The sequence below is a fragment of the Quercus lobata genome, chromosome 6 (genome assembly GCF_001633185.2).
Source record: "Quercus lobata isolate SW786 chromosome 6, ValleyOak3.0 Primary Assembly, whole genome shotgun sequence".
In the NCBI taxonomy this organism is placed as follows: Eukaryota; Viridiplantae; Streptophyta; class Magnoliopsida; order Fagales; family Fagaceae; genus Quercus; species Quercus lobata.
In genome coordinates, this window is record NC_044909.1 from 29,713,243 (window position 1) to 29,785,331 (window position 72,089).

General features: G+C 36.0%; 3 protein-coding genes across 3 annotated transcripts; all 3 read right to left on the bottom strand.

Moving 5' to 3' along the window:
- Positions 1-12,078: 12,078 nt before the first annotated feature.
- On the bottom strand, positions 12,079-13,197 carry LOC115950091. The gene has a single exon (XM_031067342.1). It carries the CDS (start codon positions 13,195-13,197, stop codon positions 12,079-12,081), a length of 1,119 nt encoding a protein of 372 aa, XP_030923202.1.
- Positions 13,198-31,176: 17,979 nt separating this feature from the next.
- Positions 31,177-32,019, bottom strand: LOC115950092. The gene has a single exon (XM_031067343.1). It carries the CDS (start codon positions 32,017-32,019, stop codon positions 31,177-31,179), a length of 843 nt encoding a protein of 280 aa, XP_030923203.1.
- Positions 32,020-51,909: 19,890 nt separating this feature from the next.
- LOC115994991 (U-box domain-containing protein 27-like) lies at positions 51,910-53,483 on the bottom strand. The gene has a single exon (XM_031119375.1). The coding sequence runs from the start codon at positions 53,380-53,382 to the stop codon at positions 52,120-52,122; it is 1,263 nt and encodes a 420-aa protein (XP_030975235.1). The 5' UTR covers positions 53,383-53,483; the 3' UTR covers positions 51,910-52,119.
- Between the last annotated feature and the right edge of the window lie 18,606 nt (positions 53,484-72,089).

Sequence of the window (72,089 nt, forward strand, 5' to 3'; positions counted from 1 at the left end):
GAGTGCACTAGAGATTCAGCAGAGAATGGAGAACAAGTGGACTTGGACTTGCTCACCCTTAGGGTTTTGAAGGACTTGATTCTATTCCTCCCTAAAAAAACCCTCTCTGCCACTGACTTCAGAAGAGAAGAAACTCCAATATCGTTTCAAACCCACTTGGGTTTCCTTCCAAAGAAAAAGACCGAATCTTGGTTCTTCTAAGCCTCATACCCATTACCAATTGCCAAATTTGAACAACAAAAGGAAGAGGTTTTCTCAACCTACTGGCATTGCAGATTTGGAATTGAAAGCTTCACTACTACTAGAGGGTTTTGCTTGTGCTGCCCCCAAGATCATCGCACACCATCCCACCCATGAAACCCAATTTGGGAATCTTTGCTACTTCATCCATTGCCATTTCCAACCACTTTGAATCTATGCTCTTATCTACAGAAAAGTCTCCCAAACCCACACCACCCAGACTAATTGATGGCCTCAACTGTCAAGATTTGAAGCTTGTTACCCAGAAGCGAAGAAAAGCCACCAAAGAAGCCTAAATTGAACCCAACCCTTCCACTCTCAAACCCATCACCAAAACTGCCTCAAAATTTCTAAAATATCATTGACACAGTGGGTGGAACGTAACTGGTTTTGGTCATAACGCTCGGTTGTCCATGCCTTTAAGCCAAATCAATGACAGTTTCTTGAGAGAGGCAGAAAGAGAATATCTCGATCAACAACAAGTAATGGAAGTCTCATTCATGGAGCCCTCCGGTAAGGTAAATCAAATTGTTTTGAGGCAATGGGACATGCCCAAGGAGTTAAGGAAGAAAAGCTCAAGCTATGTGATGATAAAATCTTGGAATGAGGTGGTGGAAAAAAATGATCTTGGTAGAAAGCTTAACCAAGTGATCCAAATTTGATCTTTTAGAGTTGGTAATGAAGAACAACTCTGCCTGGCTTTTGTTATGGTCAAAACAGGGGAGAACAATGAAGAAGCAAGTAGCAGTAGGCAAGGAAGAGATATGGATTGACAATAATTTTGGCCTTTTCAATTGACCAATTTTCTTGTAATTAGATATTTTGTTTAGATTTTATTAGAGAGCATCTCAATATGTTATGACTCATGACCTATTGTTTATTAGTATTTTTTTTTTAAAATTTTTAGATAGGGATCCATTTTCAATTAATGTAAGAGTTTGTTCATTGAAATTTTGATTAATGAAGTTCCTGGAAATTTTGATTAATAAGATTGAGCCACATTTTGATACACAATGTGTATACATAAGTGGGTTTGCGATTGGACCAATTTCTTGATTGGGAATGCTAAAAGGAAATTACAAAAAATTGAATTGGGGTTGTAAATTTTATAAGAGAAAATTTATAGGCCCATACGAGACTTGATAAATTAAATGGTATGGATTCAATCGATCAGATCCCTGTAAAAAAGTCGAGCAGATTATAAACTTTTAAAAAAGTGAAATGCCAAATATACCCTCTTATCTGATTTCAAACCCACAAAAACAACTTCCCACTTAGCAGACCCACTTCTCTCTCTCTCTCTCTGATCCAAATTCCAAACCCCTCTCTTTCTCACACACTCACTCAAACTTCCATTTCTTGTGGAATCGGGGGATGAGTTGATAGCGGACGAGTCGGGCTTAATGGAGCCAAGTTCCGGAGCCCCAAGACTATTCATCAAAGAGATGGTGATGTGAAACTTTAAGTCCTACGCTGGCGAATGTGTTGGTCCCTTCCACAAGGTTAGCGTTCCCACTCCCCCCCCCCCCCTTTTGGATGCCAATAAAATAAAAAATTCAGAGAAAAGGTTTTGTAAAGATTCAAAATTTCATTAGAATTTGAAATTTTTTTGGTTTTGTTTGGGATAATTAGAGCTTTTTAACAGTTGTTGAGGTCTAAAAAAAATCACAGTACCCAAGCCCAAAGAAATAAGTGCAAGGGGGCCACGAAAGAGAAGAAATGGCAGGCCCAAGAGGCTTGAAGCCCAAAAGAAGCGTTAAGAAGGAAAAAGGGAAGCCCAGAAGCTTATAAGAAAAGAAGAAAGAAAAGGAAGAGAAGCCCATGTCAGGGGATTGAAGAAGAAAGCTGAGCCGGGATCCTCAGCGACTGCCAAAAGGCTCGGATCCTCCTAGGCGTATAAGCACAGTCAACAAACGATTAAGACAGTTCGAAAGAAAAGGACAAAAAAGAAACACAAGAAAACAGAGGAGAAGCCACAAGCGCCAAACGACCTAACAAGAAAAGAGGAAAGAATCAATGACCTCTCATGGCGCAAGTGGGAAGCGTCTCGGGGAACCAGAATGAAGAAGTATAAAAAAGGGAATAGCAGCGGACGACTTTCAAACGGCAGAATGAGATTCCGCCTGTCTGAGAAAAAAGATAAAGGAGAAGAACTGCCAAAAGTGGGATCAAGAAAGGCGTGACCTCAGTATGTTCCGAAATAGGTAGTCAGCCATAAACTTTCAAAGAAACCAAAACTAAAAGGAAGGAAAGGATGAAGAACAGGGAAACAGAACCTGCTGAGTGAAGGGCACAATACATGCCCTGTTGACCAGAGGACAAAACGAGGGAACCAATGGTTCCCCTGGAACTCCAGAATATCATTATAAAAAGGGGGGAAGGTTGTGAAGAAGGGCGGAGAATTCAGGAGTAAAAGAACTATTGATAAAATTTTGTAAAGAAGAGAAAACTCAGGGAAAATTAGTAACACTATTTCCCGGTATCCTAGAAAAGCCACTATAGCACATACTCAGATTAAAAAAGAATCAAACTTTGCAAGTCTTGAAGGTTAAAATAACCATTCAAGACTGTAATTTTTGAGCTTGCTTGAACCTTGTATCACGTCTTAGTGAGCGTACTGTAATCATAATAAAGAAAAAAAATTCAATGAAATACTTTCCATTGATTTAAGGATCCTTAAAACGTTGCTTTGTGCTTTTATGATTTTGTTCTTTGCATTTACTTTACTGTTTTGATTTGTCGTTCAATACAAATATCTTTGTTTGTCAGTTTATATGTATTGTAGGAAGTATGCCCTGTGCACTACTTGATTCTTAAACAGCCTGTTACTTGCAGTGAATCAAAGCTCGGTCCACCAAACTACAACTATTCAGACCGGGATCCTTAGGCCTGAGTGTTACGGAAAAAGGCACTCTCACAACAGTTATTGGACCAAACGGCAGTGGGAAATGCAATGTGATTGATGCAATGCTCCTTGTATTCAGGAAGCAAGCTAAATAGGCAAGATAAGAGTTTTTTTTTTTTTTTTTGGTTAGTGGACGTTAGGAAATTGTTTGGGTCCAAAGAAAAAAAATGTGTAGTTGAGAGTTAATAAATTCATGAGTTTTTGATGCTTTTGTTAATGATAATTATGTAACATTTTGACTATAAATTGTGACATTGATAGGATACTTGTATAGCTATGATAGGCAATGCATTGGGTTTATTTGTTTTGTGTTTGGGGGTTTCTATTGTTGTGGTTTAAATGCACAGAGTTGAGTAAATAAAGCTCCTGCTTTTGTAAATGAAAATTATGTAAGATTTTGGATTTTAATTGTGACATGGATACTTATAGAGCTATGATCAAAATTGCATTGGGTTTATTTGTTTTGTTTTGTGTTTTTTGGTTCATGTTGTTGTGGTTCAAATGCAAAGAAATTAGAAAACAAAGTTCCTGTATTTTTTTTCCTGCTTTTGTCACTGAAAATTATGTAAAATTTTGGCTTTTAGTTGTGACATGGTTACCTATAGAGCTATGATCAATACTATATTGGGTTTATTTGTTTTGTTTTGTGTTTTGGGGTTCATGTTGTTGTTCCAGCATTTTTTCTGCTTTTGTTAATGAAAACTATGTAACATTTTGGCTCAAAATTGTGACATGGATAGTTATAGAATTGTTAAGAACATATTTTATATAATTGGCTAATCCTTTGACAAAATGCACTTTACTTGTAATTGGGTAGATCTAGGATGAGTTTAGTACTTCAAGAAACAAGTGTTCAAGTTAAGTATTGAAACCATGCAAATCTGACCAAGAACGAAGCTGTTCATTAAAGTTCGATAGATACCTCGACAAAAATAGTATCTATCAAGATTTAATAACGAAGCTCGACAGAAGCGGAATTTGTCGAGATCTACGAAATCAAAATTTCTAGGTCTGATTTTCGGCTCATTCTGACATGTATGTATAGGGTTTCTTTTCTCAAAACCCTAGACATATATAAGGCTTATTTTAAAGGCAGTTATACAAGGAGAACACATGCAAAAAGTGACCTAGTGCCTTATTATCTTTGAAAGAAGTTACGGCGTCTTTTGTGCCTTAAGGTTTTGTAACCAAGTACTTCTTGATCTTCATTGTTAATGACGTGAAGAACTTTGCAGCCAACAACCTTCTTCAAGTTGCTTGAGTTAGTCACGTATTGGAATCTGTGTATCATTGGTTAGTCACGTATTGGGATTCGTGCAAAAGGGTGGCGTTCATATATTGAAGAGTTCAGAGGTTCTGAAGCGGTAGAATGTTTCTGCTATAAGTTCATCTACGGGGATTGTAGAGTCTAAGGACAAAAGTTTTGTACTAGATCTGAAACTTCTCTTTACTATAGTGAATTGCTTTTCAGGAAGGTTTCCCCCCAGGTTTTTTACTGTGAAACTTGTTTGTTTCATTGGTTTTCTTGGGTCATCATATCTTGTCTTATTTACTATTCCATTGTGCATGATATTGACATGATATCAATATTTTCTTGTTTTAACAAGGTTTATTCATAATAAATCCAATTAACAACTTAGGTTTAAAACTTGTTAATTCTATCAACTAGGGTCTAAATTTTCCAACAAGTGGTATTCGAGCGGGTACACTTTGATTGGATTAATTTCCTGAGTGTGATCCTTAACCCCAGTTGTCATGGATCATTGACAATCTCTTTTGATTCCTCCTTTATTTGATGACACTAATTATGCGTACTGGAAAATTCGTATGAAAGCTTTTTTGTAGGATCTAGGTGAAAAAGTATGACAAGCTATTGAAGTTGGCTGGATTAAGCCAAAGGAAGTGCTAGTAGATTGGGATGAAGCACCAATCAAAGCGACAAATTTCAATAGTATGGCTTTGAATTCATTGTTTTGTGGGGTGACCAATGAGGAATTCAAGAAAATATTATTCACGGAAGTTGCCAAGGAAGCATGGACCATTCTTAAGACCACTTATGAAGGTACCAAGGCAGTAAAGACTCTGAAGCTTCAAAGACTCACTAGTAATTTTGAAGAATCTATAGCAAAATCCAAAATTGTGAGGAAAATCCTTAGGTCCTTACCTGAAAGATTCCATGCCAAGATCACTGCCATTGAAGAAGTAAAGGACATCGATCAAATTCCTTTGACTGAGCTTGTAGGGAACTTTTAAACCTATGAGATGGGATTAGGTTTAATGGGAAAAAGGTGGAAAGAGTAGAAACTTAGCTTTTTAGGGGATAGAGGAAGAGTTGATGACTCTGAAGATGAAGATGAAAGTGAAGATGAAGATGAAGATGATGACGAGGATGAGGATCTAATCTTTATAGCTAATGAGATTATCAAGCTTTTTCAATATAGGAAAAAGGATAAGGAAAAACCTTCTAGGAAATCTAAATCCTCTAGGAAGGGTAAGAGTGAGAAACCCCTTATCCAGTGCGTTGAGTGTAAAAGTTTTGGTCATATGAGGATAGAGTGGCCAAACTATCTTATGAAGGAAAAGACCAAGAATTCAAAAGGTAAAGGGTTGGTTTCTACCTTGAGTGATATTGAGAATGACTCTTCTGATGAGTATGTAGATGAATGTGGTCACTTTATGGCTTTTGCTGCCACAACTGATAAGGTGATTATGGAGAGTGCTAGTGATAGTGAGGATTCTTCTGATGATAAAGTACCCAAGAAGTTGACCCTTTAGGAAGCCTATGATAAGCTATGCACTGAATTTATAAAATCTGAAAAGACTTCTCATCTTTGTAGAAAAGAGCTTAATGAGGTAAAAATTGCAAAAGCTGAACTGTTAGTCAAACTAGATGAGATTACAAGGTTAGTTGAGACTTTTGTTGTGGAGAACACCTCATTCGAAGAGAAGGTCGAGAATCTCGAGGTTGAGCTTAGTCAAGTTAGAACTCAAATAGAGAGGATGTGTAGTGCAAAGCTTGATGAGGTATTGAGTGCTCAAAAGCCTAGTTCTGATAAGACTGGCTTAGGATATGTTGTTTCCTCCGACCCCTCCTCTTCCACCACTTCTGGATCAAAGATTGTCTTTATGCTCCAATTTGAGAAAGGTGATAAAGGTATGAAATCTAAAACTGATTTGGCTAATTCTAAATCCCTTGTTAGACCTCACTTTAAGAAGTCTAATTGTTCAAAAACTACTCATGTTTGTCACCATTGTGGTATTTCTAGACACATTCGTCCTAATTGCTTCAAGTTATATCCTCATAAGCAAGTGTCCAAACAGTTACAAGTTCCCTCTCAGGGTTCAACACCTTTGTTTGGAGAGTTATTAAAAGTTTTGAGCTTTCTAACTCAATTTTAGGAGAATTCTAATTCTTCTATGTCCTTTAGTAGACATACTAGGACACGTGCCTTCTCATTTTCGCGGCCAAAGACTCGTACTATGTGGGTGAGAAAGAAGCCTAAGACTTAATTGTCTTTTCTATCTGTCCTCTACTTTAATTCTTTCTATCTAAAGTAGGACTTTCTTGCTTGATTTCTTATTTGTTTTTGGAATTATGCTTTCACGCATCTGCATCTATCTTTATACTTTCATGTTGTTTTTCTGTTTTTTTTTTGGTTGTTTAGTTTTTATTTTGTTTGTTTTTCAAAAAAAAATTTAGAAAAATACAAAAATAGTGTGTGTTTGTGTATATTGGTACTTGTGTACCTTGGATGGCCATTGAAACAAAGTTTCTAAACTTTGTATCTCTTGTAACTTAGATGAGCAACTCTATGCACAATTAAGCATGTGAGCTTTGTGGCTTGTGTTTGTGATGAGTAAGATTAAGTTATCACTTATGTCTCATACTCATATCACTCTTTTTTACGGGAAGGACTAGAAAATCCTAAGAGAAAGGCATAAATAACCATCTCACCACTAAAGCCCGCCAATCATGTATAACATCTATGTGCATAGCAAAATTGTGATGTTTTGGCTTACATAATTGGGTATTTCTTTTCTCTCTTATATGCCCATGCATGATATGTTCTAAAAGAAAATATGCAAATAATATAAAAGCAAAAAGAATCAAAATGCTTTTAAAATGATTGTAAGTGTGTTTCCAGGAGATGTGGGAGTTATATAATGTACCTCAAAGGTGATAGTCCCCATCAAGCAATTATGATTGTGTGTGAGTGTTTTTGATTTTTTTCATATCTCAAATCATCATAATATGAGAAACTTATGTACACTTGTTATGTTTTCACACACAACATGCATACTCTTTGCTACTCTTGATACATGTGCAGGTACAATGCGATTTGGCCATCACAAGAAATACATGTATTAATATATGCTCACTAAATTGTCTCAACTTGTTTTGAATTATAAATTTGGTTAGTCTTGTTTAGTGTGTGTGTGTGTGTGTGTATGTGTGTTTTGGATCTATATGCTTTGCATCTTGTTTGAGATGAGTTTTGAGAGCTTAATACGTTGGTTTGATATTTGAGTGAGTAGCTTGATTTATGCATTCATCTCTATGTGTTTTTCCCCTCTTGAGAAACCTCTTTTCTTTAAGCTTGACAACTCCTCGACACATCCTCGACAGATATCCTTTCTATCGAGCCTTCTTCTTGTGATCTCGACAGATCCTCGACAACTTCTTGATCCATCGTGGAAATTTTCTGAGCTTTCTATCTACCTGATAGATTCTCGACAGATCCTAGATCCATCAAGATTTTTGGGTTTTCTCTCGATAGTAGCTCGACAACTTCTCGATATGTCAAGACCCTCTTGCATGCATTGTTTTTCACATGTTTTGCATCTTTCTTTTGTCTTGTCATCCATAGCATCTTGTTTCATTACATTCATGCATTTTTATGGATTCCTTGTGCCCCCTTTATCATCTTTGATCATCTTTATATTTCTCGGGTGAAGTTTTATAGCTTCTTGTACCCTTTGTCAATCATGACAACTAGTTCTTCTTTCTCTTGAAGAAGCTGTTGTGTTTTGTACACCATAGGGTTTTGTGACCAAGCAACTTCATGATCTTCATCATGTGATGAACTGAAGAACTTTGCAGCTAACATCCTTCTTAAGTTGGTGATCAAGTCGCATATTGGGATCCAAGCAATTGGTTAGTCACGTATTGGGAGCTGTGCGTTAAAAAGGAGAGATTGTCACTACAGAACAAGTCCAATTAGGTATTGGGGTAAGGGTTCAACTGTAGGTTGGTATAAGGTACTAGGATTCCTTTACTTGTAACCGTTTGTTGTGATAATAATGGATTCTCGAGAGTGGTGACCTTAAAAGCACCCGGTGAATTTTTTGCCATGTAGGTTTTCCCTATTCATAAATAAATCACCATGTCAATTTATTTTTCGCTGCATACTTTAGTTAATTAGTGATTTGTTTGTGCTACCATGCTTTACATATTAATTTGATTAATTAATAAACTTGGCTAATTAATCAATTAATTCATCATAAGGGGTCAATACATTCTTGGCCTATCATTTCTTTTCTCACAACCCTAAACATATATAGGGATTATTTTGAGGGTCGTCAAAGGTTACACAAGTTGCATGAGTGTGAAGCAAAGTTTTATACATGCAAATTGTGACCGGAGACTAAATTTGTCCTAATTCATCTTTCTCTTGAAGAAGCTGCTATATTTGTACACCGTAGGGCTTTGTGACTAAGGAGCTTCTTGATCTTCACGTGTGATGAACTGTAGAACTTTGCAGCCAACATCCTTCTTAAGTTGGTGATTAAGTCGCGTATTGGGATTCGTGCATCTATTGGTTAGTCACATACTGGGAGTCGTGCATTGAAAAAGAGAGATTGTCACTATAGAGCAAGTCTAATTGGGTATTGGGGTAAGCGTTCAACTATAGGTTGATATAAGGTACTGAGATTTCTTTACTTGTAACAGTTTGTTGTGATAATAGTGAATTCTCGGGAGTGATGACCTTAAAATCACCCGATGGGGGTTTTTGCCGTGTAGATTTTCCCAATTCGAAAACAAATCACCCGTGTCAATTTATTTTCTGCTGCATTTAGTTTAATTGGTGATTTGTTTGTACTACCACGCATATTATATGTTAATCTGATTCATTAATCAACTTGGCTAATTAATTGGTTAATCTATCACAAGGGGTCAATACATTCTTGGCCTGTCACCAGGCATAGGGAATCTTTGTCTGATGCTCTCGGTCTTCCTAGTTTCATCACTAGTAGTATGGTTGAAGGACATATGGTGAATCTTTGTGCAATTATTTTGAGGCTGATTAACAAACGCATCTATGAAGTGATCGACAATATTTAGAAGAATTTTGGCTTGGCCCTATGCTTCGTGGGAGAATTTATGCTTTGCTCTGGAAGGCACGGTTTTATGGATGCTTGAGCCATAAGTGTTGTGAGTCAAATTAAAGATGGTAATAATCCCATTTCTTTGATCTTGGAAGAAACTCTTCTAGGACTAGATGCTGTATTTCATGGTAGAGAGTCTAAAAAATTTCTTAGGAATCCCTTGACTTTGTAGATATGGTTGATGGAGCGACTTGATATGATTGCTAGGCCTACAATAGGTAATTATAGGCCTAGCAGTTTTCTTAGCAGGACTGTAATTAAAACTTAGTGCCAAACTGAGAGTTACTGGGTAAAATTCTTGAACAAGAAATCCAGTACCTCAATCCAATGGAACTGTTATTGGTGGAAGTGCCCACCCTCTCTACTGCGGTCTCCAAGATTAGATCACATTTTAATTTATTGGGTTACGGAGGGCAACCTTCTGTAAGGCAGATAAACTCTTGAGGTAGTTCCAGTATGAGTAAGGAATGCCCGGTGGAAAAAGAAGAAGACCTTTCACTCCTGTGGACACAAATCCTACTTCTATAAGGAACATGCTCTTGGGCTTGGAGATGGCTGACCAAGTGGATCAGTCTTTTGCCAAAGTCCACTTTCACTTGATGACTATAGAATACTCTAATTGGTTGGTGAACAAGATTGTTGACAAGGAAGTTGAGATGGTTGCTATGAGAAAGTAGTTTCTCAGAGATAACCGGGATAGACACGATGAAGACAACTATGAATTCAAAAGAAAGGACAAGAATGATGAAGTACCTAACACAGAAGAAATCAATGATCAACAAAAGGAGAAAAGACTAAAGACAAAGTGACCTTCTTATTCTTTGGCTTTGAACATGTTTATTTAAAAGTTGATGTAAAAACTCTTATGTTTTGGAATTATTTAGGATTCGCAGGTTTGGGATTCTGTTAAAAGTGTAGGCTTTTGGGGTTTGGTTTTTTTTTTTTTTTTTTTTTTTTTTTTTTTTATGGTTTGGGTTCTTGAGTTTTGGTTTGGTTACAGGTTTGATTTAGGGTTTTGTGTAATGACATGGTTTAATGGAATGGTTGAATTTTTGAAAAATTTTGGTTAATGGGAAAATGGTAGTTCTGGGAAATTGTGACCAGACTAATGCATGGTTGTCTACGTACCCCATTTTTAGAAGGAGTAGGTCATCACGTAGTTCATTGATTTTCTATTTGCTTTAATTTTTGCCTTGGCCGCCCTTTTGGGTTGTCAACCTAGCAGGCTCTCTCACCCTTTTTTTTTTTTTTACTCTCCTTTTACGTAGATCGCCCTTTTGGGTTTTCAACCTACCCTTTTTGTTTTTCCTTTTTTGTAGCTCTAATTTTTGCTTAGACTGCCCTTTCGGGTTTTCAGCCTAGCGAGCTTTTTTTCTCTTCTTTTTCTTCTTCTTCTTTTTATTTTATTTTTTTAAGCCTAGGAAGGGAAATAGCATAATTTACAACCACTTCAGACGTGGTGCTTTCAGACTACCACCTCAAACATGGTATTTCTTTAGTTGATCCATGTTGGTTGGCTCAGTGAAAGAGTTTGCATCTAAGTCCATCAACCTTACTGCTCCCCCAGAGTATATACGATTGATTATGTATGGGCTTGTCCAATTTTGCTTGAACTTCCCATTTGCATCTTGAACCGGGGCTCGGATTTCTTTCAACACTAAATCCCCCTACTTCAAATCTCTAGTTCTTACTTTCTTGTCAAAAGCTTTCCTAAGCCTTCTTTGGTAACCTTGAATATGATACAAGGCCTTGAGTCTCTTCTCATCCAACATGCATAGCTGGTCAAATCTGCTTAGCAACCAATCTATTTCAAGGATTTCACTTTTCAATACTGTCCTTAGTGAATGGACAGCCATTTCAATGGGAAGGACTGCTTTTATTCCATATACCAATGAATAAGGAGTGGCTCTTGTGGAAGATCAAATTGATGTTCTGTACCCCCAGAGTGCATAGGGCAACTATAGGTGCCAGTCTTTGTAGTTCTTTGTGCTCTTGTTCAAGATTCGCCCTATATTTTTATTTGCAGCCTCAACTGCTCCATTGGTCTGAGGACAATAAGGTGAAGACTTATGGTGCTAAATATTAAACTGTCATAGTAGCTTCTTTGTTTCTCCCTTGAAATGTTGCCCATTGTCAGGGATAATTTCATGTGGTACCCCATATCTGCAAATGATATTGGTCTGAATGAATTGAGCAACTTTCTTGGAATTCAGAACCTTATATGAGGCGGCTTCTACCCATTTGGTGAAGTAATCAATGACTACAAGTATGAATTCATGACCATTAGATGTTGTTGGGTGAATTTTCCCAATAATGTCTATTCCCCATGTAGAGAATGGCCAGGGTGATGTCATGGTGTGTAGTGGCATGGGTGGCATGTGCTTCAGATCTCTATAGACTTGGCATTGATAGCATTTTTGAATATGAGCCACACAGTCAGCTTCCATAGTAGTCTAGTAGTAACCTTGTCTCATTATCTTTCTTAACAGCATGTGTGCACTCATATGTGGCCCATAACTTGACTCATGAAACTCTTCAATTATTTGCTATGCTTCCTTGGTGGTTACACAAAGGAGATGAATTCCATTATATGATCTTCTGTAAATCCTTTCACCACAAATATTATAATTAGTAGACAACTTCCAGATGGTTAATTGGTCATTCTTGTCTGCAAACTTAGGGTATGTCCCATCCTTAAGGTATTGTAGGATGTCTGAATACCATTCACCTTCCCCATTCTTTCCTTCATCCTCTTCTATTGTCGTGTAGTAGGTTGGTTCTTCTTTTTGTTCCACCACTTTTGGTCTGGTTTCATCTTTCTTAGGCCCATCCATCATGGATGCCATGGTTGCTAAAGCATTTGCAATTTGATTCTGCATCCATGGCACATATCGATATCGAATCCTGTTGAATTTTGATGCCCATTTTTGAAGACATTCATGATAAAGCATTAGCCTTTCCTCTTTGATCTTCCATTTATTTTGAATCTGGGAGGATATCAAAGCTGAGTCTCCGTATACCTCCAACTCTTTCACTCCAAGGCCTAGTGCTACTTGTAATCCCATGATGCAAGCTTCATATTCAGTGGTATTGTTGGTGGCAGGAAAGTTGAGTTTGCCAGAAAATGGAATGTGTGTCCCTTTTGGAGAAATTAAGAGAATTCCAATTCCATTTCCATTTTGATTTGTGGCTTTGTCAAAGTACATCTTCCATGATTCTACCTCAATCCCCATGATGTCTTCATCTGGAAAGTCTCCTTGGATCTTTTCAGCTTCTTCTAGTGAATAAGGGGCTAAGTGATCAGCAATTGCTCTCCCCTTTACAAATTTCTGTGTCACGTTTTCATTATCAAATTCTGATAAAAGCAAAACCCATTTAGCAGTCTTCCCATCTTGCACAAGCTTTTCCATTAAGTACTTCAAATGGTCAATTCTTGCAATCAACAAAATCTTGTAGGCAAGCATATAATGTTTGAGTTTGTGGGTTGCCCAAACAAGTGCTACGCATGTCTTTTCTAATGGTGAATACTTTTCTTCATAAGGCAACATCTTCTTGCTGATGTAGTATATTGTATTCTCCTTTCCAGTTTCCTCTAGGTATTGAGCAAGTAGAGCCCCCAACAATGGCTTTTCGGGTACCGGTGGGACAAGTATTGGTGGTTTCATAAGATAATTCTTGATCTTTTCGAAAGCTTCTTGGAATTATTCAATCCACACTGTAGGAACTTCCTTCTTAAGTAGTCGGAAGATTGATTCACATGTCATGATGAGTTGAGCTATGAACCTACTGATGTACTGTATCCTCCCTAGAAATCCTCAGATTTCCTTCTTAGTTCTTGGAGGTTTTATCTCTACAATTGCCTTGATTTTGTTAGGATCAACTTCTATTCCCCTTTGGCTTACCATAAACCCCAATAGCTTTCCAGATGTTACCCCGAAAGTGCACTTCTTTGGATTCAACCGTAACTAATAGAACCAGATTCTTTCAAAGAACTTCCTCAATGCTGGCATATGCCCTTCACGATCTTTAGACTTCACTATCATGTCATTGACATAAACCTCTACTTCTTTATGGATCAAGTCATGCAACAAAGTGGAGGTTGCACATTGGTAAGTAGCATCGGCATTTTTAAGGCCAAATGGCATGACCTTGCAGCAATATGTCCCCCATGGTGTAATAAAGGAGGTTTTCTCCATATCTTCTGAAGCCATCTTAATTTGATTGTACCTTGAAAATCCATCCATAAATGATAGCAAAGCATGACCTATTGTATTGTCAACTAGGACGTCAATGTAAGGCAAAGGAAAGTCATCTTTTGGGATGGACTTATTCAGATCTCGAAAATCTACACCTATTTTGACCTGCCCATCCTTCTTTGGTACCGGAACCACATTAGCTAACCATTCTAGATAGTTGACCACCCTTAGGAATCCTGCATTGTACTATTTCTTAACATCTTCCTTGATCTTGAGAGTCTACTCTGGCTTCATTCTTCTCAACTTCTGCTTGACCAGCTTCATGATTGGATTTGTTGGAATGTAGTGCTGTACTATATCTGTATCAATCCTTGGCATGTCTTCGTATGACCAGGCAAAGACCTCTTTGAATTCTATCAGGGGTGCCACTAATGCATCTTTCTTTGAAATGATTAGGGTATTGCCCATTTGTATCATTTTATGTTCATCATCAGTTCCCAGGTTAACAAATTAGGTTTCTTCTTTTATGGGTTCTAGGTGTCCATGTTTTAATTCCTTATTATTAATAGTTTCTTTACCAATTTCAAAAATAAAAACATTCAAAGCCAACAAATAAACAGAATTAGAAATCATATTATAAGGAAAAGAGTTCTCAACAAACTCAACAGGCTTAACTAAATCAGACTCAACTGGAAAACTTTCACAAACAGACTTAACAGGAATAGAAATACTAGCAAAAATAGACTCAATAGGGACAGAAACAATGTTCTTGGCAGGGGTGACTGGATTGACGGTCTTGATCTTCTTGGCAAGAGTGACTGACTTGACTATCTTGATCTTCTTCACAGAGTCCTCCATGGGGTGGGCGGCTCCCTCCCATGCCCAATTCTTCAGTTCAGTCATGGCTTCAATGATGGCAGGTGGCTCCCAGTAAGTTCCTTCTTCCCTTAGCATCAATATTGTGGGATCTTCATCCATGTAATCGGTGGCTTCATCATCAACGTCCATATCTATGGGCTTGTCGGTCTCCAAACGTGGGGTTTGAAGTGTCCCCCCCCCCCCTTGTGATGTGGGCAATTTTTGTTGGGTCATTTAGATTGGTGTCTCAGGGTTTGAAGTGTCTCCCCTCATTTATGGATGTTGGGCCATTTGATTAGGGTTCGAAATGTCTCCCCCCATTTGTAGGTATTGGGTTGCTTGATTGGGATTCAAAGTGTCTCTCCCCGTTTGTAGGTGCTTGGTAGTTTGATTGGGGTTTGAAGTGTCTCCCACCATTTGTCCCATTTGTAGGTGCTTGGTAGTTTGATTGGGGTTTGAAGTGTCTCCCCCCATTTGTAGGTGCTTAGTAGTTTGATTGGGGTTTGAAGTGTCTCCCCCCATTTATAGATGTTGGGTGATTTAATTGGGGTTTGAACTGTCTTGTAGGTCGAATATGGGATTGTGATGTTGCAGCAGCGAAGTATATTCTATGCTTACGGGTTTCAGTACCGTAATGGGAGTGACAGGCTTAGAACTGAAGCTACTGGCTTGAGTGTCGGGCTTAGGTTCTCTTTGCAGCCTTCCTTCAAATCTTGACCAAATTCTCCCCTAAAGATAGGCTTGGTCGGGTTAATCAAAACTAAGTTCCCATCCACATCAATCAATCAACCAAACAAACACACACAGTATGCAATGCAAGTTTAACCGGGACTGACCTAAGGGTAGGTTCTAAGTCATTATGTTGTAGGGTGGGTTTGTTGTTTCATTGTTTCCCATAGCTAAGACGTTACACCTCCCAACTTGTAATGTAATGAAATTTGCGTTGGTCCGAACGGCATTGTCTATCCTTTACAGTCAACAAGAAATGATCCAATGACTTTAGGCTATGGGTTGGTGAGTTTGCCACTGGGTATTCGAATTTAATGAAGACTGGTGATCCATGGTTACTACTACCACAAGTTGTTGAAAGGGGTGCATACATATTGTTTTGATGGCACACACTATCACAGTTAGGGAAAGCTTTTAACAAGCAATACAAACAACAACATATCATACAACATCTTAACAAACATAAATAAACAAACAAACGACAATATCATGCAAGACCATGCAAATCAAGGGTACATATTTGGTCACTTAAATCTAAAATGAAGCTTAGCCCTCGACATCTTTAGGGGAGTCGCCGCTGTGAGAGACTGAGAAATTAGGTGCTCTCAAAAAAGAGCTTTGGGTACTTTTGTATGGTAGCTCTCTTTTTGGGTAAGTGGTGCAGAGTCACCACTTATTTTTTATAAAAAAAATACATGACTGAATTGTACCATTTCATTGATTGAATAAACAAAAATACATGTTTGAAAAATTTAAAATTACAAGGCTTTGGGTCCTAGTTACAAACTACCAAATAATTACATGGCTTTTTGTCCTAGTTACAATCTACCCAAAATAAAGAAAAGATTAGGCTAGATCTACCTATCCAAAAGACCTAAATTCAGAGGCTAGGTTATAGAATGGGAATGTGTTAAGCACCCATTCCGCCCAGACAAAATTTGGTCTTCTAGACTCTTGTGACCAATGTACCTATTTTATGCATGCTATGATGATATGTTGCACAAGTGAATAAAACTAAATCACACAAATTTATTTATGAATACATCCTCTTCTTTGTTTTAAAAAAATCAGATCTATTGTTGTGAGTAAAAAAAAAATGATTTTGGTTTAGAAAAAAAATCAGATATGTTTTTGTTGTGTAAAAAAAGATTTTTTTTTTTTTTAAGAAAAAATTCAGATCTTTTTTTTAATGAGAAAATTTAGTTTGGTAGAAACTCAAAAGAATTAGATTTGTTTTTGAAAACTAAAAAAATTGGTTTTTGATTTGTAAAAGATCAGATCTGTTTTGTAAAAAAAAATAAAATCAGATTTGTATATTAAAAAAAATCAGATATATTTTTATATGTTCAAAAAATATGAAAGAGAGTTTTTGAGCAAAGAATTTCATTCATGAAATAAATTTATGCTACATGAATTAAATAAAACAAACACAACCCTTCATGATCTTTTTCTTTATTTCAAAATCTGCTGTGTTAAAAAAAAATCAGATCTGTATCTAAGGAAGATATAAATTAGTTTTTGATTTAAGAAAAAAAATCAGATCTGTATCAAAGGAAGATGCACATTCGTTTTTATTTTAAGAAAAATTTAGAAATGCATCTAAGGAAGATGCAGATCCATTTTAGATTTAAGAAAAAAAAAATCAAATCCGTAGGAAGATACAAATCAATTTTTGATTTAAGAAAAATTCAAATCTGCACCTAAGGAAGATGCAAATCCTTTTTTATTTGAAGAAAAATTCAAATCTGCATCTAATGAAGATGCAGACCCTTTTTATTTGAAAAAAAAATTCAGATCTGCATCTAATGAAGATGCAGATATATTTTTTTTTTTGAAGAAAAATTCAAATCTGCATCTAATAAAGATGCAGATTCGTTTTTATTTTGAGAAAAAGAATATAACATGCAGATTTTTGAAACTCAGAAAGAGATCACAACAAAATAAAACAATAATTCATGATATAAATATTTGAAACAACTAAACTAAAAAAATAAAATAAAATAATCATGCATCATCACAACAGGAGAATCATAAGAAAAAGGGTCAAGAGAAGCATAAGAAAAAGGGTTAAGAAACAACCTCTTGCATGGAACACTCTTCTTCTTGAGAGGATATTTTAGGATTCAAAAAAATTTATGCAATTATCTTTGAAACCTAAAAAACCTAGCTTAAGAGAATATCAGAGAAGGAGATCAGAAATATGAGAGTGTGAAAAAGTGTCTCTCCTAGAGCGTAAAAAGAATGTGTCAAAAAGGGGTCCCTGAATGTTGGGAGGCATCCCCTATTTATAAAGATGTTAGTTGCTTAGAAAATAAGTTAGGTTTGCTTAAAAATTATGTCCAATCAGCTTAAAAAATAAGCAAAAAACGTATGGGAAAAATCCTAAAAAAAGGAGATTTGGATAAGAGTGAGCTGATTTTTCAGATCAGAACCGGTTTCAGTATTTTGATCATAACTCTTTACTCAAAATTTGGATTAAGCTGAAATTTTGAAAGCTAAAGGAAAATTCAATTATCTACAACCTTTCCAAAAATAGCCTGGTCCGAATTTTGAGTTCTACTCTGCCAAAAGTGCCTTTGAACATGAATCAGAAATCTGTTACTTGATTAGCATGTTTTTGAAGTGTTTTCCAACTCTAAGTCTGTATTTGGATGAATTTCGGAGTTATTTTCATGATAAACCTCATTCCAAAGTGATAATTATGATTTTTAAAATAATTATTTTGAATATAATTATCCCAAAAGCCTAATTATCAATAGTCTTTAAATATTATCAGCTTATTTGTTTTAATCCCATGCAACAAATCTCACTTTAAGAAAAATTCTCCACCAATCACATAAATTCATTTAATTAATTTTAATCATTAACCAATCAAAATTAATTTCAATTAATCACACGTGATTGGCTTCACCCCATATAATGCATGCTGACCATGCAAACTTGATCATGCGATATCTTTCGATCCGACGGTCCGATTTGGAAACCAGGCATATCGTCTCGACCGTTAGAATCTCAAGATTATTTTTATGATATGAAATGAATTAATTAATGCATGTAATGCAATCATGATTTTTGGGGTACATGGATGGTTATTTCAGTCATCTTCCTTGATTAAATCATGGGTACAAAATCGAGTTTCTACAACAATTTAATAACTGTTAACTATTCACCCACCAAGCACAAAAGAAAAAATTGTTTGCCAAAAAAGTAAGCTTAGCTTCTCAATAGATGGAAATTCAAGAAGGAATTCAATCCCCAATGCGAGTAACCTCAAAGAAGGCTTTTGCCATAGAAGTTACGCACTTTGGAAAAATGACCTAAATGGTTTAAACTTCAACCCTCAATCTCTCAAAGAGTGGGTCTATTGAGAGGGAGAGAAATGGGTAGTCTATTGATGCATGCCTCTATTCCTATCACTCATGCTTTTCTAATTTTTGTATTTTCATTTTCCCTTCTTTCTTTCTCTTTCTCGTTCTACCCTCCATTTTCTTTTTTCTTTTTTCTCCTCGCCTCCCTCCTTTACGTACTGTTCACAACCATCGCTTTTTATACCATCTGCCATGGTAGGATTTACCATGTTTACCCCTTAACTACTTTTGGCTCCTTATGGGTGTCCTTCCGAGACTACCCATTGGCCTGCCAGTTGCTCAACCATTATCATTACTCTGAGTGTGTTGGTTGCACCACTCCCCATTCCCAGACAAAATTGCTTGTTTTGTTTCTTACCCTTCTCTATTTTTCACTAATCTCATCTGAATAAGGATCAAGCCTCTCCATTACCTACCTCTATGGCATGCATCAAGTGGTCCCAACCCATATTTACTTATTTTGGGTGAGATGTCATCCTAGTAGGACATCTCTCCCTAAAGAAATTTGAGCGGAAACCCCAAAATAAACTACCTCTTTCTCCCCATCACCAAACCACACCCTCTGAATACCTTAACTTGTGGCCCACCTTCCATGTATAGGTTGGGTACAAGTAGGTGGTGCCTTGTCCCTTTGTGCATGGTCCACTCCGTCTAAATTTGTTTCTTTCTAGCCTTCACACCATTTTTGCTACCTTCGAGTTTGTTTGATTCTGTTGTACATCGTGGTTGGTTTTTATCTCTTATGGCGTGAAGGATGCGTGGGCTTTTGGGCGCATGTTCCCTGTCTTCCATCCCTTCCTTGGATTGGGCATTGCTTAGGTGAAGGCCTCATCTTCCTACCAAGCTCATGTTCTTTTCTTTTCTGTATCTGTGGGCCCCTTGGCCATGGATCCTGCCATACCACTTCACCGTGCTTGATATGACTTTACCTCTCTTTTTATTTCTTGTTACCCCGTGGGCTCACAGGCTGATGCTCCTGTCGTGCTAGCCCACTTCTTTATCAATCTTTTGCTCAGGGCTTCCTTGGCCCACTTTCCACATCTTTACCTATTTTGGGCTTTATTGGCCAGCATTCCTGCTATGCCAACCCATTTCATTATCTCATTCCTCGAGCTTCCTCATCCTATTTATTTCTTCTTTACCTCTTTTATTCTTGTGGGCTTTTTGATAGATCCTTTGGGCTTCCTCGGCCCAATTACAACATCCTTACCTCTTCTTACTTTTCGGGCTTATTAGCCTTTAAGCCAACCTAATGAATTTACTAATTCATATCCTGGGCTTCCCCAGCCCATTTACTTCTTCTTTACCTTTTGTCATTCCCATGAGCTTACTACTTCATTCATTGGGCTTCCTTGGCCCATTTACTCCCTCTTTACCTCTTTTTATTCTTGTGGATTTGCTAGCCATCAATCTTGCCATTTCAACCTACTAGGCTTGCTTCCTTATTCCCTTACTATTTTCCCTTTCCCACCTTTTCTATATTATTAGGCTTCTTCTACTATTGGGCCCTTTGTGAAAAGTGGGCATCAACAGTGGGCTAACAATTATTGAGTTGTATTGCCTTTGAATTTTGAAGTGTTGTTTTGTACAAAAATTGGTTTACAATACCTATTCTACGGAGAGAACCAAGACCAGCTCCTTGAACCATATTAAATCATACCAGCCTAAGCCCAGAACGAAGTAAAATCTATCACCAAGCAAACACATGTCAAGGTCAACAAAAAAGACCCCTGCACTTATTAATCAAAAAATGATATAAATATATATATATATATATTAATAAAAAAAAAATAAAAAAAGAACTCTCCTATATTATAAATCATTTTTTTTATCAAAAAATTTTATTCTTTTCTTTAGATGAATCTCTAATCTATTTCCTAATTGTAAAGAACTCAAATATTTAGTCTAGCACGCATGCACGTGCACGTGCGCACGCACACACACACAAAAAAAAAAAATATATATATATATATATATATATATATATTAGTTAAACTTAAACTAACTTATAATTGGCAGTATAAAAGAGTTGGAAGTGACAAAAAAAGGATGAAATTATGGTTCCTCACAATTCTTTCGTTCCGAAGTGTCATCAATTATACATTATGGACAAAGTTTGACTACAAATAAGTTTGTTGTCAAGTTACAATCAAGTTTGTAGCCTTAAATTACAATCAAGTTTGTTGTCAAACTTTGAACATACATTATTATTATTATTATTATTATTATTATTATTATATAAAACCGAAGCCTTTGAAACTCTCACAATTTTCCACGTCATTTAATTTTTTTTTTCTATTTTTTAAATTTGATATAAAAATAAATCTCATTTTTTCCCCTACCAAATACACGTTGCAAAACCCAATACCTCTTTAAAACCAAAAAAAAAAAAAAAAAAAAAAATCTCTCTTCTCTTCTCACACACTAACATCTCCTTCCCCTAAACCTAAAACTCACCCTTTCCTTCCTCCAAAATCAAAACCCAAAACTCAGATTCTCCCATCGTAGCCGCCGCCACCGCCACCGCCACGGATCACCGCCATTGCATCTTTTGGTTTTTCTCTCTATATTATGAAACTCATTCTCTATCTATTATTATTTTCAATTGAAAATCAAACTCCATACCCAAAGCCTAGGTACACTTTCTTTCCTAGATATTTACTCGTTCCAAGTACAACATTAATTGGTTTCATAGTATTGTTCGTTACATATTTACATGTCCAAAGCTGAATACAAGAAAATCTTGTGTGTTTGTATTTAAAATACAATACAATTTCAAAAATTCAAAACCTAACCCAAGCTAATTATTGCATTGTTGCAATAGAGACTAGCTTTGGAACTGATAAACCTTCTATTGGAATTTCAAAAGGTGGAGGTATGTTAAATTTTGTTTACCATATGTTAAATTGTTTTTTTACCTCATAATATCTCTTATAGTTAGTAATTTATTTGAATTATCGAACCCTATATGCTCAAGCACGCATCTGTATGACAAAATGCCTAAAAGAGGTATTGTATCATGTTTAAAATTTCACCTCAGTATCAAAGGATGTAGCTAACCAGTGCCTATAATCTCTCTTTGATTTGTTTCATTTGTTTCTCTTTTATTTTCTTAGGGCTCAAACTCAAACCCTATCCTCTCTCTTTAATCTCAGCTAAATCCATCACCACTCTCAATATGCTTCTGTCGTTGATGCTGCATAAGGCAATGTTTTGTATTCAATTCTTTATTATAAAATATTTTCTCAAATTTAGTTAGTGTTTTGAGACTTAGACCAATTCTTTTCTTAGTGCTATTTGATTACAATTTAGATGTCATGGAGTCATACTTAATTTTTGTTGATAAAATTGTTGATCGGTTGATTACAATTACGCTTGATGCCCTATTCATTCTCTAACATAACAAAAGCTATAAACTATACTTATCAAAGTTGCGTCAGTGAATTTATGGTTACAGGGCTTCTTAGTTGGAGTTCTTTGAATTGTGGTTAGCCCATGATAGGAAACTTGATGGGATCTGGAATATGAATGATTAATTTTTGGGTTTTGTGGTTTAGTTGTTGCTTTAGTTAAATTTATATCCCACAAAATTTTCCTACCAAAATTAAATGCAAATTGGATTTCGGGTTTTGGGTTTTTATGTGGTCTTTTAATATTGTGAGCGATTCCAGGCATATACAACCTACACAAAAGATCAACCTCAGGCAACCTGTTGAGATAAAAACAAAAACCTATGTTGTTGGGGGCATAACCACATAAATAAATTGTTGTATTTGTTATGTTTGTTTTCATATTTAGTGTCAAAGTTCTGTTTTTTTTTTTTTTTTTTTTTTTTTTTTTTTTTTTTTTGAGAAATAAGCTGAATAATATTATTAAAAAAGATTTCTAAATCAACCAGAAATATAGAAAAAAGTTGTGATGAAACATCCTCTATCCACACTAAAAAGTTTGGAATATTAATAGCATGTCTAACCAAAATATGAGCAATAGAGTTATGTTTTGCTATATTGGTAGTTCTAGCAATAATAAGTTGTGCAATGTGATATTGGTGTAAAGTTGTGATTTACAACTATGTTTTATGTTGGCTTTATTCTATGACAAAATGTGTTGTAATTGCTTTAATTTTGTTCCTTGTATTTTGTGGAATTTATTGTATTAGGTTTAGTATTAAGTTGGTGAAGACTCAAGCTTAAAAGAAGATCAGTGCATTTCGCGACTAGCTTGTGAGAAGTTCACAAGAAGGGTTCTCGCGAAAAGGGCATGTGAGAAGCACATGACTGGAAGCTGAAGAGTCATGCCAAGCTGTCAATTTCGCAAGTATTTCACAAGTAAGGCCTTCCCGCGAGATACCCGCGAGACTCTCTGCCTGGAGGATTTTTAAGTGTGATTTTCATACCCTTCACCTATACTATATATACCTCATTACCCACAAAATTAGAGGTGGTCATTCAGAGAGAAAAACCCTAGATAGGTTTTCCACAACATACACACCCATCTTTTAGAGAGAGAGCTACCCATCCCTAGTGAGAAATCATTGTAGCCTCTTCTCCTTCCCTCTCCCATTATCATACCTTGAGAGGAGAATTGTACCCAAACAGAACCCACACATTTTCAGAGTGTAGAGAGTGTTTTCGAGCTTGGGAAATTTTGAGAATTTGGCAAAAGAAGCCGATGAGGCTTGGTGGATGCAATTGGGCATATTGCGGTATCTGGAAAGTTAGACAAGATACGGTTCTAAGAAACCTTGTTGGAGTAGGAACTTGGAGGGCTTAGGTACATTGGGTAGATTATGCTTGGAGGGTCTCTTGCTATTCATATATCTCAACTGATTGTCTAGTGGATCGATTTACCGCTTGGAGGGCGGCGGAGAGGTTTTTCACTGAGTTTTTCGGTTCCCTCTTCAATAACACATCGTCGTGTTATCTTGTGTTTGCATCTCTCTTCCCTTACTCTTGTGCTTTACTTTTATTGTTTGTTGTTCATGTTTATGCACTAGAGTAGTATCGGTTAATTGCACTTCATTTACTCTTGTTTCCACACTTAGATAAGTTAGAGTAAAAGCAATCTAGTCATAATTTTTAATTGGGGATCTAAACAAGCTCTTGTGTTTTCACACAAATTTGAGCTTTCAATTGGTATCAGAGCGGGTACACTTGTTGTGGTTTCATTACGTAAGTGTGATCCTTGACCCCTTGTGTTTATTTGCCGTGGATAGTGCTTTGTATGCTTCTATGCATGTTTTGGACGTTGATGAATGTAACATGCCATGTGCTTGTGAAAATGCCTCTATGAGTGATAATCCTTATGATTGTGATGCTATGTTACATGAATCTTTGGGTGTCATTGATATTTCTAACATCAAACTCTTGAAGAAAGAAGCTAAGAAGTTTCATAAGAATTTGGGCAAATTTCATTGTGAAAAGGATGATTTGATTGCTAAACTCAATGAATCCAATAAATTGGTTGAAAAGTATAAGAAGCTTGCTGAAAATTCTATTGAAAAGTTGAAAGAGTTTGAATGTTTGAATATGGACTTGGATGCTAAACTTATTTTGTCTAACAAACTAGTTGATGATCTTAAATGTGCAAATGAATCTTTTAAGATGCATGCCAAGTGTTTGATTGCTGAATCTATTATTAAAAAAGATGAAAATATTTGTTGCAATCATGTTGTGGTACCCGATTTTGTGCCTATTGTGAGTTCTAGTTCTAAAGAAAAATCGGTGTACATTCCTCCACACAAAAGAAATCAAAAGGTGGAGAGAAAGGCTCTTAAGCCAAAGCCTCCATTAAGGTCTCAACCTAAGGTTTTGGATGGATCTAAGTTTGTTCCAACTTGCCACCATTGTGGTGTGATCAGTCATATAAGACCTCAATGCTCCTAGTTGAAGAGAGAACAAAATCATGTTGCTAAATCACTTCCCAAAAAGCCTAGTGGACCTAAACACATTGTTTGTTACCATTGTCGTGCCTTTGGTCATCTAAGACCTCATTGCTCTAAAGTTCGAGCTCTTAAAAGAATAAAAAGAAAAGAGAAACTTGAGCTTTTTGGAAGTTGTGCTGTGCAAGCTAAACCGGATTTGATGGAAAATGGTAAGTTGTTAAAGAAAGTTTTTGATATTCTTACCTCCTTGTTTATGTGCATCGTCGGTTCTCATTCTTCCAACCCTCATCTCACTTTTCATGAGACACTCATTCCAAACAATCATTCCATTTGGATGAGGAAGGGTTCCTATGATTGAGCTTTCGCTCTTTTGGTCCTTGATCTAATTCTTTCGATCTTTATAGGACCCTTCATGCATTAGATGCTTCATTGTCATGCATTTGTGCATCATACATCTCTTTATATGCATTTTTTTTGTTGTTTTTGCATTTGATTTTATTTTACATGTTCTGTTTTTGAATGTATTGAAAAATTCAAAAACCCATAAAAATTAAAAAATCTCCAAAAAGTTTGATCACTTGTGTTGTGTATATCATATGTGAGTTTGGCCTAGTACCTTCGTACTAATGGCGTAATGCATTTACAAACTTAGCTTGTTATGTATGCACATCTATTTTTGTGGGAAAAATCTTGAAATCTATGTGTGACTATTGTAAATCGATCTTTAAGCTTGTCATGAATGATTGATCAATAGTTTTGCTGGTTTTGATACATGCATAGACTTGTGCCTATATATCTTCTCACATTTTTTTATGTTTTTGCTTAAAGAGCTCAACAAATATAAATCTCAAAATGAAAAGAGATAATGAGTTGCAAAAGCTGTCACACATACTAGTATTTGACTAAGAAAAAGGGAAAACGACTTTTTATTGAAATGTATGGTGCTCAAAAAGCCAAAGGCTTATTCTCAATATTGAAATATCAAAAATTTCAAGCACTGATCTCAAAATGAGATGTGTTGTTCAAAAATGATCAACTGTTATGATTTGTAAAGAAGCCAAATAAAAAGCTTCAAAGATGTGTAATCATTTTATTGTAAGAGGTTATATATGTTCATTTCTATAATTGAGATAGACCACTTGACTTAGTACCAGTTGTGTATGACTTGATTGAATTGATTATTGAAACTTCATTTTGGACTAAGGACTATTCCACATTTGATACTCACACACAACACACAAGACTTATGTTCAACAAATGCTTATTTCATTTGTATGATTGTACATGATCAAATGTGATGTGTATGCTCAATTGCTTGTCGATCAAACCCAAAAAGATTTTTGAGTATTTTATATGTTCTTGAAATTGTTTTTATACTTTCGTGCTTTAAGTTTTTGTTCAAAATGCATTTTTGTGTTGTTCTTCAAAAACTTGTTCAGAGGCATTTTCGCGAAAAGCTTGCAACTAAGCTCTTCCCGCGAAAAAAGGTTAAGGCAAAAACTGGAAAATACAAAATTTCAGATAGGGACTTTCGCGACTAAAGGCTTCCCGCGAAAGGTTTTGTGCATCAGATGTGTTTTTTGCGAGTAATTTCGCGAGTATCTAACCCGCGAAAAATTCTTGTTTTCAGTTTTATAGAGCTGATGTGACAGATTTTTAAACACATCCTTATTTCCCTCTCTTCACCTTCATCGAGCCTCTCTCAACCCCAAATTATTTTTTCACTTAAAACTCCATCAATTTCAAGTTCAAATCTCTGCAAAATCACTTCAAAGGTATGTTTCTTAATAATCTTGTCAATCTTTTCTTAGATTATGCAGAATTTGTTCTAGGTTACTTAAATTAGGGATTTTTGAAAAAGGGGTTGGGAATCATGATTTTGGGCAAAAAATTTTCAAAATTTTGATTAGGCTCTATCCCATTTGTCTTGATTATGTCTGTGTTGGCCCCATCTGGCAATTTCAACTTGTATTTAGGCAAGATTTTCATACGTTCATGCATTGTTTAACATACATGTGTAGTGTGTGCACTTTAAGTGTTTGATAAAATGCCCAAATGGCATTTTCTCGTTGTTTTGGACTCCTATGAGTACCAATTTTTGGGGATCACCATAATTATTCATGTTTATCATGTTTTAATCATTGGTTGTGTGTTTTATACACTTTTCCCCTTGAGTGCTTGCACATGCATTGGTCATGCATCTCACATGCACACTAGATGCCCACTAGATGCACCTTTGCTGCACACACTTGATCACTTGACATGTTTTTACATTCACTCATGCTAGTTAAGTCTTTTTAGACCTTTTAGCATATATAACATGTTCTTGTGTTTAAGTCATGCATAGGTTTATACCTTATTCCATAGTCCTTAGCATGTCTTGTTTACTTTATGCTTTGTAGCATTTTTTAGATGTTTTTTTTCTTTTGTTTGAACTTCATTTTCTCATTCATCTTGCACCGCTTATGCATCATCTTTTACCCTTGTTCATATCTTCTTTTCTTTCCCTCATTCCTCTCGATTCATTTGTCTATTCGTGACAAAAAGGGGGAGGGTATACCGGAGAGTATACCGGTGTGTATCGTCATTTCTATATGACTTATGTGCACATTCTTAGGGGTAAAATTCTTCCTCATGCACATTCGTAGGGGGAGAAAGCCATAAGGGAGATGCATATACCAAGGGGGAGAAGGCATCCTTTTTGAGAAAACTTTGTTTTGTTTGTTTTACTTTATGCTTGTTTTCTCATTGCTTTATGGTGCTTTGAGTTACATTCAGTATCTATGCTTTGTTGCTCTCATCGTATCGTATTTATATGTTGGACATGCATACATCCTTATGCTATTGTGCTTTATTGGTTACATGTTCGGATGATCATTTGCTTTGCTATATGATTATTGTACTCATTTTCATATGACTGTTTTGGTGTATGATCAAGTTGCTCACATGTTTCACATCATGTTTACTTGATCGCATTTTACTTGTTACATTATGCTTGTCCTGTAATCACTTGATTTACCTTGAGGGTCTAATGTGTTTTGTGCAAGTATTTCAAGTTACAGGTATACATGTTCCAAGTTCATCACAGCTTCTAGATTTAGGTGCTAGTGAGTTTTCCATTATTCCCAAACTCACGTTTAAGTCTAGAGTCTGTTATAGGGTGTTTTGTCACGGAATAGCCAAAGAGGGAGATTATAAAGTTGTGATTTACAACTATGTTTTATGTTGGCTTTATTCCATGACAAAATGTGTTGTAATTGCTTTAATTTTGTTCCTTGTATTTTGCGGGATTTATTGTATTAGGTTTAGTATTAAGTTGGTGAAGACTCAAGCTTAAATAAAGATCAGTGCATTTCGCGACTAGCTCGTGAGAAGTTCACGAGAAGGGTTCTTGCGAAAAGGGCATGTGAGAAGCATATGATTGGAAGCTAAAGAGTTATGCCAGGCTATCAATTTTGTGAGTATTTTGCGAGTAAAGCCTTCTCGCGAGACCCTCTGCCTAGAGGATTTTTAAGTGTGACTTTCTTACCCTTCACCCATACAATATATACCCTCATTAGCCACAAAAGTAGAGGAGACCATTCAGAGAGAAAAACCCTAGATAGATTTTCTACAACACACACAACCATTTTTTAGAGAGAGAGCTACCCATCCTTAGTGAGAAATCATTGTAGCCTCTTCTCCTTCCCTTTCCTATTATCATACCTTGAAAGGAGATTTGTACCCAAACACAACCCACACCTTTTCAGAGTGTAGAGAGTGTTTTCGAGTTTGGGAAGCTTTGGAAATTTGCCAAAAAAATCCGTGAGGCTTGGCGGATGCAATCAGGCGTATTGTAGGATCTGGAAAGCTAGACAAGACATGGCTCTAAGAAACCTTGTTGGAGTAGGAGCTTGGAGGGCTTAGGTACATTGGGTAAATTAGGCTTGGAGAGTCTTTTGCTATTCGTGTATCCCAACTGATTTTCTAGTGGATTGATTTACCACTTGGAGGGCAGCAGAGAGGTTTTTCACCAAGTTCTTCGATAACACATCGTCGTGTTATCTTGTGTTTGCATCTCTTTTCCCTTACTCTTGTGCTTTACTTTTATTGTTTGTTGTTCATGTTTATGCACTAAAGTAGTATCGGTTGATTGCGCTTCAATTACTCTTGTTTCCGCACTTAGATAAGTTAGAGTAAAAGTAATCTAGCTGTAATTTTTAATTGGGGGTCTAAACAAGCTCTTGTATTTTCACACAAATTCGAGCTTTCAATTGGCATCACTATATTTTACTTTTTTGGTATCCTTGCAACTTCTTGAAACATAAAAATAGATATGCATTATTTAATCACACATCCCTACATTGTGCAATACTTGACTGAATTTTTTAGAAGTTTTCTACTTTTATTTGTTATTGGCCAGAATTTGTGACTTTTTAAAAATAAATGGCAAATATAGTAGGCCAAATCACCATTAAGCAATTGTAGGCAATGAGAGTTTTAGTAGGGATGGCATTAACAGAACAAGATCCTTTGTCCCTTTGTAAGTCTTTGTTTCCTATTTGTTAGGACATATGTGATTTACTTGTTAGGAACATATGTCACTATTTTATGTAATTGGCTAATTCTTTGAGAAAACGCACTTTACTTGTATTTGGGTAGATCTAGGATGTATTTAATACTTCAAGAAACCTTGTTTCAAGTTCAAGTGTTAAAACCATGCAAGCCTGTCCAAGAATCAAGTGAAAAAGTGCCAAATTTTAAAGCTCGATAGCTGCTCGACACCTGGCTCATCTATCAAGCTCTTCAATTGCTTCTTATCGCAATCTCGACACCTCTCGATAGCTAGGTCGATCGATCGAGCAAATTTCTGTCCCCTCGACACTTGCTTGACACCTGCTCGATCGATCGAGAATTACGAAATTCAAATTTCCAGATCTGATTTTCGGCCTATGCTAACATGTATGTGTAGAGTTTCTTTTCTGACAACCCTAGACATACATAAGGCTTATTTCAGAGACCGTCACATAAGAGAATACAAGGAGAACATATGCAAAAGGTGACTGATGCCTTATTCTCTCTGAAAGAAGCTATTGCGTCTTTGTGCCTTAGGGTTTTGTAACTAGTTGCTTTTTGATCTTCATTGTTAATGAAGTGAAGAACTTTACAACCAACAATCTTCTTCAAGTTGGTGTGTTAGTCACGTACTAGGAGTTGTGCATCTTTAGTTAGTCACGAATTGGGATCCGTGCATCAAAAGGGTGGTGTTCATATATTGAAGAGTTTAGAAGTTCTGAAGCAGTAGAAGGTTTCTGCTGTGAGTTCATCTACGAGGATTGTAGAGTCTAGGGACAAAGGTTTTGTACTAGATCTAAAAAGTCTCTTTACTATAGTGAATTGCTTTTCGGGAAGGTTTCCCCTCAGGTTTTTTTACTGTGAAACTAGTTTGTTTCTTCGGTTTTCCTGGGTCATCATATCTTGTCTTATTTATTTTTCCGCTGCATGATTTTGACATGATATTGATTTTTGTTTGTTTTAACAAGTTTTATTCATAATAAATCTAATTAACAACTTGAGTTTAAAACTTGTTAATTTTATCAACCGGGATCTAAATTTTCCAACACTATTAATTTGTTTCTTTTCTTTGATTTGTATATTTTTGGGATATGCTTTTGGTGTTATTGAAATTGTTTCGGATATTAGGAATTGAAATTGTCTTGGATCTTGATAAAAGTTATAGGAGTTGGGATTGTTAAATTAGCTTCACCATCCCATTTCAGTTTTCAATTTACTCTTCTACCATATTTTTAGAAATCTATGCATATAGGACATAAAGAAGAAAACTATAAAGTTTGTACTATTATTCAAATGATTATTCGAAATGAAAATGGCATTGATCTTTTTCAAAAACCAAGAATTTTGTTGGTTTAATCAATATTGTTAGAGATAGTCGTGGTTCTCCTATATAGCCCATAGTGAATTAATTCCTTGCCAATACCCATTATAGATGGCTGCTACGACTCTATTGAGGGCATCGCATTTGCTGGCATTAATTCACTTGCAAGAACCATGTTTTAAGGAGATTATAGATGTGTTAGAACATATTCATGCTTTTGTGTATTATGCAGAAAATGTATATTATAGGACAGTTTCTAAACAGTGTAATAAGTTAGACAATGTTTTGACTAATCATGCCAAGGAGTTAAGGAACCTATACACTTGGAATATTTTCAATAAAATTCTATCACTTTTGATGAATAATAATAATAATAACTAGTGCGCGCTGGAAATGAAATTATTGGGCCTAACTTCACTTGGGCTCACAACTTATTTATGAGGTTGGATCAGCCCCTCCAAATCTTCATCGTCAAAAGAGATCGTCAGCCGACCAACTTTCATCCTATTCTCAAGTGATTCTCCCTCCGTGCAGGCAACTGTCGATACTCCCCTAACTGTGGCCACACCCCTCAGGGCAGCGTGGATGACTTCGATCACTCCCAGCAGTGGTGGGAGGGGATTCCTTTTCTGCTGAACACCCTGGCCGGCATCTCGGTTAATGGAATCAACTACGAACTCTTTCAAATACCTTACCTTTACTAGTTGCCCCAGATGATCTTTTAATACCCAGCACTACTTCGTGGTGTGCCCTTTATCCCTGTGGTATGTGCAGTACAAGTTTTGATTCCTCCGAGATGGGTCACCCCCCATCTTGTTCGGCCACCTGAAGAACGACTCGTTCTTAATTCGATCCAGAATTTTGTGCACTGGCTCTTTGAACGCCACATTCACTCCTTCAATTTGCGCTTCTGATTCCTGTATCCTGAAATCCTTTTTTGATCTTGTCAGAATAATTCCCTGTAGAGATCTACTGAGCAATGGGGCCTTTCCCTTATTCTGTAGCCGATCATCTTTGAGACGCTTATACTCCTCAATACGCCTCATAAGTTGCCTCATATCCTCGGGAGGTCTTTTCGTCAGCGACTCTTGTAGTTCAGAATCCTCGGGAAGCCCCATCTTGAAGGTGCTTGCCGCTATCTTCTCATTTCCCCTACCGATCTCATTGTAGAGTTCCCAATATCGACTGGCATAACTCCGAAGGGTTTCACCGACCCTCATTTTTATGGAAAGTAACGCATCCATCGGTTGCAGCACTCGGCTGCACATCACAAATCTAGTGCCGAACTCTTGGATCAGCTCGGAGAAGCTGCGAATGGAACCTTTTCGTAACCCGTTGAACCATCTCAAGGCCGTGGAGCCGAGACTAAAGGGGAATACCTTACACATCAGCGCATCATTGTGTGCATGTAAGGACATCATGTGGATATAATGACTGACGTACTCCACAAGATCCATTTTCCCATCACTGGAATTGAATGGTGGCCGTGTAAATTGACTCGGCATAAGGGTCTGTTCAATTTCACTGGAGAACGGTGACCGAGCAGCTCCTCGCAAGGCCCGGCTCATGGCATCCATGGCAGCATTGTGGGTTCGCCGTTCCTCTGATGAATCTGAGCCTCAGTCGTCGTATCCACGTGAACGTGAACAATTCCGGTAATGACGTGTCTCTCGGGAGTGCAAGTGGTTCCTGCGTCGGCGTGATTCTCGGGAAAGTGACCAATCCTGGAATCGTTGGGGACCGGACTGGCCAGAGCCCTCTTCGCCTCGATTTCCCATGCTATCATCCCTCATTTGTCGGTTGTTTCAATTCCTTCCCTAACGTCGACCCCTTGCTTCCAACTCTAGGTCCATTACCAGTTTGTGCAACCGCTCTAGTTCTCGGTCTCTACCATCATGCTGCCCGTGTCCCGAGGCACCCGACATCGTTCGGTGAGTCTGGTTTGATCCCTCTCCCCGACCGGATCCTTCTTCTCCTCACAGACACTCCCTAACCTCATGCCTTTTCTGTCTCCTTTCCTGCCATGTGGAACCCTGAGAAGATCCTATCGATCCGCTCTTGGCTTGGCCTCCCGAATGCCCCTCAGACATTTCCCTCATTTGAGTCTCAGTCGAACCACAACTTTGTAGGATGGCCCCATGGTGGGCGCTAATTATGCGCACCGGAAATGAAATTATTGGGCCTAACTTCACTTCGGCTCACAACTTATTTATGAGGTGGGTTTAAGGATTTCCTACTTTGGGTCGTTCTCGGCACAGAGACTTAAAGTAATTTTCCTTCTCCCTCTTGTTTTCTCTCTCTCTCTCTCTCTGTTTTCGAACCTCCATTTCTTCCCCAACTTCTACTATTTATAGCTCTAAGTTAGTGGGAAGGTCATGATTACTTCCATCGTTAGTGCAATCAAAGGTCCAATATTATCTGTTGTAAGTGGGTGTTTAGGTGAGAATGGAATGCTGAGATTATGGCTTTGGAACTTGGTTCCAACTCAAGTTAATATGCTCGGTAGTGATGTTTCCTGGAACTGCCGAGCACCCTATGGTACGTTTGGACAAAAGACTTTCTTATTTGTTTGGGAAATTTGTGCTGAGCATAGGTTAAGGGATGAGATTTAAAACTCGTAGTTTATGAAGGTAGTTTTAAGTAATGGGGCCGTGCTATTGGGCCTGAACCCAGGGCCCAATTAGGTCTGGGTACCTTGGTGCCATATATAACTATTTAGTTTAATTCACCCAAGGTGAGACTTTATTCCTCAATTTTCTTCTTTCTACACCCTGAAACCTGCACCTTTTATGGTTTCTAGACCTTTCCCTTCCCTTTAAAAGACCCAATTCTTGCTTTAACTCTCTGTTTGTAGTCTTTGTCATTCCAACCATAACATCATGAACTACAATGCCTCAAGTCTAGCCTTTGTTTAGTATGAACATGTGAATTAATTTTTTTTTAATTGTTTATTACTCTATAGTTTTGATTATAAATACATTTCCTCTATAGTTTTGCAGGGTTGCTCTGTCACTATATTTTCCCCCAAGGTTTTTTCCCTTTTAACTCACACCCTTTTAATTTTCATTATTAAATACCCATCTTTTTACATATCATCTGCATCTTTATTTATTTATTTATTTAGGGTTGTTTTTTAGTTTGGAAGACCACACAGATTTTGACTTCTTCTTTTTTTTCCTTTTGGATTGTCTTTTTGTTTGGAAGACTGCACAAATTTTGACAACACTACCAAGCCACAAAGCCTTTGTGAACTGCACTCAGGAATGCCTTTAGTTTTGGTTTGGAAAAAACTTGAAACAAATGCCATAAATATCTAGATTTATGGCTTTTGTATTCTTAATGTTTGAATAAAACCATATAGTACAATTTAAACATGTTTCACATAACTTTTTGATTGACATTTTTTTATATTTCTAATAAAGATGTCCAAGGTTCAAGTCTCCCTCTCCCATTGTACTATCGAATAAAAAAATAAAAATCACTTTTTAATAGGTTTATCAAAAAAGAAGAAGCTAGAAAAACTTTCACTTCTGGGCTATTGTTAGTATTGCAAAAGTGTAATTACCTTTATCATCCTTGATAGGACTATAGGCACATTCAAGATAGAATTTTATAAAAATGAATTTCGTAGATATGTTCATTGATGATGCCTGAATTGTCAGTAGAGATGTTCGTCCAGACGGGAGTCGTCCGCAACTTATCCTGATCTAGAGACAAGTTGAAAAGAAAGTATGGTCACCGGTGTGGCGCCTGCCACAGAGCCTCCGATGCCAAAGTTAGAATAGCTAGAGTTTGAAGAAAGTAATGTGGATGTATTAGAAAGTTTTTTACCGTACCTTTTTGTCGGGTTTTGCTAATGGACATATATAGGCGCTTTCTTCTTAGTCGTTGGTTTTGCTTTAATGGTGGAATCATTGCCGAAGTTGTAATGCCCATGTGGGGTGTTAAATGGACAGAATGATCTTCCAATGGTACGGAAGATCATTATTTATCTTTTGTAACACCTCGTCATAACTGAGGGACGATGGTTGAGTCTTTGTCAAGCAGTTCTTCCTGGGCTGGGCTGTTTTCGGCGTCGTCCTTGTCTATTGTCCTTCTTGGGTGGACGAGTATATTTTCGGGACCATCAGCTGCCCCCCTATTCCAAGATCGTCCATAATTTGGACGGTCTAAGGAATATGAGAGGTTTTTTTTTTTTTTTTTTTGAAAAGTTTTCGGACACTTAGGGTTATGTTCTCCACATTAATGGTTTTATGGCGGTGTGGCATGCATCGTGGCCACATGTCCTTTTTTGATCGGTGAGTAGTTCTTGTTTCCAGTGAATGCCTTTTTAGTTTTTCCCGCATTTTTCAAGGAAAACTTTTTAACTCTTTGCCTTTCATTTTTCATCTTTTCACTTTCCTTTTGCGTTTGATTTTTCTGACTTCTAGCCTTTCTCTCCACTCTCTCTGTGTCTGATTTCTCTGAATTCACTGTTACTGTTGCGTATTTTGCTCCCAACCTTTTCGGTTTTCCTCCTTATTTCTAGGTATGTTTGCCTATTTCTACGCTCTTTCTCTTTTTGGCTGTATTGTATTCTTCTCTTTCGCATTCTTATTTTCCTTTTTGGGATTGCGTATCTTTCCTTAATGGTGGATTATACTGAATTTAGGCATATTTCTCCCTCCATCGCCTTTCTTTTTACTCGCTTACGAGGCTGTTAGATTCTTCTGGAGACCGATACCCACAAATTGGGGGTTTCGTTGTAGGGGGTAGTAGCCTTGATTTAACGTTAGGTGACCTGTATCCTTTGTTGCATCAATCTTTGTCTTGGTTTAAATCAATTCATGGGGTCCTTAGGAGGGAAAATATGGGATCTGAGTTGGGATCGAGTGGTCAGGAAAGGGGTTCATCTTCTGGTGTGATTGCGAACGAGGCTATCAAGGACACAGCTACCTCCATTCCTCCTCCTTTGTCCGTCCTTCCTTCTACTTCTGCAACTCCTCGTCCCTTTCATGCCCTCAAGGAAAAGTGTACCCTGAAGGTGTATGTCTTTAATAAGTTTAGGGATAGGTTTCAGTTTCTTGATGAAACTAGGGCTCGTCTTCCCAGGAAGGGTGAAAAGGCTTGTGCCTTTGCCCATCGTGAGGTCTGTTTTTACGAGGCTACTTTCTCGTGTGGCCTAAGGTTTCCCGTTCACCCGTTCATTATGGAACTTCTAGATCGCCTACATATAGCCCCCGAGCAGCTTATGTCGAATTCCTAGAGGATCGTCATAAGCTATATGGTGATCTGGACGACCATAGCGAATGGAGACATGATCACTCTTAATGAGTTTATTCATCTCTATCACTTAAAAGAGACCAAGGAGTTTGGATATTATGAATTTGTTCCCTGGGATAGGAGATCTCGTCTCGTCGTTGACCTTCCTTCGTCCTTCCGTTATTGGAAGTCCAGATATTTCTTTGTGTCAAGTGATGGTTGGGAGACTTTATCCGACGACTTTTGGGGGAATGTCCCTAGGTTGCTACGCTGGTGGGAGACCCCTCATATTGGTGTGTTTGCCTTTTATGTCTCTTTTTTCGGGTACTTTGGCTGATTTTGATCATCCTTCTTATAATGTGTGATTTTTTTGTAGTGAAGGAGCGTCCTGATTTTGATAGCCAGTTTGAAGAAAGAGTTTAGGAAGTGATTAAGTACGCAAGGACGATCGACGACTTTGACGAGCTGGTCGATCCACGCACATTGGCTCGTCACTATTTGGGTCCTGAGCCTTCACTCTATGTTCTTCAAGCAATCGACTGAGAACAAAGGAAATGTGAGTCGTCTTGACATGCACGATCGTCCTTTTTCTTTTTCTTTTTTCTTATTTTAATTCTTGGATTTTCCTTCATTTTTGGTGCAGAGATGACGAGCAAGTTTAACAAGGACATGTACGCAAAAATTAAGGCGAAGAAGAATGAACCTCTTTCCAATATTGGCCAGAAAACGTTAAGAATAACTGATAAGGAAAAAGAGAAAGAGGTGGCTGAGAGAGGTTCGTCCACCCCTACCTTGGACGAAGCACGGACAGCTTCTCCCGCAATTTCTATTGAGGAGGTCCCTGCCCCCAAGAGACGGAAGACAGGGTACAAGGGCAAGGAAAAAATGGGGTCCAGCATTTAGGCTGACGCTGAAGCAGCCATGGCTTGGGCGAATGAGTTTTTAACTCCTAAAGAAATGAATGAGATTTCCCTGGTACCCTTCCACGAGATGGTGAGCAAGCATGTTCACAAGCTCATCCAGGTAATCTTCCTCTTACCCTATTATTCCTTTCTTTTTTGTTGATTCAAGTTTTGACGGTACTCTTTACTGTTAGGTGTTGGGAGAGATGATGCATCTTACTACTCAATTTTTTGCAAACGAAGAGAAGGCCGTTATGGCTACTTCAAAAGTGGAGGCTTTAGAGGCTAAGGCTTCGAGGTTGCGGAGGGACTCGATTGCTTCTGTGGACGCACATAATACTTCCAAGGAGCAAGTCAAGGTTCTGATCGAGCAGCTTGGAGCCGAGAAGTTGTTGGTAAAGTAGAAGGACGAACTTCTCGCATCGGCCGGCTAAAGGATGAAAGCCACAGTCGCTAAGGCCGTCCTTGCCTTCCAAATGACAGAAGAATACAACACAATTTTTTTCCAGTGGTACTTCAAAGGTTTTGAATTATTAAGGAGGTACTTGGTGAAGCATGGGCCGGGAATCGATCTAGAAGACCTGGATTTCAAAGCCGTGGATAAGGAGATTGAGGCAGACAAGGCGGCCCAAGTTGCTCAGGTTCCTGGCGAGGATCCCCCTGAGGTGGACAAGGGTGGTGACGATGCTCCTCCGGCTTGACCAGGCTTCACTTTTTAAGACATTTTTCTTTTTTTATATGCCCTATATGTTTTGGGGCTTTTGGACGAACAATCTTTTTGTCCTTTGTATGTTTTGGGGCTTTCGAACAATTTGCATCTTTTTATATATGATATATTTGTTGGTATTTTCCTTGTTCGCTTCAATTGTGGACGTATATTCTTTGTCCTTATGGGGACTTAGGGAATTTTTGTTGAAGCAATTTCTTCGTCCTTTTAGGGACTTAGAGAATTTTTGTTGAAGTATTCTTTTTGTCCCTATGGGGACTTAGGGAATTTTTGTTGAAACATTTCCTCCGTCCTTCTGGGGACTTGGAGAATTTTTGTTGAAGCAATTTCTTCATCCTTCTGGGGACTTAGAGAATTTTTGTTGAAGTATTCTTTTCGTCCCTATGGGGACTTAGGGAATTTTTGTTGAAACATTTCCTCCGTCCTTTTAGGGACTTGGAGAATTTTTGTTGAAGTATTCTTGTTGTCGTCTATATCTGGACAATGTACTTCCATTTAAGGAATTTTATCGTCTTTTTGATTTGGACGATGTACATCCATTTAAGGAATTTTATCGTCTTTTTGATTGGGACGATGTACATCCATTTAAGGAATTTTATCGTCTTCTTGATCGGGACGATGTACATCCATTTAAGAAATCTTATCGTCTTTCTGATTTGGACGACCATTTTGGTCTTTTAAGGAAGAAATAATTAGAGTGCATGAATTGCTAGATAATACTTGGGAAATGCTGAATAACAACTTATGAAATTCTGAATAATCACTTATTACATAACTTGTATTAAAAAGCACGAAATCAAATTATGTTAATTGCTTACAATCAGGCTATGATTCCTTTTCGTAATACCTTTTTAGATGTTCGACATTCCACAGACGAGGTAGCCTTTTTCCTTCTAAGTCTTTTAGGTGGTAACTTCCCTGTCGTGAATAGTGGACAACTCTGTAGGGTCCTTCCCAGGTTGGACCTAGTTTGCCTTGTGCTGGATCTTTTGTTGCAGGAGTCACCTTCTGGAGGACTAGATCCCCGATGTTGAATCTTTTCAGTTTTACTCCCTGATTGTAGTATTTGGCCATCTTCTGCTGGTACTTGGCCATTCTTTGGGAGGCTTGATCTCTGACTTCGTCCAGGCAATCAAGTTTCAACTTCAGTTGATCGTCATTGCATTGTTCATCAAAGAACTCCCTCTTGAGGATAGTGAGCCCTACCTCGACTGGGATGACTGCTTCTGTGCCGTACGTTAGGTTGAAGGGTGTTTCTCCTGTTGGTGTTCGTGCCGTCATCCTGTAAGCCCACAGGACACTCGGTAATTCCTCGGGCCATGCTCCCTTTGCCCCCACTAACCAAGACTTAATAATCTTTAGCAAGGTTCAGTTGGTTACTTCCGTCTGTCCATTGGCCTAGGGATGTCCTAGTGATGAGTATTTGTTTTTGATACCTAGGCTTGAGCAAAAAAACCTGAACCCATGACTGTCGAACTGACGACCACTGTCTGAGATGATCGTCCTTGGTATCCCGAACCTGCAAACAAATTTTTCCATACAAAATTTTGTACCTTTGCCTCTGTGATCATTACAAGAGCTTCCGCTTCGACCCACTTCGTGAAGTAATCGATTGCGACGAGTAGGAACTTCATCTGTCTCTTTCCCTGTGGTAGGGGGCCCATAATGTCAATCCCCCACTGTGCAAACGGTCAGGGCGAGGAGATGGTCGTCATTTTTTTCCTTGGGACTCGTTGAACATTCCCATACCTTTGGCAACTGTCACATCTCTTCACGAAATCTGTTACGTCTTGCTACATCGTGGGCCAAAAGTAACCTGCCCTTATAATCTTCCTGACAAGGAACTTTGACCCCATGTGATCTACACAAACTCCCCCGTGTACCTCCTCTAGGACATATCTGGCCTCTTCCTCTTCTATACATCTCAAGTAGGGCTGGGAGAAGCCCCTTTTGTAAAGCTCGTCATTTAGTACTGTGAACCGGACAGCTCGCTTTTGGATCTTCTTGGCTTCTTCAGGATTTGGTGGTAATCGTCCATCTCAGAGGAATGACAAAATTGGACTCGTCCATCCCGAATGGGTGTGCACAGGGAAAGTTTGAAACTCTTTGATGCTAGGAGAGTTTTGTTCTTCCAGCCTCCAATCATTTATCTTGTCCTGTTCATCTGCTAACGCACTCCGTGCTACTTCGTCAGCTTCTGCATTCTGATCACACGGGATTCGAACAAACTCTGTGCGATGAAAATTGCTTACCAACTGATTCGTCAATTTGAGGTATTTCTGCATTCTTGTCTCTTTTGCTTCAAAATCTCCTATGACTTGCCCTATGATGAGCTTTGAGTCGCTCTTAAGTACGATATTTTCAGCTCCAAGTGCTCGAGCTATTCTTAGCCCTGTCAACAAAGCCTCATACTCCTCTTCGTTATTGGTTATAAGGAATTTAAGCTGGACCCCATACTTGAGAACATCCTCTTCAAGGGAGGTGTAACGACACCCACCCGATCCATTTGTATTGATCGTTCAAAGGTCTTCCTGGTCACCTGCATGCTCAGGGATGGTGAATTTTGCTATGAAATCTGCTAACGCCTGAGCTTTTACGGCCGTTCATGGGCGGTAGTCTATATCAAACTGGCTGAGTTCGATGGCCCATTATACCATTCGTCCCGCGGCCTCGGGTTTGCTTATTGCTTTCTTGATGGGTTGGTCCGTCATTACTATGATAGGATTAGCTTGGAAGTAGGGACGAAGTTTTCTTGAAACCACTATTAGGGCAAAAGTGATCTTCTCTATGCGCGAATATCGAGCTCCAGCACCCTGGAAGGCTTGGTTGACATAGTACATAGGGAGTTGTACCTTGTTCTCTTCTTTGATCAAAGTTGCACTAACTGCCGTGACAGATACTGCCAAGTATAAGAATAAGTCTTCGCCTTACTTGGACGGACTCAAGAGTGGGGGGTTGCTTAGGTAGTGCTTTAATTCTTGAAATGCTGTCTCGCATTCCTCCGTCCAAATAAATGCTTTCTTCAAAGTCTTGAAGAAAGGAAGGCATTTTTCTGTTGCCTTGGAGATGAACTTGTTGAGGGCTGCCACTCTTCTCGTGAGTGATTGTACTCCTTTGATCGTCTTTAGTGAGGAAATCTCGAGGATAGCCCTCACTTTTTAGAGATTCACTTCAATTCCTCTTCGCGATACCATAAACCCAAGGAATTTCCCTAAGGAAACCCCAAAGCATATTTAGATGGGTTTAACTTCATGATGTACTGTTTGAGTGTGTTGAACGTCTCCTTGAGATTGTCCAGGTGATCCTCTTCCTCTTTGCTCCTGATGAGCATATCATCAACGTATACCTCCACATTTCTCCCGATTTGTTTTTTTAACATTTGGTTTACTAATCTTTGATACGTGGCCCCTGCGTTCTTTAAACCAAAAGGCATGACCCTGTAGCAATAGAGTCTTTGGCTAGTGATGAAAGCAGTTTTTTCTTGATCTTCCTCAGCCATTTGTATATGGTTATACCCAGAAAATGCATCCATGAAAGTGAGAAGTTTATGTCCAGCGGTTGAATCTACCAGCTGATCAATTTTGGGTAAGGGAAAACTATCCTTCGGGCAGGCTTAGTTTAGATCCGTGAAGTTGACGCACATTCTCCACTTCCCGTTTGCCTTCTTGGCCATGATAACGTTGACCAACCACTTAGAATAGTGGACTTCTCTGCTTTGTTTCGTTCAGGAGCAAAGACTCTTATTCTCTGCTGGATGGGCTTCTTCTCTGGGTCTACATTCAGGCGGTGCTGGATGATGTTTGTTAGGATCCCTGGCATATCCTTGTGGCTCCAAGCAAATACGTCGAGGTTATCTTTCAGCAAGTTGATGATCCCTTCCTTCGTCTTTATACTTAGATTCGTCCCTACTTAGGTTGTCTTTGCCGGACTTCTCTTGACCAACTCTATTGTTTCTAGCTTCTCTACGATTTCTGGTGTTTTATCTTCGATTATCCATGCATGGTTCTCTTTTGAGGCCAAGATGGCCTGGTAACACTCCCTTGCCAACACCTAGTATCCTCTTATCTCTCCGACTTTCTATTCTGTTGGAAACTTTACCTTCAAACAGTATGTGGAAGTAGTAGCTCTCCAACGGTTGAGGGTAGGTCGTCCTATGATCACATTGTAGGACAAGGGTGAGTCTACCACCAGAAAATTGTGTTTGTTGGTTACCTGGAGGGGGTATGAACCGGCCATGATTGTCAACGTCACTATTCCACGGGGGTACACCTTGTCTCCATTGAAACTGACGAGGGGTGACTCGAAAGGACGAAGCCTTTTAGGGTCTACTTTTAATTGCTGGAAGGCGGAAAGGTAGATAATGTTCGCCGAGCTCCCATTATCTACTAGAACCCTCCTTGTATTAAACCCCTCGATCATGATCATAATGACCAATGGGTCGTCATGAAGTTACTTTACTCCTCTGGCATCTTCTTCTGAGAAGCACATGTCTTGGTTCGTCCGTCTTTGTTTCAGGGGAGGTAGGCTGTGAACACTGTTTACTTGCCTTTGGTGTGACTTTCTGAGGGATCTGAACGATCCCCCTATGGTTGGTCCTCCCGTGATAGTTTTTATCTCCCCTAGTGCACTTTGTGGACAAGGTGGTGGGTGATCTTCATCTCTTTGGGAACCTCCATGCTGATCCTTCTTGCTGTATTTGCTGAAATCTCCCCTTTTCACATACTTTGTAGTTTCCCTTTCCGTATAAGTTCTTCTATCTGCTCCTTCAGATCCCGGAAATCCTCTGTGTAATGCCTGTGGTATTTGTGAGAACAGCAATATTTCTTCTTGTCGCACACACTAGGCGATGAGTGGAGTGGCCTGGGCCATTTAAGAGATGGTTCGTCTCTTATTTCTGTTAAGATCTAGTCAACGGGCCCCACTAAAGGTGTGAACTTCATTGGTCGAGGATTTTTGTCATCTCTTCGTCTACTTCCTTCGTCATTCCGTCGGTCAGCTCGATCTCTTTTTTGTCCACTTCGATCGTCTTCTTTTTCCTTATTCCTCTCCTTTGGTTTTTCTACTCCATCTATGGCTGCTAGAGCGTCTTCAACGTTCATATACTTTTGTGCTTTCAATAGCGCCTCTGCCATCATCTTGGGTGGATTTTTTGCCAAGGAAACCATAAAATCTCTGGACTTTAATCCTGCCTTAAAAATCATAAGTTGCACCTTATCGTCTAACTCATCTACCTCCAGCATTCCTCGTGTGAAGCGCGTTACATAGGATCTCAAAGTTTCCTTTTCACCTTGTTTGATCGTGAGCAAATGATTAGCTATACTTTTCAGACGTTCTCTGCCAACAAAATGACGAACGAACGAGCTGCTTAGCTGTTCGAAGTTATCAATGGATGATGTTGGCAATTTGGTGAACCATTCCCTGGCTGCCCCTTTAAGGGTAGTGGGAAAGGAGCGGCACAGAATCTCATCAGGAGGTTTCTAAAGACCCAGGGTTGTCTTGAATGTGTTTAGATGGTCCAACGGATCTTTTAATCTATCAAAGGGCTCAAGTTAGGGTAGACGGAACTTGGAGGGTACCAGGCACTCCTGGACTGATACGGTAAAGGGTGAATTCATCTTTCTGACAATTGTATCCAAACTTTGATCCGTCTTTCCCTTGATAGCGTTTCTCAGCTCGTCCATCTCCTTCCTCATCTCCCTAAGGAAATCTGAATTTGCTTCTTCTAGAGTGTTGGTTCATCTCCTGTGACGGTCTTCATCGTCGTCCCTGTTGATTCCCGTGTGGTTACCTTCTTGCTATAGCCATTGCCTCATCTCTTGGTTTTGCTTGGTGAGTTCCTCCACAGTGGCTACTAGTGATTGAATTTGTAGGGCCAATGCCGCAGGATCTGGGTTAGTGCTGGACTCCATCTGAACTTATAATTTGGAATGGAACTGTGTTCTTGACCTGGGTGCTCAAGAGTCGATCCCTACAGACGGCGCCAAACTGATGATGCCTGAATCATCAGTAGAGATGTTCGTCCAGACGGGAGTCATCCACAGCTTATCTTGATCTAGAGACAAGTTGAAAAGAAAGTACGGTCACCGGTGTGGTGCCTACCACAAAGCCTCCGATGCCAAAGTTAGAATAGTTAGAGTTTGAAGAAAGCAATGTGGACGTATTAGAAAGTTTTTTAGCGAACCTTTTTGTCGGGTTTTATCAATGGACATATATAGGCGCTCTCTTCTTAGCCGTTGGTTTTGCTTTAATGGTGGAATCATTGCTGAAGTTGTAACGCCCATGTGGGGTGTTAAATGGACAGAATGATCTTCCAACAGTACGGAAGATCATTATTTATCTTTTGTAACGCCTCGTCATAACTAAAGGACGATGGTTGAGTCTTTGTCAGGCAATTCTTCCTAGGCTAGGCTGTTTTTGGCGTCGTCCTTGTCTATCATCCTTCTTGGGTGGACAAGTATATTTTCGGGACCATCATTCATCATGTTTATTATTTATATCAGGTAAGAAAATTTCACAATTTTATGTTTAAATCCGCGTTATTTTTCTTTTATCTACCATTTTAAAAAAATAAAATAAATAGGAGGATGATAGCTTAATGTAATATATATATATATATATATATATCAAAAATGTAATATATGATATTTTATGTGTAAAATTAAGAGAAATCAGTAAACTTTCACCTCATTTACAATGTTTCCCACCAAACAATCAATTTGCTTGATTGACGCCCCAATTTGAAGAAATTGTATCAATGTGTCCTCTATTGTCTAAATTGGGTGTTAAATGGGATGAAAATTAGATATTATTACTAAATTTCCCTCATTTGTTTCAATGAAAAATTAAAATTATCATCATTCAATTTAAAGCAGGGGAGATATTGATATAATTATCTTAAATTGGGGTATCAATTGAGCAAATTGAAAGGTGGGTGGACAATATAAATGTGTGGAAAGTTTAGGGTGAAAAGATTCAATATATCCCAAACATTTCGAATAGAATGAAAGATATGATATCAAATTATAATATAAGAAAATATATTTTATGTATTTTTTTTTTTCCGGTTTTTCCTTGAAAGTACAAAAATAAGAAAATTGGAAAAATAGTTATTTAATATATCAAAATAGCTGACTAATATCATAGTTGTGTTGATTTCTGACAATTTCTTATAAAATTATATTAGGATAACATAAGTTTTTTATTAAGTTGGAATATACATATCTCTCTCCGCATTTAAACCCTGTGTGCATGTGGAAGGTAGGTTGTGGTCAAGTGGATTCATGTGTCTTTATCTAATAGCAAACATCAATATGAGCAAAACAATCAATTCGTTTGCTGATGATTTGATAAGAGAATTGAACCAATCCTATAGGTATATACACGTTTTCTAACATTGTTTAGCCTGCATTGTTATTTTCGTTGATTTTCGGCCAAAAGTACGTGGAAACATCACAAATATACATAAGGGTACCAAGAACAAACAAAATTATTCATATCCAAATAATTAGTAAATTACATCACATAAGAATACTTACTTCATACCCAGTGCCGTCTGGTTTGATTGAATCATCATCTACATTGATGAGTCTCCTAAAATGAGATTTAGTTCTTATCAGCTCTTCTTTCGAAGTTCTTTGCATGAGGACTGTTCCTGCTTCGGGGGACCCATTTTCAAATCCTATTTTCACAAGATTAACTGTTGAAGAAGGTTTATTGCTGGATGCTCTTAAATTTCTCAACAGAGCTGAACTTGGTGATATCTATTTAGGAAAATAAAAGAAAGGAAAAGGAAATAATTAGTTTATGTCTCGAGACAAAATTATGAAAATATCATCAAAAGTAAAAGAAGATAATATTCCAATTACTAACAAGTTTGAGATGAAAAATGTCTACTTGTATTCAATGCATCGATTGTTGAGAAGATATGATTTCAAATTAATTAATTCCATATAAGATTAGAACAAGTAGTTTCCGTACCTGAACTTTGTGATTCTTGAGTAATGGATGATTTAGAGATGGTTGCTTGTATATATTTACGCAATTGTAGATGTCTCCATGCTTAGTCTGGGAAAAGGAAAGCATCAATAATTTTAGGATCAATACCTTCTATTAATATAATAAATCTCTCTGTCTCTCTCTCTCTCACCTTAATTGTTTTGACAGAGGGCTTGTTTATACTCTTGAGCTCTCTCTTCAATTTTGCATGTTCTTCTTTCGACAAACTAATTGCTTCAACTGCATGGCTACATAACTTTTGATAAAATGTGACGAGCAACCACAATTCTAAGTAAATCCATGATTCTCTTCCTCTACAAGTTATGCATGCTGTATGGCTATTTATATATTGGTGCTTGTGAAAGCTTCACCGAGTGATCTCTTTATTTTTTTAGATTAGACGATAAGAGCAATCTCATTGAGTTCCCTAAAGTTGGATAGGACCATAATTTAGGGATAGACGTGGTTAGGGAGACCAATGTGAATGCTTTGATGCACGTGTTGGGAAAGTTCTTTGTTCCCAAAGTAGGGAGAAATGTAGTAAGATTTATAAAAAAAAAAAAAAAAAAAAAAAAAAAAAAAAAAAAAAAAAAAACAAAACAAAACAAAACGGATAGATTCTTATAATAAATAATGAAGAAAATTTTAAAGAGACCAATGTAAATGCTCTAATAAATGCAATTTTATTCATTGATTCTTTTACTGAATTGAATTTTCCATATTTCCATATCTTTTGTTTGGGTGTTTTTTTTTTTTTTTTTTTTTTTTTTTAATTAACACTTTCCATAGCTTAACAAAGAAATCCGTATTGAATTATTAATAATTTTGTTCTTTAATTTTTCATTCATCTATTTGTATAAATTCTATCAAAATATACTTTTTTTTTTTCAGTGTGGTACTAAATATATAACAGAAATGCATAACAGTCCTGGCCTTATTTCCTTAGTATAGACAGTCCAATCAAACATCTCCGTGTTTTTTTCTTCTTTCCAAACATGTCATCCATAACCTTTATTTCTTTTTTTTTTTTTTTTATAAACTCCATAACCTTTATTTTGGCTTTGGATAATATGCCAATCATAACAATGAGCTCTAAAATGAAGTCAAAAAAGAAATCTCAAATTTCCTTGCTTTGTTAAAAAAAGAACTAAGATATTACAGTAATACATTTTAAAGTAGAACTGCTATACAACTCTGGTTCAAAAATCAGCGTAGATGTAGAATCCTTTCAACGAGCCTTTTTATCTTCAACTTTAAAACTTCAATCAAAGTCTAGGTGCGCATTACATACATGATGCGCCAATAAAACAAAATTGGAGCCAAGAGCAAATAACGTGCCCTTATGTTCATATAAAAAAAAACAAAAAAACAAAAAGCGGATTCCAACTAGCTCAACTGGTAAAGTCTCTAATGGTTGAATAAGAGATCTAGGGTTCAATCTCCACCTACACTAAAAAACTGATTAATATCTTGGTCTGATAATAACAAACGGACACCATAAGTTGAAACTCTCTCTCAAAACAAAACAAAAAAAACTTAGGGCCTATTTTGTTAGCTGAAAAAAAATGGTGTTTTTTGTTTTCATTTTCAGTTTTAGAGGGACCCACCAAAAAAAAAAAAAAAAAACTTGTTTGGTTTAAAAACTTGTACTTAGTTGTCATTTTTAGTATCCTAAAAGTTGAATTTGAATACAAAAAATGAAAACACTTTTCATAGAAAACGAATACAGTAGCAATTCCATAAATATTGTGAAAACACAAAGGGCCCCACCTTATTGACGTGAGCATGTGTAAGTGAAAAAAGTAACTTTCTAAAAAAAAATAGAAAACAATACCAAGCTGTGTATAATGAATTTTATACTCAAATTTGTATTCAAAATAACTTACCAAACACTCTCAGATGTAAAAATGAGTCCTTTTCTCTATATACAATTTTAGAATTTGAATACAAAAAAAGAGAAAATGAAAAGCAAATACACCAATTTTTAGAACTAAATAGGGCCTTACATGCACTCATGTTGGTTGCTAGGATGACAGGCAGCATTCGTGGGTACTTTGATTAAAAAAAATAAATAAATAAGTTTAGGGGTATTTTTTGGTCATTATAAGTTTTCAAGGGTATTTTAGTAATTTTGAAGGTAAGAACCAACAAGACCATATCTGAATTCATGTGTTTTTTGGTTTTTAATTTTGTTAAAATTTATAAATTAATTTATTAAAATCAAATTTTGACTTTTTATTATTTTAATGGCTACATAGACATTCCGTGTGCCATATAAGCACTTTTCGTTAGTGAGATGATATTAAGGACTAAATTGAAAACAATTTAAAAAAATGTAAGGACCAAAATAGGAGCTCTAAAAAAGTGGAGACCAAAATGGGAATTAGCCCAAAATATAGGGATATTTTCTCCCAAATGCTATCATCAATCTTGCTTTTTCCTCAATCACTATCACGAGCTTTCTTTTGACGAGGAGTGATTTCTTCAAGGGAAATTGTTGGGGAAGCAACCCTAGTTTCTAGAGGAACCGTGATAGACAAGGTTGTCTCAACAACCTCCTTCTTAGCCACCCTCAACCTTTTCTAACCAATGCTAGACAAAGGCTCATTCTTCTTGGCCTTTATTCGTGCATACATGTTCTGGTTAAACCTAGTCATCATCTCTGAAGCAACAATATGAAGTAGAGTTAGCACAAAACATATGGATAAAACTATACTCGAACATAAAGTTTTTCAACAAAACTTACTTCTTTCCTCTTTCTCTATAGCTCTTAAGACGAATGGAGAAGGCTCAAGACCTAAGAAATGGCGGTATAGAGTTTGAGGATCAATAAGATCGTTAAAGTTGTCAATAGTCCTTGCGTAGTCAGAAGCTACCTTAACTCGATCCTTATACCTGCTCTTTAACTTTGGACGAGCTTTAGCTGAGAAATGACAAAAAAACAAAAAATATTTAGAACTGCAATTGGACAACAAAATAAAAAATCATCAAAAGATTTCTCACGAAAAACAACGCACCAAGTTTTAAGGTCCCCCATCTATATAGTAGCCTAAGAACAATACCCCAAAAGTTGTCAAAGGGAGTCTCCCTACCACCACCAAAAACAAAGAAATATCTAGACTTCCAATAATGGAAGGACGAGGGGAAATCAACAATGAGCCTAGCTTTCTTATCCTAAGGTACAAGTTCATAATACCCAAACTCTTGACTTTTTCAAATGATATAGGTGTACGAACTCGTCCAACCTAATCATATCCCCGTCAGGGACGATCAACCATATCTCCATAAGTCTAATAACGATCCTCCCTGAGATCGGCATAAGTTGCCCAGGAACTATATTCAAATGATGGAGGAGTTCCATTATAAAAGGGTGGACGAGGAACTTAAGACCTCTAAAAAACGCGGCCTCATAAAAACACACTTCATCGTGTGCGAAGAAGCAAGCTTTTTCATCTTGATGAGTAAGACGAATCCTGGTCTCATTTGGAAATTGGAACATATCCCTAAACCTAAAAAGGGGTTCCTCGTCCAAATTGCACTTCTCCTTGAGGGCATGAAAGGCCCTAGCTTTGGAAGAGGATGAAGCCTTTAGAGAATTGGGTTTTAAGAAAGAAGGTCTTGAAGCATCGGTATCTACCTGTACTTCCATGGGTTTATCACTGGACGATAAACCTGTCTTTAGTTCACTTGACCTGACCATAGAACCTTCCCTCTCTACCCCAGACATCTCACACAACAGATGATACCAATTTAGGGAACAATGCAATAAAGGGTACCAGTCGGTCAAAACAAGCCTAAACGCACTATCCCTAGAGACAAAAAAGCCAACGTGGGGGCGATGACCACTCGAAGACACAAGAAAAGCCCTTAGACGGGCAGAGAAGAAAGAAACAGAAGGACATATATGCCTAATTTTAGAATAATCAACCATTAATGCATGAAAAGAAATAGAACTTAAGCAAAAAGAGGAAAAATCAAACTTGAGAAAGGAAGCTAAGAGACTCAAGTTCAAAGGAAGAGAATTTGCAAAAGAAGTGGAAAAGAAACAAAAAAAAAGTAAAGAAGAGAGAAGAGAAGCAAGGGTTCTTAAAAAAATTGTTCTGAAAACCGAAAAATCGTGGGAAAATGAAAGGTCTTGTCGAGAGGCACACCATGTCCAACCAATCAACAAGAAACACGAGGCCAGGACACATGCAATGCCATCACATCGCATTAAATGCAAAAGAAACGGAATCTCAGAAGCCACACCTAGCATTGGGTGACCTTTCGCATTCCTAAGATCATCATTATATGTAATGACGATCACAGAATAGGGGGTAAATGATGAACCTAGAAATTCCCATCGTCCAGAGAGATCACCAAATGACCAAAACACCATAAGAAAGCATTCAATGCATGAACCATTACACATTGATGAATGCACAAACATGCCCATTGGAAGGGTCTTCAAATCACCTCATTAAATCACTAGAGGTGTTACGAGAAGGCATTTAAGCAACCATTGAAAACCTCCAACGGCTAGAAAGACAGAGACCTATATAAATCACCTAAAAACTTAAACAAATGTACAGACAACATACATTATATTATTCTCATTTCTTAATCTCTCATCAAACATCTAACTTTATCATCAGAGGTTCATTGGCTGGTACCACGCCAATGACCCTTTAGAGAGAAACCCTCTTATTATACTTGTGCAGGGAGCGAGGTCATTTTCATCAGATTCTGTCTGGACAAACCAATCAACTGACGAATTTAGCTTTATCAGTACTAATCGGATATTATTTACTATATGATCTATAAACTTATTTTTTATGCATAATTTATTATTACAAAAACTTGCAATTTAAACAATTGATTGATGATATACTATTGAACTTTAATTTTATTGAAATTTTGCAAGCATAAAGGAAATCAGAAAAAAAAAATGTAATTCAATAGTAGATTTGTCAAAATTCACATCTAATAAAAAGATATTGAGTGAAGTTATAACCTTAATCTATAACCAAACTTTATCCATTCTTTTAAGGGTAAAAAATATCATGTAAATGTTTAATTTTATATATAAAAATTTGTTTTTCCCTGATCAGGGCTTCGGTATGAAATTGCCCCATGGGTGTTTTTTCTTCAAAATTGCGGAGAAGGTCACGTGAGATGTCCATGTCCCAACATGGTACCCCCCATGGAATCATGATACATCCACTAAAAACGACCGAAAATTTGCATTCCAAAAAACATATTACAATAGTGGTCATCAAAGCACACATGATCCAATGCGAATACGACCTACATACATATATATACTATAATGCTAAAAAAGAAAAAAGAATAAGAACATTAAAAAGAAAAAGTAGAGGTCCTCTGAAGTGCTTGGGGAACCGTCCTCCCCAACTTTTTCATTGCATGTTGAAAGTTGAAACCAATTCCTCCCCACCTTTCCAATCCCCCCCTCTAAGACACCAAAAAAAAAACAAAAAAAATTCAGTAAAGAACAAACTAGGTTTGGCTACACATGTTTCCTTAGTTTTATTATATCTCCGAGAGTATGAATTAATTATTTTTATTATGATGGAGTGCATTCTCAATGGCCTATTTTATTTTCTTATTATAGTACTAGTAGTCATGGAATTGGAATGGTCAAACTTGTATATCTTTCTCTCTTTTTAAGACATTTCTTTTTCGATTAGGATTCCGATCACTATCATTCCTTCGTGCAATCAAACAATTTTTAAGCGAAAGAGAAAGTTAACATTACAGTCAGCAAAGCAAAACCCATTTCAGCTAATGCGGCACACTGTCTCCCTGTCTTGCTCTAAATTTTGGTTTGCTTTATTTCTAATTAATCAATCAAAGATCTACCCAAAGTTGGTACTCTCTGTCGTTAAGTTTCCGGCCTTTTCTTCTTCAGCTGATTAATCCTTTTTTTTTTTTTTTTTTTAAATTAGTAAACAAATAATTGTGCATCCCTTGCCATTGCAAAGCCATCTCAAAGATTTTGCTATCCATCACATGTTTATTCGATATCCCCTCCCCAGATGATAATGTTTATAAACATCCAACATATTCTGCTCTCAAAGTTGCTCATCCTATCTATGTTTTTTGCTCAATTTTATTTTTATTTCATTTCAATTACCTTTTTCTTTTTTTCTAGTAACGTTTCCAGACAACAAAAAAACCCAATACTTCTGAAAACCCAAGAAAAGCAAAAAAGAAATTTGATTTTTATTTTGAGGATGTTTTGGTTTAGATAAAAAGAAATTTTTACCAAAACTATTTTGGTTTTTACTTGCATTAACAATATTGTTCCTCTTCCATTGTAACAATTGGTGTTGAATTTTCTCTTCCTCCGAGACCAGAATTTTTGCTCATGGGCACGGAGGACCTTGTGATTATAAAATTGTTCACTCTCTATATTTCAACATCCTGTATTCATACAATTTACAGTGACTTGAAGAATCCCAAACTTCTCACTTCCATACAAGAAACAGAACTTAAAAACTTGAATTTGCAATATTCAATGTTAGAAAAAAAAAAAAAAGTCAGAATACAAATTATTACAAGAAAAGAAACGGAACCCCCATAATTCTAAATCAAATGAATTCTTTTTTTTTTTTTTTTTTTTAACTCGTGTATTGAACTTGAACTACTAAAAACCAAAATTTCCTTTTGATTTACAAATGAAAATATTCTTTTTCCCCTTTCCATCTCTTAAAACAGAAAGAGAAATTTTCTAGTTTCACTAACTAAAACTAAAAAAGAAAAAATTACAAATTAAGGGGCTCCACAGGTACAGGTAGAGGCACAGTATGACATCAAAACGGCATGATATGTGTGGTTTTAGTATCGTAACTAGAAAGGCAAGACTTGGAATTGACACGAAAGATCTTGAGCATATCAGCAGCCATTTGGCGAACAGAAGGCGAGCAATTGCTTTGCATTAGCAACAAAATCTTGGTTAAGCCATTGGCTTTGGCCACTACGTCTTGTGCCTTTTGGTCACGGAACAAGTAACACACGCTCCACAGTATCGTCACCGCGTGCTCCGTCGCTACACTCGATACTTTCAGAACCTTCTGGACTATTGCCGCTATGCATGCCACGTCATCGCATATTTGCGACCGACCTTCTTTGCCCGACGACATCATTTCCATCACCTTCAGCGATTTTTCTGTTATCGACACCGTTGACGACGGGTTCGGATCCGAAATCAGTTTCGCCACCGATTTTATTGCCCCGAGTTGGACCAGTTTCGATCTCGCTCGTTTCGGCATTGAGATTCGGATCAAGCATGACAGTCCTGCTTCGATTACAGATGATTCGTTTTCTGGAGATATTAGTTTCAGTAATTCCTCTAATAAGTTTTCCTTTTCTGCGATTATGAGCTTCGATTCCGCGTCGTTTGCGATTGTTTCCAAAACCCTAGCCGATGCGATTTTCGCCTCTGTGCTTCCTTGCTGTAAAACCTGAAGAATTGAGGCTAAGGAATCGAGGTCCGTCTTCAAAAACAAATCCCTCAGCTGCTCTTGTTCTTCGACTTTGCTCAGTACCGATTCCAGAACCATAACCACTTGTTCAAGAAAATGGTGGTTGTAATTTCTACACGTTCCTTCACCGGCATTGCCAAGAAATTCAACGAGCGTGACAATGAAGCCGTCCATTCTCCCCAGAGACTTTCGGTTCTCTTCCGATTCTCTCGCGAAGCAAAGAATCTTCGACAAGGATTCCAAGGAACTCTTATTTTCTGTTTGGCTCGAGAGGTCCTTGATTAGGTCCTTCACTTGGTGTAGCGAGGGTACAGAAGGAGGTGACTCGGGCGAGTCAACTCGGCCCTTACGGACCGAGTCAGACCAGATCTGGATTAGGCGCTGTAGTGTGCGGTTGGGGACGATCTCCTTGCTGTCAAGGACTTGCATCGTGGCCGGACACGTGTTGTTACCGTTATCCAGCCACCGCTGGATACTGGACCTATCGTAAGTCACTCCGGTGCACAGACTCACCGGTGACTTCATCACGTCCAGCGAGATCGGACACCTGAAGAAACTCGGCACCGTTATGTACAAGTCATCCCTCACCATTTTTTTCAGTTTTTACAATTCTGTTTGGAGTGCGAGAAAATTCACCGAGAAAGTTTGGAGCAAAAGAAAGAGACAAAGAAGGAAGAGAGAGAGAGAGGGGGGGGGGGAGATAGAGATGACAAGAGAGTGGTGGGTTTAAAGGAGGAGCGAAAAATGAGTCAAAGGTACGCTGACGTCATTATTTAACTTTTTTATTTTATTAATTATCATATGAATTTTTCATGGTATTATTCTATTCTTTAGGCCTTTAGTCTTTGGTCAATGACGGATTGATGGGTTGTTTCTTTACTCCGAGTTCAGTTTTGGGATATTAATTGCGTGTGTTTCCTATACCTTACGTTATTTGTTTTCCACCGTTGGATTTCATTTTCTCGTAGAAATCTGAAATCTCGGGGAAAATAAAAGGCTAGGAATTGGAGGGAGAGGTACACGTGGGAGGGTAGGACGTTAAGGGCTGAAAATAATGGGAACGAGAACGTGGGGGTGGTGGGGACCACAGAGCAATGAATAGCTTCTTCTTTTTTTTTTTCTTTTTTTGTTTTTGGGTGGGGCCTACATGTGGTTCGGTTAGTCGGTCCGGTTACATCATTGGTACGTTGAGGAGAGTTAGGAGTTAGGACTGAGAGCTGGAGACCAAAGCAAAAGGAAAAAATATATATATATCAAAATCAATGTAGGGAGAGTTAGTTCTGATTATTTGTTGTAGTGGGATTTTGATTTTCTCTTCTTTTTTTTCTTTTTTTTTTTTGGTGGAGTATTTAATTTATTGGCAACAAGGCCACTATTTTTTTTTTTTTCTATTTCTTATTTTCTTTTTTGGGTTAATGATTATTTATTTATTTTTATTTTGGGGGGGTGGGGAAGAAACAAGTGCTGTCCCCTAATGGGTTTGTCACAAGACACTTTGAGTGATTCTTAAAAACTTTGAATTGTTTATTTACAAAAACTCCTTTTTCTTATGATGGATGATGTAATAGATTCTGATATTCATATGCAACAAAATTTTCAACTATATATACCTTTTCTTTCTTGGAGGATATGGTTGCATTCTATAGCATCACAACTGTAGCCTAATTTTAAATACAGAAGACTGTTGACTAAGAGAGCTGTTTTTTTTTTTTTTTTGATAAGACTAAGTGAGCTGTTTATTCTGTGTACTTAGTCATGTCTTTTTAAATAGCTAGTATAAAAGAACTAGCCTACTTACTTCGTCTTGTACATTTAATTTTAATGACCCTTTTAATAATAATAATAATTTAATGACCGTTGTTTAGCAAAAAAAAATAATAATAATTTAATGACCGTTGCCTGCATTTGGACAATGCTTTACTATTTTCTTGCTGATGCCCAATCTTTTTAAAAAATAAAATAAAATCTTCAGAGACTTTGATCTAGAGAAATATAAGTGTCAGGCTGTCGACACTCGACGGTCCTTAGAAGTAAGACATTGGTTTTCTCAAAAAAGTATGACCACCCCCTATACCACACTATAATTATTTATTTAAATTTAAGTTTTTATTTTTTATTTTTGTGTCAAGTAAGTTAATGATTACAAAATATTAAAAATCTAATATTGAATTATAAAATTAAAAAAAAAAAAAACAATCACATATATTTAATAAAATTCACCACACAACAAAAATTACCACATATTCTATCTTATTAAAAATTAGAAGAAAAAAATAATCATAAGTAGCATTAAATTTAGTTAATAATTTTAATATGTGACTAATTACATTTACTTTAGAAAAATAATTTGACTAATTATCTATATTTTTATGATAAAATTTGTGTTTAATTTTAAATGTATCTATATGTATGCATTGTGTTACATACTATTTTTTTCATAATAATTTTGCTAATTATTTATATTTTTATAATAAAAATTGTGTTTAATTTTAAATACATCCATACATTTGCACATGTTACAGGCTAGTTAATGTAAAAATAAAAACAAAAAAAAAATAACCAAAAACTTTAAGTTAAAAAAAAAGACACTCAAAAATCATAAGTGACAGCATTAATACTCTTATTAATGGTCAGTGACTCCATGAAAAACTGAAATTCAAAAATCATTGAATTTCAATGTGAGCCTAAGTAATTAAATTCAAGATTTTTTTTAATTTTTTATTTTATTTTTTGATATGTAACTTCATGACAATTCAGTATTTAATATTTATAATTATTCATAATATATGTTGGAAAAATGAAGTTCTATCTAATTTACTATTATTATTATTATTGTAATATTTTTGTGTGGTAGAGGTAGAGGTTTGCAACTATATATGCATTCAAAACTCCAACACGATTCTGACTTGATCCGATGCAAAGAGTTTTATCTTCTTCTTCTTCATTTATTTATTTATTTTTTTTTTTTTTTATGTGTTGATTGATTGGGTTGAGTTTTATTTTTTATTTTTTATTTTTTTCTTAAAGCATTGATTGCGTTGGTTTGAGGTTGACAAAATTTTCAATCAAAATAACCAAACTAACTTAGATTAGACTAGAATAGAAATTCTATCTTGTAAAAAAAAAAAAAAAAAAATTTACCCTATAAATTTAGTCAAAAAAAAAATTACTTTGTAAATAGTTTAAAATATCCAATTATTTTAAGTTTATTTGTATGATTTACTTTGAATTTTGGAACTTAGTTTAAATTATTTTGTTATGTTGAGATTTATTTTTAATGAAATTAAAATATTATATTCAATTGTGTAAATTGTAATAAATTATTGAATAATGAATTTAAATAAATATTTAAAAGAAAAAGGGAGAATAATGGTTGGTATGGCATTTGACCATTTCTTTTTCTTTTTCAAATGGCATTAAAAGTAACACTTAAATAATAGGATTATATCAAAAAACTTCTTTCTATTAAGGCTGTCAAGAGTCTTATAACTTAATTAATAGGATTATTTGTTTTTTCCTTGTCAAAAAAAAATTAATATTTTTTTTATGTTTTAAAAGTGTATAATTTGAATTTCCTCTCCCACTATCAAATTAATAAAATAAAATAAAAAAGCTTGACATATGATGGGGAACCATTATTTTTGAAATAGCATTACAAATCTCTATAGATTTACCTTCCAAGAAAAAAAAACAAGAATAGACAGTGAAATAAATTCAAATTTACATGTTTACACTTGTATTCATTTCAATCTCTGATTGGTTATTGGTAATTATCTCTCTAATTTGTCTATATCACTCCCCCTAGGGTGTAGGCCCTACCATGGGTCCTATATAGGGGGCAGACCCCTGTTAGAGGACAAAGGACCCATCCCTTAAGATAAGAGTGCATAATTTCCTTCTTCTTCTTCTTCTTTTTTTTTTTTTTTTTTTTTTTCTTGTGATCTTCAAAAATTAACATAGATTTAGAAAATTATTTAGAGTCTGTTTGAATACTGCTTATTACTAAAAACTGAAAATACTATAACAAAATAATTTTTAAATGTGTAAATAGTACCGTGAGACTTATATTTAAAGTTTTTTGTTGAATAAAGTACTTGCGAATCCTGTAAACAATACATGAGACCCACTAAAAAATGCACAGCACAAACACAAACGCAGATGCGTTTATATCCAAACGGTCACTTAATTCAATTCTTCGATATGTCTCCTAATTTTTTGGCAGAATTTTTCCTTTCATTGCAGGGGCAGAGAGAGGGGGGGTTGAGGGGGGGCAGCTGGGCAGCTGCCCCCCCCCCCCTGACCTTCTCGCCCAGCTGCCCCCTCCCTGACCTTCTCAAAAATTTTCTATGTATTAGAAGTATACTATTAATGAACATAGTAAAAGGTTATTTGCCCCTCCTGACAGAAGCAACTTTTTAGTCAACAAGAAGACAATTTTACATCCACAAAGCACTGAAGCAGCACTTTTATTAAATAATAGGTCCCGCCTACAAGTACATTGGTTTTGCACACAACTTCGTTGAATAGGATTGGGAAAAAAAATATAGTGATACCAAACTATAGAACCTCACCAGTCAGCCTCTTATTTACAATTTTTTTTCTCTTGTAATCAACCATTTTCAATCTCAACATGAGGTTTTTGCTGATCTAAAAAAAAAAAAAAAAAACCTGAGTTTTTGCTATAAACTCAAATGTCTACATAAGATTTTAAAAGCATTCATGGCATTGAGGAACATATATATACTTCATAGTAATATGTCCAGGTCAAATTCTAAACGAGCTTATGTCGAAGTAGATTTTGCAATTGAGTAAATTTAATTAAAAATGAAAAAAATGAATTAAAGTAAAATTTTATATTAGATTATGTATGACAATGACTTTGGCATATAGTTGTTTATTTATTTTGTTATTAATATCGATTAATATTTCTTAGATTAATTTTACTTTCAATCTTGTTTTTAAATCTTGCCCCTCCTGACTTGAAATCCTGACTCCGCCACTGTTTCATTGTTGGAGATGTTACTAGCTAGGTAAACTATGTCCTATTAGTCCCAAATAATAATATTTAAAAAAAGTGGTAAAAAGACACACTTCGAGAGAACATTTAACACGCAAGGATAGATCTGAAATTGGAATAGTTATTTTTAATTGTTTAGTTGCATTTGAATTATGAGATATATGATGATCCTTATATCTATGAAACATTGACTGTAACTTTGTGAACAACCTTAGTAAGACTATTGAAAAGAAGAATATTCCTTACATAAAGCACAATGAAGATTAAAAACTCTCACATGAACTCTAAGGGTCCGTTTGGTTGGGAGAATAAAAAAATGGAAAAGTGATAGAATAGAAAAAAAAAAAAAAAAAAAAATTCCATCATTTTTGTTTGGTTGAGAGGGTAGAAAAGTGGAGGGATGAAAAAATTTTGTTTAGTTGAAAAGAAAAATGAGAAGTTTGAAAATAGAATTTGTATAAAACAAAAAGGTAACACATTATACTTTTAAAAAAATTGTGTATAGATGTGCACTTCATTAAAATAAAATAACTCAAGAAATTAACCTAAAACTGTTTTCTTAAAAAAAATATAAATATATATTGATGAGAAAAGAACATGTCAGCACCTTTTTTTTTTTAATAAAAGGAGAAGGAAATGGGTTCTAAATGCTAGACAAAGACCCAAAGAAATTAAATAAGAGAGAGAGAGAGAGAGAGAGAGAGAACAACACATTTAGAAGCAATAGACCCAAAATAATAATAATAATAAAATTAATTCAGTAAAAAAATTAAAAAAAATAAAATAAAAAAACAAAAAAACAAAGAGGCCAACACATCTAGAAGCTTATTACTGGGTAGCTGGGGTATTTTTGTCCAAAACAACAAGGTTTGCTCCTTGTTTTCTCTCCTATAATCTTCCCAATTTGGGGAGATTGAGTTTTGATGGGTCTAGGAAGAAAACAACCGAGCCTCTCCAATTTTCTCTTCCCCACTCCCTTTCCAACCAAACACTCCTCCCAACCATTTTCTCTCCTATTTTCCTTCGTTTTTTTTTTCGCCTTCCCCAAAATCATCCCAACCACAACCAAACATACCAAAAAGGTCTGGTTGGTTAGGGGTGAAACAAAGATGATAGAAAATAGGGGAGAGAAAAGTAAAGAGAAAACTGATTTTATGTGGTGAGAGGGGGAGAATAGAAAATTGGTGCACTCAGGTGTTTTCTCCCCCTAGCCTACCAAAATTATCTCTCCCCAATTTGGAGAAAAAATAGAGGGGAGAGATAGTTATAGTCAATGACTGAACTATCCTTCCTCCTTTTTTTTTTTTGTGCTAGACTTGCTAGTTTTTGTTTTTGTGTTTTTTTTTTTTTTTTTTTTTGGCAATATTTCTTTTTTACGTGCTAGACTTGCTAGTCTTCTTTTCTTTTTATTTATTTTATTTATATATTTTGTTTTGCTCTTATCTTACGTGCTAGGCCTTTTTTTGTCTTGCAATATTTTCTTGTGCGTTCTGGGCATGTAGGCAGGTTCTTTTGTTTTGCTTTTCTTTTATTTATGTATTTCTTATTTTTATGTGGTGAGAGGGGGAGGATATAAAATTGGTGTGGTCAAGTGTTTTCTCCCCCTGTCCCACCAAAATTATATCCCCTAATTTGGAGAAAAAATAGACGGAGAGAAATAATTACAGTCAATGACTGAAACTATCCACTTGCTAGTTTTTTGTTTTTTTGTTTTTTTTTTTTTGGCAATATTTTTTTTTTACGTGCTAGACTTGCTAGTCTTTTTTTTTTTTTTTTTTTTTTTTTGCTCTTATCTTACGTGCTAGACCTTTTTTTGTCTTGCAATATTTTCTTGTGCGTTCTGGTCATGTATACAGGTTCTTTTGTTTTGCTTTTCTTTTATTTATTTATTTATTTTTTTTTTGGGTTTAATTGGATGAGATATTTTATTAATATTTTATATATTTTTTTCTTCTTCTTTTTTTCTAAGCATGATTTTTCTTTTTTAATAAATTTGGGTGATTGCCTTTTTGTTGGTTGTTTGCCACCTTTTTTTGTTTTAATTGAACATCATTTTTTAATAAGTGCTTATGATTAAATTTATACAAATTCATTTTTTCCATCCCTTCATTTTTCCATCCATAACCAAACATATATGAAGGAAACTAATATCTTTTCCATAACCCACTTTTTCATCTCTCCAATCAAATGGACCCTAAGAGCTCCTTTTGTTTTTTTTGTTTTTACTTTTTTGGATAGGTTAGGATATTAAAGCTTCCTAGGTAAAGTTCTAGCATTTTTCATTAAGCAGTTATAACGGAGGGCAACATTTCTTGGATATCCATCATCGAGAATAGGATCTCCTTTGCTACATTTTTGTGGATCGCTATATGACTAAGACTTTTGGGGTTACATATGGAATTCTATGATGTACGGATTTTCAAAAAGCTATGATCTAAAATAGGTCCCTTTGTTAGGATTGATGCAAACACTTACCTGAGTGTTAAGGTAGAAATGCAAGATTTTGTGTATGTATTAATTTGAAAAAAAAAAAAAAAAACTTTAGATTTGATGAATTAATTAAAATGCTTTCATTCCATGGAGCTTCTGCAACTGATACTATTTGATTTTTAAAATGGATCAAGTTAATTGGTGCTTTTAGGACAACGGTAAATTAATAATTTTTAAAAAATTATGACACAACTTTCTTGAAAAATATAAAAAATTTTAATTTTTGTTCTCTTCTTACATAAAAAAATTTCTAGAGATATTTTATAAATTAATATCTTAAGAGTCTACATTAAACGTCAAACGTCAAAGTAAGTAGATTTGCATGAAATAGACGTGAGTCTTCTTGTCTGCCCGTGCTTGCGATTTGCAACAAATTTTCAAAAGACAAACAAATAAGCAATTGACCAACCAAACACTTTCGACTTTTTTTTTTTTTTTTTTTTTTTTTTTTTTATTCTACCAAAGTCAAATTTGGTATATCAGCTCCCTACGGCAATGCTTACGGTTTCAAAGTCAAATTTGGGACATTTTCAAACTTCAAATTTAGGAGTAACAACTGTCATTGGAAGGCTCAAGCACTAGGATTTGTCAAAGACACAAGATACTGGTTTTTGGAAAATTATCTAATAACCATACACCATGAGTTTTTCTTTTTGACCAAAATTTGTAAATATTCCGGGTTAGGTGATTCTAAATGGTAGCAATTGTAATCGCCAGGTCTATATGCTTTTTGACTATATGTGTTTGTGTCTATCCTCATTCGTAGTGGTATAGAGTTTACACACCAAAAATTTGAAAGTCATCCAGAAAGAAAATTAAATTTGTAGTTTATGTTTTTTCTGGACCTGGTTGGGGAAAATTTAAACCGCACCGTCAATGCCACACCTTCCCACTCATTTACTTTTGAGCCAACACATTGTATGGAAAGTTTGAAACTTTAAATTAGGAGGAGGAGTAACGTAAGATTTCAAGGATTCTTTAATTGCTTACCCATCTGAATTTGTCACTCATAGTTGCTCAGAAGTAACCGACCTGGATGTTCTAAAGTCTTCATTTTAAATGTTAGAAAACAAAGACATCGCAGTCATACCAAGTGGTGTTTCATTCAAGTTTCAACTTGGAAGATTCAAGCTCCAAACTTTGACTAGTCAGGCCTAGTTAGGTTAAAACACGCTAAAACCCAAATAATTTCGTCCGGTCTGAACACCACTAGGCAGGCTAGGCTAGGCTAGGCTGCTAACTGAATAATTTTAGACCCAAAAAAAAAAAAGTATTGGGGGGACAATTTCTAGAAAATATTCTTGAAGGATCTTTACCATAAATGATAGTCTAACTTGCCCATCATAGTTAAGTATTGTGGACAATTAGTCAAATTTTAATTAACTTCACAAATCTCCTAATAACTTATATATTGATCTCACACAATTGTTCTTACTCTAAAAAAAAAAAAAAAATTGTATAATGCTAGAAATATAAATTATTTTTTAAAAAAATTTACAAACTACTGATATGGTGAGTGATTATTAATAAGTGAAAAAAGAAGAAGATACTAATAGTGGGTCTAAATGAAAACAAATACGAGATTGACCAAATCATCATTTTATAAAAATATTATAAAATAATTTATGACGGTAAGATTACTAAAAAATATTGCTAAGCTATTATTGGTTGGATAATAATTAAAGAGTTTGAATGACTGGTTTGAACACTTTTGCAAAAATAAAGCTAGGATTGGAAGTGGTTATAAAAAAAATTAAAGAGACAAAAGAAAAGAAAAGGAAAGAAAGGACAGAAATAACGTAAGTTTGAACGAGAAAAGATTCATAAAAATGTGTTTGTCGTGTTACCTACCCCATTCACAATCAGCGTTCGAAATAGACAGTCATCATTTCAATTTCAAATGCAAGTTTTGGTTCTAATAAAGAAGACCTTTGCTTACACGGCCCCTGTTCTTAAAAAAAAAAAAGAAAAAAGAAGAAGGGAATTTGAGCAAGGATAGAAATTGTAGCTTGTAAGTCACTCAGAACAACATCGAGTGTGAGAGTGAGATCACCGATCGAGTGCGTTGCAGTTGCACACCACTATCACTATATATGCTGGGTTTTTGCAATCATTTTGGGTTATAAGTAAATCAATCATATACGTTTTGAGACAGATGTAAAGCAATTTAAGTAAGAGGAAGATTAGGCAATTACAACATATATATACTTCAACGTGTGCTCCTACCCTACGTGTATCAATGTATTGAGATTGAGCAATACTATCTCAATGTATTTTTGCTTGATAAGTTCAGAAAAAGTCCAGAAAAAGGGAGTTGTATATATATATATATATATATGTACACTTTTCACCCTCTCTCATTATTTTTTCCTTTTCAATTTTGAAAAAGAGATAAAGAAAAAGTAGGAGCGCCTCCACAATGTTCTTATGAGAAAACAATTTCCTTTTAAAAGGAAAATATTAAGCAAATGGCATCAAAAGTATCATCTGCAATAAAACCTTATTCATCGGTGTGAACTGCTGAATTAATTGAAGTTGGATATAAGCATAATTGGTTAAAGCAAAAAGAAAAATTGCTTCAAACAAGGGATATGATTCTTAAAGATTGATTTACATCACTGCATGTTTTCCTATTCAACAGAGAATCCTTGTTTTCCTATCTAACCGAAAATTTCATTTAATTACTAGTTGGACCTAGGCCTTGTGTAGCATAAGGCTGGTCACAAAGCAAAATAAATGGACAAAAAAAAAAAGTAGTTTTCCAATGTATCTCCCTCTACGGTTCATAAGATGTCTTGACCCTAAGGATTGATTGATTATAAGTGAAAAGAGGAGGATAGCAAAAGGGGAGAAAAAATAAGGGAAATGAGTGTTTGGTTAGTTGGGAAGGAAATGCAGAGAGAAAATGGTGGGACTCGATAGTTTTTCTCTTGGCTTATGAAATTTCAGGTTCCAATTTGGAGATAAAATAGGAGAGAAGAGAGGGGACCGAAGATAATTACCATTCTGCCCCCCCCCCCCCCCCCGCGTTTCGTTGGAATGGTGGAAAAGTAGGTGGATAGAAAATATTTTAATTTTCTTCTTTTTTGTTTGGTTGGGAGTGGAAAAATGGAGGGATGGAAAAAGTGAGTTTATATAAATTTATAGATATACTTAAAACCAAAAAAGTGATAAACAACCAAAAAAAAAAAAATAATCACCAAATTTATTTTTAAAAAAATCATGTACATAAAAAAAAAAATTCACATCTAAACAAAAAAAAAAAAAAAAAAAACAATGTGGATGAAACCCTTGTGCAATTGCACATGGACATTTTCGTCCAAAAATAATGCCCAATTTCTCCCTTTAGTTTTCTCTCCATCTTGGAGAGAAAAGTTTTTGGTGGGCTTGGAGAGAAAACATCTTAGATCTATAATTTATTTTCCTTCCTCCCCACCCAACCAAACACACTCAAAAATATTTTCCTTCCCATTTTTTTTCAAAGTTTTCTATCCACTTTATTTCAGCTCCAAACAAACACAACCTAACTCTCTTTTTTCTTTGTTCTTCTCCGTATTTTTCCCCTCTTGAAGTTAAGGTTTGGTATAATTTTTTTAGAAGTTGAATTGTATTCAATGTATCAATTGCATGGGACACATTAGAATGATGTGAATATGTGTCCAAACGTGTTCACATCTTAATGTGTCCAATGCACTAATGTACTAAATACAAACCGTGTCCTTTTTTTTTTTTATACCTAACCCTAGTTTTTTTATACCCAACCCTAGTTTTTTTTTCCCTAATAAAATATTTATATATAAATAAATTAATAGCGGCAAGAGTATAAATTTTTAAGAACAATATTTTTTATCATAATAAAAAAGTTTTCTATCCTTCTACTTTTCTACCCCAAACCAATCATAATGAGAGAAGTCAAAAGTTTTTTATCCCTCCACTTTTCTATTATTTCAATTTTTCACCCCTCCAACTAAACAGCCCTTAAGATAAATAACTATGGAGTAGAAGTCAAGAGTTTGAACTCTGAATCCAAAATTTATAATTAAAAAAAAAAAAAAAATCCTAAATCTCTCTAATCCCTACAATTATCGTAGAATTTAAAATTGAATATTATTAATGTGCAAACCGATTACTCCGACTATAAAATTATCATACTTAATCAAAATCACTTTTGCTTTGAAAATCATTCTTGCAAATCCATATGCAAACTTTGCTCCAATATCTGTGAAATTGTTTATTCATTTATTGAATGCCATCAGGTCCATCACTCCATAGGAGTAGAGGACAAGGACCACATAGTGTCAAAGTTTGTTGTTTGTTGTTACTTGTTAGCACTCTTATGGGTCAATAGTCAAACTCCAGAAGTTCCAAGCCAGAAACCCTTGCGTGTGTAGATACTCGTTTCATTGAATGCTTATTTATTTTGGTGAAACATCCGTCCATCATTTTATAAGTGCATTCCCAGGTAAATATGCATTTTGCATTTCTAAACCACCACATTATTTACTTTACATTCCTTTTTGCTGAGATATTTACTTTACATTCCTACTCAACAATACACCCTATTCTCAAAAAAAAAAAAAAAAAAAACAATACACCCTATATCTAATATTAAACCCATACCACACCAACACCACAACAGAGGCCAAATGGCTCAAAGCCAGCCAACAATACACCTAACCATAATTTTTACACCTGACCGTTTAAAAAACCGTTAAGGAAAGAGATTTAAGATTTTTAAAGTGTGTCCCACAAAAGATGAACAATTGCTTTTAATAATAAATTAATAAAAATATAGATATTAAATTTATAAAATTAACCAAATTGACTAATATATATATATATATATATATGGGGAAATTAAATGTTTTTCAAGTATATTTTTACAAATTATATAAGAAGTTAATAAAAATAAAATAATAAAGCATTAAAAGAACATTAAAAGTTATAATTAATTTTTGAAGTATAAAAGTGTGAATATATTTATATATTCCGGTTTAGAGATGACTAATTAAAATCTAAAATATAATAAGATATTATGAATATTAGTTATAAAATTATGAATATTACATTAGTAGTATAAAATTCTATTGAGTTTACTTCAAATATATTTGTTTTCCACTTAAGAGCATCAACACACAAGCATGGTCTATTGATTAGAGTTTAACTTTAAATCTAAACCACCAGAACTGGTGACATCCACCAAATTGGTGAGAACCACCTCTAACAAGCCAAACCCAACCACGACAACCACTAAAAAACCAAACACAGTTGCTACCATAAAACCCAAACCAAACCTACCAATAGCAGTACCGACAACCCACCATAGCCACGATGACCAATACCGTAACCAATCCACTACAACCAAGCCAACAGCCACGACCATTGCAACAACCCAAAATTCTCAAATCAACCATTACACATCCCAGATTGCAACCCAAAATCTCAAATTAACCACCACAAAAACCCAAATCACAACCCATAGAGTGGTTGCTTCACCTTCAACCCTAGCCCAACCACCACCATCACAAACCCCAAACCCAAATCATGTGCTGAAACCTAGAAAGGAAACTAAAATCCACCACCACTGACATGAAGGCACCACTGAGAGAGAGAGAGAGAGAGAGAGAGAGAGAGAGAGAGAGATGTTAGAAACTTGGAATAAAATAAGATTTTTTGAATTTTAGAGCCTACTATAGTAAGATTTATTTTTAGATTTTACTACAGCAAGAATGCAAAATTTGAGCAGTAATAAAGCTTCGAATGTAGGTGTGTTTTGGGTGAGTTTTTGCTATAATAGGATCTAAAATGCATTTTGCATTCTTTGATGGGAATGCTCTAAGTGGTGTAATTATAACCAATTTTACACCATTGTATAATTTTTTATTTCATTAATATTTTGAAAATTGCACAATTAATTGAATTATATGTTTGCTATGTTTTTTAACATGCATGATGCATGCCAAAATTTGTGCTAATCGAATGTTATTTGCAGGATACAACCAAAATGTAGGATACAACTAAAATGCATTTTGCATTCTTAACTGGGAATGCTCTAAGTGGTGTAATTATAAGCAATTTTACACCATTGTATAATTTTTTTATTTCATTAATATTTTGAAAATTTCACAATTAATTGAATTATATGGTTGCTATGTTTTTTAACATGCATGATGCATGCCAAAATTTGCGCTAATCGAATGTTATTTGCAGGATACAACCAAAATGTTGGGTTTTACAGATAGCAATTTTGGAGAATGGCCATAGGATTTCTTGTGTTTCTTTCAAACTTACTATTTTTTTGAGTTAGTTATTTTTTCAAGTGAACATAAGCCTCTATTTATACCCATAGGGTTAAGTTTCATGAAAAGGCATGTATGAAGAGTTAATTATTTTTTATAAAATGGTTAATAAAGATTGAAACCTCTTCAACCTTTCTGAACTGTCACTAGAAAATTCTATAGAAAATTTCAGAAAATTCAAATTTTCGAATTTTTGCTTAGAAAATTCTAGAACTTGAATTTTCACTTTATGAAACCATATTCTCCAAACTCAAATATCATTATTACAACTTATCCTTGTATATACCTATATATAAAACAACAAATCATGTGCTGAAACCTAGAAAGGAAACTAAAATCCACCACCACTGACGTGAAGGCACCACTAAGAGAGAGAGAGAGAGAGAGAGAGAGAGAGAGAGAGAGAGAGATGTTATAAACTTGGAATAAAATAAGATTTTTTGAATTTTAGAGCCTACTACAGTAAGATTTATTTTTAGATCTTACTACAGCAAGAATGCAAAATTTGAGCAGTAATAAATTTTCGAATGTAGGTGTGTTTTGGGTGATTTTTTGCTACAATAGGATCTAAAATGCATTTTGCATTCTCAGATGGGAATGCTCTAAGTGGTGTAATTATAAGCAATTTTACACCATTGCATAATTTTTTATTTCATTAATATTTTGAAAATTTTACAATTAATTGAATTATATGTTTGTTATGTTTTTTAACATGCATGATACATGCTAAAATTTGTGCTAATCGAATGTTATTTGCTATTCCACAAACCATGTGATTACGAGTGAATAATTTTGAGTGGTCCTTAATTGGATTAATTAAGATTAATTTTATGTCAAAATATAATGGGTTTATTTTTCTAAGACAAAAAAGTAATTAAGATAGAGATTAAGAATTAGGATCATTAAGATAATGTTATGATAATTTAGTGACTTTTTTTTTTATTTCTTTTATTTTAAATACAAGATAAGAATTCTACTCTAACCTAATCTAAGTGTATATGTGTGTGAAGCTCACTTCTGGAGACTTGAAGCCCGGCCCTTGCCCCCCACACCCTACACCCCACAAGCACTTATACTTGTGGAGTGACTATCGGACCAAGGGTGTGCGGAGGTGATTATATAGTAACTTTAAAATACATTTAAAATTCATAATTATCCTTATGCAAGTCAAAAAATCAAGAAAAACCTGCCAAAAAACGAATTTTGAGCCAAAATGTGCCTAGGACACGGGTATCAATCATCACACATTTCTTGCTTCCCACTAAATCCAATTTTTGGTGTATTTTATAAACTTTAAACCAAACTTGAATGTGTTAAGGATAAAAAGAAGTTCAAAACTCTTGAAGGGAAATAATGGGGTAATAGTTAATTTATCTACTCCATTCCTCCTCTATAAAGAACACTCTCACCTAGGGGTGGCAATTTATGTTCGCGTGTTGAGTTCGTGTCGTGTCGACTCATGCGTATTTGACTATATGGGTCAACCTTAACCCAATATTTTTATTAAACGGGTTAGGATTTCTCAACCCCAACACAACCCATTTATTAAATGGGTCAGCTGTATCGACTTGTTTATTAGATTTTATCAAACAAAAAAAAAAAAAAAAATGTAGTATCAACCAAATTGATATGAATTTTGAAAAACCAAACAAATAAATATTTTTAATATAAAATTCAGAATTAACGAGTAGCTACATTATAAATAATAATTCAAAACTAAAACATATCTCAATATCACAAATGATCAATCATAATATGTTAAAGAAAATAAACCATAACAACTAATAAGTTTATATACCTAGGGTTTGAAGGGTATATTAGTAAAATTTAATTTAATTTAACGGGTTAGACAGGTCAAACGGGTTCCATGTGATGGCTACTAACCCAACTCATTTATTAAACGGATTAGCCGTGTCAACCTAAATATGACATGAACCCATTAAGCCTCTACACATAACCTACTAATTTCATGTCGTGTCGTGTCAAGTTCATAGGCCGTGTTCAATTTTGCCACCCCTACTCCCACCATCCAATTAAAGGATTTTGATTCCATAGTTACTGTTTTTGCCACCACTGAAGTTATTTAAAAACTGGGAGTAGTGACATACTTCATAAATTTGGTTCTTCCTAGAGTGGATTCACCATATCTTCACCCCTTTCAAATTGGAATTTGCAGATGAACCCCTACACCCTTGGGGGTGTTTGGTTCGCTGTGATGTGCTTTTGATGTAATGCACATTACGATAATGTGATATTAAAGTTTTTGGTTTATTTTATTTTTTCTAACATTATCATAATTTAAAATTAAAAAATATATCACATCATCTTAATCCCATCACCTTCCTAAACAATGTAATATTGTATTTTTGTATTGAGATTCCATTAATGTAAGATTACAATAACGCAATATTATGACGTAATGTAACATCACGTTGAACCAAACACCCCTTAAGTTGCTCCTACAACACTACTCTTCTAATTCTTTACACACATTCACGTACACACATTGTCACTTACCAAAATTCTTCATCATCAGATCAAGAAAGCTATAGGACAACATTCGATCTTTCCCAAGGACCCACACACACACAACTTCATTTGGAAGTCACGCGAAATATTTATGAATAAGAAGACCAATCATTATAAGGAGTAAATTCAACCATCAAGTACTATAAAAAAAAAAATCAACCATCAAATTCATCAAGAAGTCGTTTGAGGGACATCGTGCAAGCAGGTATAACGTTTCCACCACTATGTAAAAAGAAAAAAAAAATAAATAAAAAAAATAAATAAACCTCCTAGATTTCAGAATTTGCAATTAGGTCCCTCTAGGGTGGACACTTCCAAGATTTTTTTATAGTTTAGTCTCGCTAGAGGGGGTAGTTTTCAAAATTCATAATTTAGTCTCCCCAAAGTGGATATTTCTCATAATTTGCAGTTTAATCCCTCTAAAGTGGACATTTCTCTGATTTTGCAAGTTTAATCCCCAATGGAGCAATATTTTCCAATATTTGCAATTTATCCCTACAAGAGTGGAAATTTCACAGTTTTGCCATAGATTTGCAGTTTAGCCCATTTCAGAGTGAACTTACTCAGATAACCTTAAAGTTTGTAATTTGGTCCTTACAAGAGTGGATTCACCATCTTCACCACTTTCAAACTAGAACTTGCAGATGAACCCCAATAACCCTAGGAAAAGCCCTCAAGAGTGAGATTTTCGCCGTCATCATATAAAAGTCTCGGGTTTAGTGCACATATTCCCTCCAAAGTTGGATATGTTCCAAAAAAAAAAAAAAAAAAAAAATCCTTAGAGGCCTCTAGAGAACATCAAAGAAAATCCCTAGTGGAATGATACCAAAATTCAGAAATAGAGATAGGATAGAGACAAAGGCAAGAGCCACAAAGATAAGATAGAGAAAGAGGCAAGAGCCAAAGAGATAAGATAGAGATGAGAAATAGTTCGACCTCCCCAGGAAAGTCTTAGTTCGACCTCCCCAGGAAAGTCTTCTTACTCACTTGTAAAAGCACCATTTTCTTTTACATGTCTTGTCTGACTTGTATGATGTTTGTAGGTGGTGGAGTGATCTCCCCATCTTGAGGCCATTGGCCATGATTGTTTCTCTTTTTTAGTGACTTAGGGATAGCGAGTCACTCACCTTTTTCTTGACAATTGGCAACCAAGCTTAGGAATTGCAAGCATGTTGCTACTCGTTTCCCCAGTAGCACCCGTCGGAATTCGGGTATATGAATTTCACACAACTCATAAAGTTGCATCTGCCCCATGTATGCGTGTTGTTTGTTGAGTGCATAGGTGATTCCAAGCAGTAAGCCGAAATAAAAATGGTTTATCTCAGTTTACTTTAATTTCATCAACGAAGTTAACAGGTCAAAAGAGGCAACTATAGACACATTATTTTATACCTCTTACGACTTGAGCTCCCGTTCTCTAATGATGATATCACTAAAAGGATCCATGATTTTTCTATGGCTTAGCTAAGGAAACTCTTTAACTTGAAGGTCATTTTGTTGTTTAAAAACCTTGCAGAAACCCTAGCCTTGCACACGCAGGTATAGAACCCACACACATAGGCACTAACCATGTGCCCATAGCCTTCGGGTATGTTCGCACAAGTAGGGTTGTAGAAGCTATGTAAGGAAAGATTTTTGACGGAAACATGTGTAAAGATAATCCTACATCGCTTGGGAAGAGCCATGCACCCCTCTTTTCCCAAAACACATCGAATATACTAGAAAATAGTGATTCGAAGAGGAGTTTTCTTTAAAACACCTTCAAAATTAAAATTTTCTTGGTTAGGACAATTTTTGGTATAAGCCCTCTAGTTAAAGCTTACTAACCCATTGGTTTTGTGCCTTTTAGATTGACTAAGAGGGACAGTCAAAATCTAGCTCCATAGATCTCTTTGTTTGAGGTATCGTTCTTACATTTTCCTTTCTTTTCTTTTAGTTTTACTGTTGTTCTATAGCTTTGATTATCTTCCATGTAATTTAAGTTTATTTCTTTGATAATTAGGAGCATGTTAGGATAGCTTAGGATGTAGTTTATTTGGCTAATGCATGTCTGGGTTCTGGGTCGGGTTATGTATGCAAGGTCGTCCTTATGCCGCAATCCACTAGCATGCTTCTGCATGCACGAGCAAGCTCAACCCAAAATTCCATAACTCGTTTGTTTCTTGTTTTCTTTCCTACTTTGCTAAGTTAGATACATATTTTACGTTCTTTTTAGATTAGTTTTCATACGTTTATGTCAGTTAGTAAATAACATGTCTCACATGCTTAGGTTGATTGGATCAAGATTAGGGATTATATGTTTGGATGCCAACATGAACATGCACATGAATATGATCATATCAACGTATGGATGCAGTGGTGATGATTTAGCGAGATAAGTGAAGGTAAGACATGCATATGCATTTGAACATGAACATGCATAGATGATATGGGATGAATATGATATGAACATGTGTTGATGCTGAAAATTCAAATATGTGTATAAACACCCTTGAACGTTTAGACCCCCAAATTACAATTTAACCAATTCAAGCATTATGTCAAACAACTAGTGTGCAGAAACTTAACATAAGCTATAATATGGAATTGGAAAAACTATCTAAGCCAAATTAAAAACACAACCCACAGCAATTAATAAAAGGCAAAGATAAAAGGGAAGGAAGATACAAACACAAGGACAACACGCGATGTGTTATCGAAGAGGAAACCGAAGCCCTCGGCGTAAAACCTCTCCGCCGCCTTCCAAGCGGTAAACAATCCACTAGAAAATATAGTTGGGATACATAGACAGCAAAAGACCCTCCAAGCCTAATCTACCCAGTGCACCTAAGCCCTCCAAGCTTCTTGCTCCAACGAGGTTGCGCCGAACCTTTTCTTCTCTAGCTTCCCGGATTCCGCTACTAGACCGTAGCATCAACCAATGAAGATTGGTTCCTTCCTAACTGCTTCCCAGAAATGGAAAT

What these genes read in the sequence shown, in the direction of transcription:
- LOC115950091 (XM_031067342.1), bottom strand. Translation starts at nt 13,197, where the DNA reads ATGAAACCACCAATACTTGTCCCACCGGTACCCGAAAAGCCATTGTTG.
- LOC115950092 (XM_031067343.1), bottom strand. Translation starts at nt 32,019, where the DNA reads ATGGATGCCATGAGCCGGGCCTTGCGAGGAGCTGCTCGGTCACCGTTC.
- LOC115994991 (XM_031119375.1), bottom strand. Translation starts at nt 53,382, where the DNA reads ATGGTGAGGGATGACTTGTACATAACGGTGCCGAGTTTCTTCAGGTGT.